Below are 72,089 nucleotides of genomic sequence, written 5' to 3'. Positions count from 1 at the left end.
ATGCCCATTAATAGATATCAATGTGAGTGAGTAGGGATTGCCATGCAACGGATGCACTAGAGCTATAAGTATATGAAAGCTCAACAAAATAAACTAAGTGGGTGTGCATCCAACTCACTTGCTCACGAAGACCTAGGGCATTTTGAGGAAGCCCATCATTGGAATATACAAGCCAAGTTCTATAATGAAAAATTCCCACTAGTATATGAAAGTGATATCATAGGAGACTCTCTATCATGAAGAACATGGTGCTACTTTGAAGCACAAGTGTGGTAAAAGGATAGTAACATTGTCCCTTCTCTCTTTTTCTCTCATTTTTTTATTTGGGCCTTTTCTCTTTTTTTATGGCCTCTTTTTTTTATTTTTCGTCCGGAGTCTCATTCCGACTTGTGGGGGAATCATAGTCTTCATCATCCTTTCCTCACTTGGGACAATGCTCTAAAAATGATGATCATCACACTTTTATTTACTTACAACTCAACAATTACAACTCAATACTTAGAAAAAAATATGACTCTATGTGAATGCCTCCGGCGGTGTACCGGGATATGCAATGAATCAAGAGTGACATGTATGAAAGAATTATGAACGGTGGCTTTGCCACAAATACGATGTCAACTACATGATCATGCGAAGCAATATGACAATGATGGAGCGTGTCATAGTAAATGGAACGGTGGTAAGTTGCATGGCAATATATCTCGGAATGGCTATGGAAATGCCATAATAGTAGGTATGGTGGCTGTTTTGAGGAAGGTATATGGTGGGTGTATGATACCGGCAAAAAGTGTGCGGTATTAGAGAGGCTAGCAATGGTGGAAGGAAGAGAGTGCGTATAATCCATGGACTCAACATTAGTCATAAAGAACTCATATACTTATTGCAAAAATCTACAAGTTATCAAAGCAAAGTATTACGCGCATGCTCCTAGGGGGATATACTGGTAGGAAAAGACCATCGCCCATCCCCGACCGCCACTCATAAGGAAGACAATCAATAAATAAATCATGCTCCGACTTCATCACATAATGGTTCACCATACGTGCATGCTACGGGAATCACAAACTTTAACACAAGTATTCCTCAAATCCACAACTACTCAACAAGCATGACTCTAATATCACCATCTTCATATCTCAAAACAATTATCAAGCATCAAACTTCTCATGGTATTCAACACACTCATAAGATAATTTTTACTAATCTTGGATGCCTATTACTTTAGGACTAATTTCTCAATTTAAGCAAATTACCATGCTGTTTTGTAGGACTCTCAAAATAATATAAGTGAAGCATGAGAGAACAATAGTTTCTATAAAACAAATCCACCACCGTGCTCTAAAAAATATAAGTGAAGCACTAGAGCAAAAACTATATAGCTCAAAAGATATAAGTGAAGCACATAGAGTATTCTAATAAATTCCGAATCATGTGTGTCTCTCTCAAAGGTGTGTACAGCAAGGATGATTGTGGTAAACTAAAAAGCAAAGACTCAAATCATACAAGACGCTCCAAGCAAAACACATATCATGTGGTGAATAAAAATATAGCTCCAAGTAAAGTTACCGATGGAAGTAGACGAAAGAGGGGATGCCTTCCGGGGCATCCCCAAGTTTTGGCTTTTTGGTGTCCTTATATTATCTTGGGGTGCCATGGGCATCCCCAAGCTTAGGCTCTTGCCACTCCTTGTTCCATAATCCATCAAATCTTTTACCCAAAACTTGAAAACTTCACAACACAAAACTTACCAGAAAATCTCGTGAGCTCCGTTAGCGAAAGAAAACAAAACACCACTTCAAGGTACTGTAATGAACTCATTATTTATTTATATGGGTGTTAAACCTACTGTATTCCAACTTCTATATGGTTTATAAACTATTTTATTAGCCATAGATTCGTCAAAATAAGCAAACAACACACGAAAAACAGAATCTGTCAAAAACAGAACAGTCTGTAGTAATCTGTAACTAACGCAAACTTCTGGAACTCCAAAAATTCTACAAAAATAGGAGGACCTAGATAATTTGTTTGTTGATCATCTGCAATTGGAATCAGTATTTTATCACGTTCTGGTGATTTTTAACAATTGTTTTCGTGAACAGAAAGTTTCTGGAATTTTGAGCAAGATCAAATAACTATCATCCAAGATGATCCTATAGGTTTAACTTGGCACAAACACTAATTAAAACATAAAAACAAATCTAACAAGAGGCTAGATCAAATATTTATTCCTAAACAGAAGCAAAAAGCAAAAAAAACTAAAATAAAATTGGGTTGCCTCCCAACAAGCGCTATCGTTTAACGCCCCTAGCTAGGCATAAAAGCAAGGATAGATCTAGGTATTGCCATCTTTGGTAGGCAATTCTTCAATGAGACACTTGCAACCTTTAGGAGTTCCTTTCTTTATATTAATTATCAAGCTTTTAGACATGAAATCAAAAAAATCATTTGTAGCAAATGGTTCCTTAATGATAGCAAAAAGATTGGGATGAACATTTATTGATTTGAGATCTATAGTTTCCTTACTAGAGGATTCACCCTTATTTTTAGGAACATACATAAGCTTGGCAATTTTGGTAGGAGGATTGTAAGTGTTCTTTACGGAAGAAAAGGCGGTCCCCAAGTTGGTAATGATACCTTCAAGTTTATCGATTCTAGTAGAATCTTGAACTATTCTTTCATTAACTATGGGTTCCTTCTCTTTAAATTTTTTCAAAGTGACTCCTACCTTAGATCCATATTGAGTAATTTGATTATGGATCTTTTTATCCAAATTCTCAATCAATTCCGTAGTGGCAACTTTATTTTCAATAATTTCAAGCCTTTGCATCACATGTTCCAAAGTTAACATAGTTCCATTAACCAAAAGAGGTGGTGAGCCAAAAAAATCTATCATAGCATTATAAGAATCAAAAGTATGGCTACCCAAGAAATTCCCTCCGGTAATGGTATCAAGAATATATCTATACCAAGGAGTGACGCCTACATAAAAATTGCGAAGAAGAATGGTAGTAGATTGCTTTCGGGCAGATCTATTTTGAGCATTGCAGATTCTATACCAGGCATCTTTTAGATTTTCTCCCTCCCTTTGTTTAAAATTAAGAACTTCATTCTCGGGAGATAAAGGAGTAGATAAAGGACTAGCCATAACGACGAAACAAGCAGAAAAGAGGCAAACGGAAAAGAGAGGGCGAATAAAACGGCAAGGGTGAAGTGGGGGAGAGGAAAACAAGAGGCAAATGGCAAATAATGTAATGCGAGGGATAAGAGTTTGTGATGGAAACTTGGTATGTCTTGACTTGACTTGACTTGGCGCGAATCTCCCCGGCAACGGCGCCAGAAATCCTTCTTGCTACCTCTTGAGCACTGCGTTGGTTTTCCCTGGAAGAGGAAAGGGTGATGCAGTAAAGTAGCGTAAGTATTTCCCTCGGTTTTTGAGAACCAAGGTATCAATCCAGTAGGAGATCACGCACGAGTCCCTCGCACCTACACAAACAAATAAGAACCTCGCAACCAACGCGATAAAGGGGTTGTCAATCCCTCAACGGTCACTTATGAGAGTGAGATCTGATAGATATGATAAGTAATATTTTGGTATTTTTATGATAAAGAGAAATAAAGATGCAAAGTAAAATAAAAGGCAAAAGAAATAACTAAGTGTTGGAAGATTAATATGATGGAAAATAGACCCGGGGGCCATAGGTTTCACTAGTGGCTTCTCTCAAGAGCATAAGTATTACGGTGGGTGAACAAATTACTGTCGAGCAATTGATAGAATTGAGCATAGTTATGAGAATATCTAGGTATGATCATGTATATAGGCATCACGTCCGTGACAAGTAGACCGACTCCTGCCTGCATCTACTACTATTACTCCACACATCGACCGCTATCCAGCATGCATCTAGAGTATTAAGTTCATAAGAACAGAGTAATGCTTTAAGTAAGATGACATGATGTAGAGGGATAAACTCATGCAAAGTGATACAAACCCCATCTTGTTATCCTCAATGGAAACAATACAATACGTGCCTTTCAGCCCCTGCTGTCACTGGGAAAGGACACCGCAAGATTGAACCCAAAGCTAAGCACTTCTCCCATTGCAAGAAAGATCAATCTAGTAGGCCAAACCAAACTAATAATTCGAAGAGACTTGCAAAGATAACCAGTCATACATGAAAGAATTCAGAGGAGATTCAAATATTGTTCATAGATAATCTTGATCATAAACCCACAATTCATCGGTCTCAACAGACACACCGCAAAAGAAGATTACATCGAATAGATCTCCACGAGAATCATGGAGAACTTTGTATTGAGATCCAAAGAGAGAGAAGAAGCCATCTAGCTAATAACTATGGACCCGAAGGTCTGAGGTAAACTACTCACACATCATCGGAGAGGCTATGGTGTTGATGTAGAAGCCCTCCGTGATCAATGCCCCCTCGGGCGGAGCGCCGGAAAAGGCCCCAAGATGGGATCTCACGGGTACAGAAGGTTGCGGCGGTGGAAATAGGTTTTTGGCTCCGTATCTGATAGTTTGGGGGTACGTAGGTATATATAGGAGGAAGAAGTACGTCGGTGGAGCAACGTGTGCCCCACGAGGGTGGAGGGCGCGCCCCCGTGCCTCGTGCTCTCCTGGTTGATTTCTTGACGTAGACTCCAAGTCCTCTGGATCACGTTTGTTCCGAAAATCATGTTCCCGAAGGTTTCATTCCGTTTGGACTCCGTTTGATATTCTTTTTCTGCGAAACACTCAAATAGGCAAAAAAACAACAATTTGGGCTGGGCCTCCGGTTAATAGGTTAGTCCCAAAAATAATATAAAAGTGTATAATAAAGCCCATTAAACATCCAAAACAGAATATAATATAGCATGGAACAATAAAAAATTATAGATACGTTGGAGACGTATCAAGCATCCCCAAGCTTAATTCCTGCTCGTCCTCGAGTAGGTAAATGATAAAAACAGAATTTTTGATGTGGAATGCTACTTAGCATAATTTTCAATGTAATTCTCTTAATTGTGCTATGAATATTCAGATCCGAAAGATTCAAGACAAAAGTTTAATATTGACATAAAAATAATAATACTTCAAGCATACTAACTAAGCAATTATGTCTTCTCAAAATAACATGGCCAAAGAAACTTATCCCTACAAAATCATATAGGCTGGCTATGCTCTATCTTCACCACACAAAGTATTTAAATCATGCACAACCCCGATGACAAGCCAAGCAATTGTTTCATACTTTTGGTGTTCTCAAACTTTTTCAATCTTCACGCAATACATGAGCGTGAGCCATGGACATAGCACTATATGTGGAATAGAATGGTGGTTGTGGAGAAGACAAAAAAGGAGAAGATAGTCTCACATCAACTAGGCGTATCAACGGGCTATGGAGATGCCCATTAATAGATATCAATGTGAGTGAGTAGGGATTGCCATGCAACGGATGCACTAGAGCTATAAGTATATGAAAGCTCAACAAAATAAACTAAGTGGGTGTGCATCCAACTCACTTGCTCACGAAGACCTAGGGCATTTTGAGGAAGCCCATCATTGGAATATACAAGCCAAGTTCTATAATGAAAAATTCCCACTAGTATATGAAAGTGATATCATAGGAGACTCTCTATCATGAAGAACATGGTGCTACTTTGAAGCACAAGTGTGGTAAAAGGATAGTAACATTGTCCCTTCTCTCTTTTTCTCTCATTTTTTTATTTGGGCCTTTTCTCTTTTTTTATGGCCTCTTTTTTTTATTTTTCGTCCGGAGTCTCATTCCGACTTGTGGGGGAATCATAGTCTTCATCATCCTTTCCTCACTTGGGACAATGCTCTAAAAATGATGATCATCACACTTTTATTTACTTACAACTCAACAATTACAACTCAATACTTAGAAAAAAATATGACTCTATGTGAATGCCTCCGGCGGTGTACCGGGATATGCAATGAATCAAGAGTGACATGTATGAAAGAATTATGAACGGTGGCTTTGCCACAAATACGATGTCAACTACATGATCATGCGAAGCAATATGACAATGATGGAGCGTGTCATAGTAAATGGAACGGTGGTAAGTTGCATGGCAATATATCTCGGAATGGCTATGGAAATGCCATAATAGTAGGTATGGTGGCTGTTTTGAGGAAGGTATATGGTGGGTGTATGATACCGGCAAAAAGTGTGCGGTATTAGAGAGGCTAGCAATGGTGGAAGGAAGAGAGTGCGTATAATCCATGGACTCAACATTAGTCATAAAGAACTCATATACTTATTGCAAAAATCTACAAGTTATCAAAGCAAAGTATTACGCGCATGCTCCTAGGGGGATAGACTGGTAGGAAAAGACCATCGCCCATCCCCGACCGCCACTCATAAGGAAGACAATCAATAAATAAATCATGCTCCGACTTCATCACATAATGGTTCACCATACGTGCATGCTACGGGAATCACAAACTTTAACACAAGTATTCCTCAAATCCACAACTACTCAACAAGCATGACTCTAATATCACCATCTTCATATCTCAAAACAATTATCAAGCATCAAACTTCTCATGGTATTCAACACACTCATAAGATAATTTTTACTAATCTTGGATGCCTATTACTTTAGGACTAATTTCTCAATTTAAGCAAATTACCATGCTGTTTTGTAGGACTCTCAAAATAATATAAGTGAAGCATGAGAGAACAATAGTTTCTATAAAACAAATCCACCACCGTGCTCTAAAAAATATAAGTGAAGCACTAGAGCAAAAACTATATAGCTCAAAAGATATAAGTGAAGCACATAGAGTATTCTAATAAATTCCGAATCATGTGTGTCTCTCTCAAAGGTGTGTACAGCAAGGATGATTGTGGTAAACTAAAAAGCAAAGACTCAAATCATACAAGACGCTCCAAGCAAAACACATATCATGTGGTGAATAAAAATATAGCTCCAAGTAAAGTTACCGATGGAAGTAGACGAAAGAGGGGATGCCTTCCGGGGCATCCCCAAGTTTTGGCTTTTTGGTGTCCTTATATTATCTTGGGGTGCCATGGGCATCCCCAAGCTTAGGCTCTTGCCACTCCTTGTTCCATAATCCATCAAATCTTTTACCCAAAACTTGAAAACTTCACAACACAAAACTTACCAGAAAATCTCGTGAGCTCCGTTAGCGAAAGAAAACAAAACACCACTTCAAGGTACTGTAATGAACTCATTATTTATTTATATGGGTGTTAAACCTACTGTATTCCAACTTCTATATGGTTTATAAACTATTTTATTAGCCATAGATTCGTCAAAATAAGCAAACAACACACGAAAAACAGAATCTGTCAAAAACAGAACAGTCTGTAGTAATCTGTAACTAACGCAAACTTCTGGAACTCCAAAAATTCTACAAAAATAGGAGGACCTAGATAATTTGTTTGTTGATCATCTGCAATTGGAATCAGTATTTTATCACGTTCTGGTGATTTTTAACAATTGTTTTCGTGAACAGAAAGTTTCTGGAATTTTGAGCAAGATCAAATAACTATCATCCAAGATGATCCTATAGGTTTAACTTGGCACAAACACTAATTAAAACATAAAAACAAATCTAACAAGAGGCTAGATCAAATATTTATTCCTAAACAGAAGCAAAAAGCAAAAAAAACTAAAATAAAATTGGGTTGCCTCCCAACAAGCGCTATCGTTTAACGCCCCTAGCTAGGCATAAAAGCAAGGATAGATCTAGGTATTGCCATCTTTGGTAGGCAATTCTTCAATGAGACACTTGCAACCTTTAGGAGTTCCTTTCTTTATATTAATTATCAAGCTTTTAGACATGAAATCAAAAAAATCATTTGTAGCAAATGGTTCCTTAATGATAGCAAAAAGATTGGGATGAACATTTATTGATTTGAGATCTGTAGTTTCCTTACTAGAGGATTCACCCTTATTTTTAGGAACATACATAAGCTTGGCAATTTTGGTAGGAGGATTGTAAGTGTTCTTTACGGAAGAAAAGGCGGTCCCCAAGTTGGTAATGATACCTTCAAGTTTATCGATTCTAGTAGAATCTTGAACTATTCTTTCATTAACTATGGGTTCCTTCTCTTTAAATTTTTTCAAAGTGACTCCTACCTTAGATCCATATTGAGTAATTTGATTATGGATCTTTTTATCCAAATTCTCAATCAATTCCGTAGTGGCAACTTTATTTTCAATAATTTCAAGCCTTTGCATCACATGTTCCAAAGTTAACATAGTTCCATTAACCAAAAGAGGTGGTGAGCCAAAAAAATCTATCATAGCATTATAAGAATCAAAAGTATGGCTACCCAAGAAATTCCCTCCGGTAATGGTATCAAGAATATATCTATACCAAGGAGTGACGCCTACATAAAAATTGCGAAGAAGAATGGTAGTAGATTGCTTTCGGGCAGATCTATTTTGAGCATTGCAGATTCTATACCAGGCATCTTTTAGATTTTCTCCCTCCCTTTGTTTAAAATTAAGAACTTCATTCTCGGGAGATAAAGGAGTAGATAAAGGACTAGCCATAACGACGAAACAAGCAGAAAAGAGGCAAACGGAAAAGAGAGGGCGAATAAAACGGCAAGGGTGAAGTGGGGGAGAGGAAAACAAGAGGCAAATGGCAAATAATGTAATGCGAGGGATAAGAGTTTGTGATGGAAACTTGGTATGTCTTGACTTGACTTGACTTGGCGCGAATCTCCCCGGCAACGGCGCCAGAAATCCTTCTTGCTACCTCTTGAGCACTGCGTTGGTTTTCCCTGGAAGAGGAAAGGGTGATGCAGTAAAGTAGCGTAAGTATTTCCCTCGGTTTTTGAGAACCAAGGTATCAATCCAGTAGGAGATCACGCACGAGTCCCTCGCACCTACACAAACAAATAAGAACCTCGCAACCAACGCGATAAAGGGGTTGTCAATCCCTCAACGGTCACTTATGAGAGTGAGATCTGATAGATATGATAAGTAATATTTTGGTATTTTTATGATAAAGAGAAATAAAGATGCAAAGTAAAATAAAAGGCAAAAGAAATAACTAAGTGTTGGAAGATTAATATGATGGAAAATAGACCCGGGGGCCATAGGTTTCACTAGTGGCTTCTCTCAAGAGCATAAGTATTACGGTGGGTGAACAAATTACTGTCGAGCAATTGATAGAATTGAGCATAGTTATGAGAATATCTAGGTATGATCATGTATATAGGCATCACGTCCGTGACAAGTAGACCGACTCCTGCCTGCATCTACTACTATTACTCCACACATCGACCGCTATCCAGCATGCATCTAGAGTATTAAGTTCATAAGAACAGAGTAATGCTTTAAGTAAGATGACATGATGTAGAGGGATAAACTCATGCAAAGTGATACAAACCCCATCTTGTTATCCTCAATGGAAACAATACAATACGTGCCTTTCAGCCCCTGCTGTCACTGGGAAAGGACACCGCAAGATTGAACCCAAAGCTAAGCACTTCTCCCATTGCAAGAAAGATCAATCTAGTAGGCCAAACCAAACTAATAATTCGAAGAGACTTGCAAAGATAACCAGTCATACATGAAAGAATTCAGAGGAGATTCAAATATTGTTCATAGATAATCTTGATCATAAACCCACAATTCATCGATCTCAACAGACACACCGCAAAAGAAGATTACACCGAATAGATCTCCACGAGAATCATGGAGAACTTTGTATTGAGATCCAAAGAGAGAGAAGAAGCCATCTAGCTAATAACTATGGACCCGAAGGTCTGAGGTAAACTACTCACACATCATCGGAGAGGCTATGGTGTTGATGTAGAAGCCCTCCGTGATCAATGCCCCCTCCGGCGGAGTGCCGGAAAAGGCCCCAAGATGGGATCTCACGGGTACAGAAGGTTGCGGCGGTGGAAATAGGTTTTTGGCTCCGTATCTGATAGTTTGGGGGTACGTAGGTATATATAGGAGGAAGAAGTACGTCGGTGGAGCAACATGGGCCCCACGAGGGTGGAGGGCGCACCCCCTTGCCTCGTGCTCTCCTGGTTGATTTCTTGACGTAGACTCCAACTCCTTTGGATCATGTTTGTTCTGAAAATCACGTTCCCGAAGGTTTCATTCCGTTTGGACTCCGTTTGATATTCTTTTTCTGCGAAACACTAAAATAGGCAAAAAAACAGCAATTTGGGCTGGGCCTCCGGTTAATAGGTTAGTCCCAAAAATAATATAGAAGTGAATAATAAAGCCCATTAAACATCCAAAACAGAATATAATATAGCATGGAACAATCAAAAATTATAGATACGTTGGAGACGTATCAGTCTGCCAGACGTTCATAACGTCCGGAGTTGCTCCTGCAGCGGGCCTTGCACCTAGCGGTGCTTCCAGGACGTAATTCTTCTGTGCAGCAATGAGGATAATCCTCAAGTTATGGACCTAGTCCGTGTAGTTTCTACCATCATCTTTCAACTTTGCTTTCTCTAGGAACGCATTAAAATTCAAGGGAATGGTAGCACGGGCCATTGATCTACAACAACATAGATATGCAAAAACTATCAGGACTAAGTTCATGATAAATTAAAGTTCAATTAATCATATTACTTAAGAACTCCCACTTAGATAGACATCCCTCTAGTCATCTAAATGATCACGTGATCCATATCAACTAAACCATGTCCGATCATCACGTGAGATGGAGTAGTTTTCAATGGTGAATATCTCTATGTTGATCATATCTACTATATGATTCACGTTCAACCTTTCGATCTCAATGTTCCAAGGCCATATCTGCATATGCTAAGCTCGTCAAGTTTAACCCGAGTATTCGGCACGTGCAAAATTGGCTTGCACCCGTTGTATGTGAACGTAGAGCTTATCACACCCGATCATCACGTGGTGTCTCGGCACGACAAACTGTAGCAACGGTGCATACTCAGGGAGAGCACTTATACCTTGAAATTTAGTGAGGGATCATCTTATAATGCTATCGCCATACTAAGCAAAATAAGATGCATAAAAGATAAACATCACATGCAATCAAAATATGTGACATGATATGTCCATCATCATCATCTTGTGCCTTTGATCTCCATCTCCAAAGCACCGTCATGATCTCCATCGTTACCGGCTTGACACCTTTATCTCCATCATAGCATCATTGTCGTCACGCCAACTATTGCTTCTACGACTATCGCTACCGCATAGTGATAAAGTAAAGCAATTACATGGCGATTGCATTTCATACAATAAAGCGACAACCATAAGGCTCCTGCCAGTTGCCGATAACTTCTACAAAACATGATCATCTCATACAATAAATTATATCACATCATGTCTTGACCATATCACATCACAACATGCCCTGCAAAAACAAGTTAGACGTCATCTACTTTGTTATTGCAAGTTTTACGTGGCTGCTACGGGCTTCTAGCAAGAACCGTTCCTACGCATCAAAACCACAACGATTTTTCATCAAGTGTGTTGTTTTAACCTTCAACAAGGACCGGCCGTAGTCAAATTCGATTCAACTAAAGTTGGAGAAACACACACCCGCCAGCCACCTGTGTGCAAAGCACGTCGGTAGAAGGTCTCATGAACGTGGTCATGTAATGTTGGTCTGGGCCGCTTCATCCAACAATACCGCCGAATGAAAATAACACGTTGGTGGTAAGCAGTATGACTATTATCGCCCACCACTCTTTGTGTTCTAATCGTGCATATCATCTACGCATAGACCTGGCTCTGATACCACTATTGGGGAACGTAGCATGCAATTTCAAAAAAATTCCTACGCTCACGCAAGATCTATCTAGGAGATGCATAGCAATGAGAGGGGGAGAGTGTATCCACGTACCCTCATAGACCGAAAGCGGAAGCGTTAGGTTAACGCGGTTGATGTAGTCGAACGTCTTCACGATCCAACCGATCTAGTACCGAACGTACGACACCTCCGAGTTCAGCACACGTTCAGCTCGATGACGTCCCTCGAACTCTTGATCCAGCAGAGGGTCGAGGAAGAGTTCCGACAGCACGACGGCGTCGTGACGGTGATGGTGATGTGATCTGTGCAGGGCTTCGCATAGGCACTACGACGCTATGACCGGAGGAGTAAACCGTGGAGGGGGGCACCGCACACGGCTAAGAGAACAACTGATATGCTATGGGGTGCCCCCTGCCCCGTATATAAAGGAGGGGAGGAGGAGGCGGCCGGCTAGGAGGGGCGCGCCATGGGGGGAGTCCTACTAGGACTCCACTCCTAGTAGGATTCGCCCCCCTCCCTTTTTCCTTTCTTACCGGAGGTGAAAAGGAAGGAGAGGGAGAGGGAGAGGGAAAGGGGGGCGCCGCCCCCTCCCCTAGTCCAATTCGGACTGCCATGGGGGGGCGCGGCCACCCCCTTGCGGCCCTCCTCTCTCTCCACTAAGGCCCATGTAGGCCCAATACTTCCCCGGGGGGTTCGGGTAACCCCTCGGTACTCCGGTAGAATACCCGAACCACTCGAAACCATTCTGATGTACGAATAGTACCTTCCAATATATGAATCTTTACCTCTCAACAATTTCGAGGCTCCTCGTCATGTCCGTGATCTCATCCGGGACTCCGAACAAACTTCGGTCACCCAAAACACATAACTCATAATACAAATCGTCATCGAACGTTAAGCGTGCGGACCCTACGGGTTCGAGAACTATGTAGACATGACCGAGACACATCTCCGGTCAATAACCAACAGTAGAACCTTGATGCCCGTATTGGTTCCTACATATTCTACGAAGATCTTTATCGGTCAAACCGCAATAACAACATACGTTATTCCCTTTGTCATCGGTATGTTACTTGCCCGAGATTCGATCGTCGGTATCATCATACCTAGTTCAATCTCATTACCAGCAAGTCTCTTTACTCATTCCGTAATGCATCATCCCGCAACTAACTCGTTAGTCACATTGCTTGCAAGGCTTATAGTGATGTGCATTACCGAGAGGGCCCAGAGATACCTCTCCTGTACTCGGAGTGACAAATCCTAATCTTGATCTATGCCAACCCAGCAAACACCTTCGGAGACACCTATAGAGCATCTTTATAATCACCCAGTTACGTTGTGACGTTTGATAGCACACAAGGTGTTCCTCCGGTATTCGGGAGTTGCATAATCTCATAGTCAGAGTAATATGTGTAAGTCATGAAGAAAGCAATAGCAATAAAACTTAACGATCATTATGCTAAGCTAACGGATGGGTCTTGTCCATCACATCATTCTCTAATGATGTGATCCCGTTCATCAGATGACAACACATGTCTATGGTCAGGAAACATAACCATCTTTGATCAACGAGCTAGTCAAGTAGAGGCATACTAGGGACACTCTATTTTGTCTATGATTCACACATGTGCTAAGTTTCTGGTTAATACAATTCTCGCACGAATAATAAACATTTATCATGATATAAGGAAATATAAATAACAACTTTATTATTGCCTCTAGGGCATATTTCCTTCAGGCTGAATCTAAAAGATTTCTAGAAGCAAAATTCAATCCGGCATAAATTTTTTGTATAATCATCCACAAATTCAAACCATGAGTAGGGCAATTTCGTATCATCAATTTCATCCTCTCCCAAGATTGTGCAACATGTTCATGATCAAGTTGCTTGAAATTCATAATATCGTTCCTAAGGGAGATGATCTTAGCGGGAGGAAAATACTTGGAAATAAAAGCATCTTTACACTTATTCCATGAATCAATACTATTTTTAGGCAAAGATCAAAACCAAGTTTTAGCACGATCTCGAAGCGAGAACGAAAATGGCTTCAATTTAACAATATCATTATCCACATCTTTTTTCTTTTGCATATCACACAAATCAACGAAATTATTAAGATGGGATGCGGCGTCTTCGTTGGGAAGGGAAATTGATCTTTCGTAACAAGATTCAGCAAAACGGTGTTGATTTCACAAGATTCTGCATTAGTAGCGGGAGCAATCGGAGTACTAATAAAATCATTATTATTGGTGTTGGAGAAGTCACACAATTTGGTATTATCTTGAGTCATCGTGACAAAGCAAGCAATCCAACACACGAGCACACAAAAAGCAAGCGAAGACGGCGAACGGAAGAGGGCGAAGAAAAGGCGAATCTTTTTCAAAATCATTTTAGAAGTGGGGGAGAGGAAAACGAGAGGTGAATGGAAAATAATGTAATGCGAGAGATGAGAGTTTATGATGGGTACTTGGTATGTCTTGACTTGGCATAGATCTCCCCGGCAACGGCGCCAGAAATTCTTCTTGCTACTTCTTGAGCTTGCGTTGGTTTTTCCCTTGAAGAGGAAAGGGTGAAGCAGCAAAGTGGACTAAGTATTTCCGTCAGTTTTGAGAACCGAGGTATCAATCCAGTAGGAGACAATGCACAATTCACTGAATACCTGCACAAACAAACACCAACTTGCACCCAACGCAATAAATAGGTTGTCAATCCCTTCACGGTTATTTGCAAAGTGAGATCTGATAGAGATGGATAAACGGTAAAGTAATATTTTTGGTATTTTTGGTTTATGGAACGGAAAGTAAAATATTGCATAGGAAGTAAATAGGACACTAAAATTGTAGATCGGAAACTTATATGATGGAAAGTAGACCCGGGGGCCATAGGTTTCACTAGAGGCTTCTCTCAAGATAGAAAATATTATGGTGGGTGAACAAATTACTGCCGAGCAATTGATAGAAAAGCGCAAAGTTATGATGATATCTAAGGCAATGATCATGAATATAGGCATCACGTTTGTGTCAAGTAGACCAACTCCTGCCTGCATCTACTACTATTACTCCACACATCGACTGACTCCTGCCTGCATCTAGAGTATTAAGTTCATAGAACAGAGTAACACATTAAGTAAGATGACATGATGTAGCGGGATAAACACAAGCAATATGATGAAAACCCCATCTTGTTATCCTCAATGGCAACAATGCAATACGTGTCGGTTCCCCTTCTGTCACTGGGATCAAGCACCACAATATTGAACCCAAAGCTAAGCACTTCTCCCATTGCAAGAAAAAACAATCTAGTTGGCCAAACCAAACCGATAGTTCGAAGAGACTTGCAAAGATATCAAATCATGCATATAAGAATTCAGAGGAGATTCAAATAATATTCATAGATAAACTAATCATAAATCCACAATTCATCGGATCTCGGCAAACACACCGCAAAAAGGTATTACATCGAATAGATCTCCAAGAACATCGAGGAGAACATGGTATTGAGAATCAAAGAGAGAGAAGAAGCCATCTAGCTACTAGCTATGGACCCGTAGGTCTGTGGTAAACTACTCACGCTTCATCGGAGAGGCAATGGTGTTGATGTAGAAGCCCCAAGTGATCGAATCCCCCTCCGGCAGGACGCCAGAAAAGGCCCCTAGATGGGATCTCACATGTACAGAAGGTTGCGGCGGTGGAAAAGTGTTTTCGTGGCTCTCCTGATTGGTTTTTGAATATTTGAGAATATATAGGCGGAAGAAATAGGTCGGTGGTCATGAGGGGCCCACAAGGGTAGGGGCGCGCCCTCCGTCCTTGTGGTCGCCTCGTGGCTTCCCTGACGTGTACTCCAAGTCCTCTGGATGTCTTCTGGTCCAAGAAAAATCATCGCGAAAGTTTCATTCCGTTTGGACTCCGTTTGATATTCCTTTCTGCGAAACTCCAAAACAAGGGCAAAACAGGAACTGGCACTAGGCTCTAGGTTAATAGGTTAGTCCCAAAAATAATATAAAATAACATAATAATGCATATAAAACATCCAAAACAGATAATATAATAGCATGGAACAATCAAAACTTATAGATACGTTGGAGACGTATCAAGCAGCCAATGATCAACGTTGGAGCGGGGTGGCTATTTATAGCCGCAACCTTCCTGTAGGAACGAAGTATGTCTATCAGAGGGGGGTGAATGGGAGATTTAATATTTCTTTCGGAAACTTCAAATCTCTCGGAACCCAGCAGCGGAATGAAGATAAACGTAGTATAGTGAGCGACCAAGAACTAACGAGTGAAAATTAAAGTATGCATCAAATGAAATCACATGGTCGAAACTTAACATACAACATATACCGAATGTAAACTGAGGACAGAGGTAACCAGTGATGCTCGATGGCGAGAGAGGATTTGGTAGATGATATGTCTCCAACGTATCTATAATTTTTGATTGTTCCATGCTGTTATATTATCATTCTTGGATGTTTTACAATCATTTTATATCATCTTTTGGTACTAACCCATTGACATAGTGTCAAGTGCCAGTTGTTTTTTTCTGCTTGTTTTTTACATCATGGGAAATCAATACCAAATGGAGTCCAAACGCAGCGAAACTTTTTTTGGATTTTTTTATGGACCAGAAGACACCCAATGGGCCAGAGAAGCACCTGGGGGTGCCCCGAGGGGGGCACAACCCACCAGGGTGCGCCTGGGCCCCCAGGCACGCCCAGGTGGGTTGTGCCCACCTCGGTGGCCTCCCGCACCGCCTCTTTGCTCTATAAATACCCCAATATTCCAAAAACCTAGGGGAGTCGACGAAAATCAATTCCAGCCGCCGCAAGTTGCAGAACCACCAGATCCAATCTAGACACTATCACGGAGGGGTTCATCATCCTCATTGGTGCCTCTCTGATGATGCGTGGGTAGTTCATTGTAGACCTATGGGTCCATAGTTAGTAGCCAGATGGCTTGCTCTCTCTCTCTCTCTTTTGATTCTCAATACAATGGTCTCTTGGAGATCTATTTGATGTAACTCTTTTTGCGGTGTGTTTGTTGGGATCCGATGAACTTTGAGTTTATGATCAGATCTATGTTTTTATCCATGAAAGTTATTTGAGTCTTCTTTGATCTCTTATATGCATGATTACTTATAGCCTCGTATTTCTTCTTCGAATCTTTGGTTTAGTTAGGCAACTAGATCGATTTTTCTTGCCATGGGAAGAGGTGCTTTGTGATAGGTTCAATCTTATGGTGCTTGATCCCAGTGACAGAAGGGGAACCGACACGTATGTATCGTTGCTATTAAGGATAACAAGATGGGGTCTATTTCTACATAAATAGATCTTGTCTACATCATGTCATCGTTCTTATTGCATTACTCCGTTTCTCCATGACCTTAATACACTAGATGCATGCTGGATAGCGGTCGATGTGTGGAGTAATAGTAGTAGATGCAGGCAGGAGTCGGTCTACTAATCTTGGACGTGATGCCTATGTAATGATCATTGCCTGGATATCGTCATGATTATTTGAAGTTCTATCAATTGCCCAACAGTAATTTGTTTACCCGTCGTATGCTATTTTTCTCGAGAGAAGCCACTAGTGAAATCTACGGCCCCCGGGTCTCTTCTTTATTATATTTGCCTTTGCGATCTATTTTTATTTGCTTTTATTTTCAGATCTATTAAACCAAAAATACAAAAATACCTTGCTGCAATTTTTATTTATCTCGCGTTCCCGCGAGATCTAATTATCCAATCCACTACAATTTTTTCCCGTCTACTTGCCAATTTCCGGTGCCGTTACCCGAAAGGGATTGACAACCCCTTTAATACATCGGGTTGCGAGTATTTTTTATTTGTGTGCATGTGTCGGGGAAAACGACACCTACGGGATCCCGAGGACCCCTACTACGGTTGGCGGGGGCGAAGAGCTGCGCAAAGAGCAGGTCTAACGATCAACGCGAGGGGATTGTTACCCAGGTTCGGCCGCAAATGATGCGCAAAACCCTAGTCCTGCTTGTTTGTGTTTATCTTGTGTTATTCGGTTCTTGGACTAGCTACTATGCGTGCCTAGTCCAAAAAGTCTGAATCCTTCCACGGTACGCCTCGGGCCTCCTTTTATATGTCGAAGGGGTCGCCACAGTGGCACACAGGAGGTGGAAAGTATCTACAGTGTACAAGTTTATCGCCTGACACCGTAGGACAAACGCATTTAATGCGTTGCCTACGTGCCCTCTTGCTTTATCGGGGACGGCAACAGAGCTTGTCCTGTTCGTCGCCGCCTCGCCTTGCTTCGACATGCGTCCAAGCTGACGAGGCATGCAGCGCCATGCTGGCTGGCTGGTCGCTGTGCTGGTGTGGTGACAGGGCCTTCACGAAGATCTGTATGCCACCATGCAGGTGCTTGACTAGTTGGCCTAGAAGCTGCATGCTGGCACGCATGCGCTTGCCTAGTTGGCGAGCTGGTTGCCGCATCGGAACGGCCGCGGGGCAGCAAAACTTTGGTAGGTGCGGGCCTAGCCGCGGCGCTGCAGATGCCCCCGGCAAGGGTCTTGCTTGAGCCTCGCGGCCGTCCCCGGCAAGGATCTTGGGTCTTCGTCATCTGGTTCTTATGTAGACTCGCAGGCCTTTGGTCTTCACAAAGATCTACGTGCCAGCACGCAGGCGCCCCTGAGTCTTGGTTTCGACGTTGTCGATGGTGTCAGAACTCTCAGGCTCAAGGGTGGCGGCCTTGCTGGTGTTGGGCAAGTCGCCCTGGCAAGGCTCTTGTCGGGCTATGTAGGCCGCCCCGGCAAGGGTGTTGCCGGGGGAAGTCCATCTTTCCCCTTTGCTCTTCATACCTCTGGCTTGGGTGCTGCTTTGGCAGTCTCATACCTTTCCTTCCTCTGCCCCACCAAGCATGGCCGCATGTGTGGCTACGACTGCCCGTGCACAAGTAAACGGGTACAGAAAGGCCCCTACTTTTGTACACCGACAGGAGCCCCCGGGCCTGGGCCACACATAAGCGCAAAGCGTTGTTGGGCCAGGCCCAGAACGGTGCGTGGGCACGCGTGGCAGAGTTTTAACAATGGTAATTTCTTCGCTAGTTGCGCTTCCCCACGATTCGCATTGAGTGCGTGACGTGGGAGTCGTGCGTGGAACGGTCGCAGCGCGCTTGCGTCACCTCGCGGTGAAAAGAAAAGAGGCGGCCCGCGTCTTCCCCATAAAAAGAGGAAGCCGCAGGCGCGCTGCTCATTTACCAAGTGGACTCGGGTCGTGGCCTTCATGGCGCCCGTGCCCCATGATCATGGAGTGGGATACGGTCGTCCCACTTGTCTTCTTAATTCTGGCTCGCCCGCCACGTATCCCCCATGCCTCAGGGAGGGTAGGTGGCGGATACGGAGGGCACGGGCCTTAACGCCGAGGCGGGAAGCCGGGCGTTGCTGATTGGAGCAGCGGGTCGGTCCTGATTCCCTGCGCCTCTGGTGGCCGGATTGGTCGAGTGGGGCGGCCGCCCTTAGGTTGGGGGCGAGCCCCGGCCCTGCCCCTCTATAAAAAGGGGAGAGGGACAACGTCCTTCCGCATTCATCTCCTTCCTACTTGGCCCCTTTCTTCCACTCGCCATGGTGAGAGGGCGCGCCGGCGCTCCAACGGTAGCCATGAGGGCTTCTGCTCGACAGCGTGTCCCCCTCCTCCGGAGCTCATGGCGGCGGAACCCGCTATGAGAGGAAGAGGGAGCGAGCGAGGCTGAGGCCGCCATGACGCTCGGGGGAGAGGAGGACGGGGCGGCACACCGGCCACGCTTCCGCCAGCGGCTCTCCCCCCAATGGAGGGCCATGTCGGAGACCAGCCCTGTGATGGCTCTTTGACTATAGCGCCAGAAAAGCTCCTGTCTGCTCGGACTACATCGGTATTTCCCCAAAGAGGAAGGGATGATGCAGCATAGCAACGGTAGGTATTTCCCTCAGTGAAGAAACCAAGGTTATCGAACTAGTAGGAGAACCAAGCAACACAACGTAAACAACACCTACACAAAAATGACAATACCTCGCAACCCGACGTGCTATAAGAGATCAAAGAAACTCAAATAACTTTCATGGATATAAAAAGATATGACTGATCATAAACTCAAAGTTCATCAGATCCCAACAAACACACCGCAAAAGAGTTACATCATATGGATCTCCAAGAGACCATTGTATTGAGAATTCAGCGAGAGAGAAAAAACCATCTAGCTACTAACTACGGACCCGAAGGTCTACAAAGAACTACTCACGCATCATCGGAGAGGCACCAATGGAGGTGGTGAACCCCATCCGAGATGGTGGCTAGATTGGATCTGGTGGTTCTGGACTCTGCGGCGGCTCGATGAATATTTCGTCGATGCTTCTAGGGTTCTGGGATTTTTTGGGGTATTTATAGAGCAAAGAGGCGGTCCGGGGGCACCCGAGGTGGGCACAACCCACCAGGGCGCGCCTGGGCCTTCTGGCGCGCCCTGGTGGGTTGTCCCCTCCTCGGGACCCCCCCCCAGTCTGGCCCATAAAAAATCATCATGAAGTTTTGTTGCATTTGGACTCCGTCTAATATTGATTTCCTGCGATGTAAAAAACATAGAAAAAACAGCAGCTGGCACTTGGCACTATGTCAATAGGTTTGTACCAAAAAATGATATAAAATGACTATAAAATGATTATAAAACATCCAAGATTGATAATAAAACAACATGGAACAATCAAAAATTATAGATACACTGGAGACGTATCAGCATCCCCAAGCTTAACTCCTACTCGTCCTCGAGTAGGTAAGTGATAAAAACAGAATTTTTGATGTGGAGTGATGTTCATCATGTCATATCATATTCTTTTCTTTATATCATGGACATTTGGACTTTTATGTGATTCAAAGCAATAGTCTAGCTTTGACATAATAATTTAGATACTCAAGCATATCAACAAGCAACCATGTCTTTCAAAATATCAATGCTAAAATAAGTTATCCCTAGCCCATCATGCTCAAGCATTTATCCATTCATGAAACACACTCGAATATTAGCTATACCAATACTTAAGCATGATCATATTGCCTCCTAGTTGGTGCTTTATATGAGAGAAGATGGAGACTCAAAATAAAAATAAAAATTGCATAAAGTAAAAGAAAGGTCCTTCGCAGAGGGAAGTAGGGATTTGTAGAGGTGCCAGAGCTCCAAGCAAAAAAATTAGAGATAAATACATTTTAGGAGGTGTATCCATCCCACCAACGAAAACGACTCAGAGTTCCGAACACTTTCCATGCTAGATATGCCATAGGCGGTTCCCAAACAGAAAATAAAGTTTATTCCTTTTTCCACCATTCTTTCACTTTCCATGGCTAACCGTATCCACGGGTGCCTTCCATACCAACACTTTCCAAGGAATTTATTATTTGACAACATAAAGTAAATTCATTTTTGCATTTCGGGACTGGGCATCTCTAACACCTTTGCCTTACTCTCGTGCAATGACAAGTCAATAAACACTCATCTTGAGAATAACACATCCAACATGGAAAATATTAGCCACCCGTTATTGTTCCGCGAGCGAAACAAACACACAGAAGGGAAGTTTATTTTGAAAATTAGAGATGGCACATGCAAATTTGCTTAGAACGGCAAAAGAATACCGCATATAGGTAGATATAGTGGACTCATGTGGCAAAACTGGTTTAATGGATTTTGGATGCACAAGTAGAGATCATACTTAGTGCAAAGTGAAGGCTAGCAAAAAGATTGATAAGCGACCAACCAAGAAACGAATAATCTCATAAGCAAGCATTAAGCATAATTAACACCGAATAATGCACCACAAGTAGGATATAATTTTCATTGCATGACTATTGACTTTCGTACTTGCATAGGGAATCACAAACCTTAACACCAATATTCTTACTAGAGCACAATTACTTATCAACATAACTCACATATCACATCATCATATCTCAAAACTATTACTAAGAATCAAGTTTATTTTGTCCAATGATCTTCATGACATTTTTTTCTTTATCCTTCTTGGATATCTATCACTTTGGGACTAATTTTCATGTGTTGCTTTTCATAAGCTCAAACAAATATAAGTGAAGATCTTGAGCACAACAAATTTTCTTTATCTCAAAATAATTTAAGTGAAGCAAGAGATAATTTCTTCAAAATTTTACTAACTCTCAAATAAATCTAAGTGAAGCAAGAGAGCATTTCTAACGAATCATGATATAATTTTGGCTCTCTCAAATAGGTGTGTCCAGCAAGGATTGATGACTTAAAATACAAAATAAAACAAGCAAAGACACATATCATACAAGACGCTCCAAGCAAAACACATATCATGTGACTAATAAAAATATAGTCTCGAGTAACATACCGATAGTTGTTGGAAGAAAACGGGGATGCGACTCGGGGGCATCCCCAAGCTTAGTTGGTTTCTCATTTTTGGATAATAGCTTGGGATGCCAGGGCATCCCCAAGCTTAGGCTCTTACATCCTTCCTTCATCCATCGTAAGATAACCCAAAACTTGAAAACTTCAATCACACAAAACTCAACAAAACCTTCATGAGATCCGTTAGTGTAAGAAAACTAAATCACTACTATAAGTGTTGTATCAAACCAATTTATATTTTGTTTTTGTATTATATCTAATGTATTACAACTTTTCTATGGCAAAAACTCATCAAAGAAAAACCATAGAGCCATCAAAATAAGCACACAACACAAAGAAAACAGAATCTGTCAAGACAGAACAGTCTGTAGCAATCTGACTTTTGCGAATACTTCTGGAACTCCAAAACTTCTACCAAATTAGGAAGATCAGGGCAATTTGTATATTAATATTCTGCAAAAAGAATCAGAGCAAAAGCTCTTTTCTATGATTTATGAAAATTATTTTCGTGAGCGCAAAGTTTCTGTCTTTTTCAGCAAGATCAAACAACTATCACCCAAGAAGATCCTAAAGGCTTTACTTGGCACAAACACTAATTAAAACACAAAAAACACAATCATACCAGTAGCATAATTGTGCTAACACACAAGAACAGAAAGAAAAAAGCAAAAATAAATTTTATTTATTGGGTTGCCTCCCAACAAGCGTTATAGTTTTACGCCCTTAGCTAAGCATAAAGCAAGGATCTAAGTTTTGTCATCTTTGTCCAACTCTTAAATCAAACACTTAGAATCCTTCAAAGATTTAGCATAAAGACTTTCAATAGCAATACTTCTAGGGGTAAATTTAAAGATTTCATTCTTGCAAAAAGGATCTCTTATCACTTCAACAAAATCAGGGTGGATACTAATCATCTTAAGATCTCCTTTATTGCTATCACTAGAAGTTGCACCCTTGTTCCTGGATCTCCTACTCTTTACGGGAGTTTCCTCAATAATTCTAGTGGTAGTAAAAGCCATGCTTAGATTACTAAAGATTTCTTCCAATTGATCGATCCGAGACGGACTTTCTTCTATTCTTTCATGGATTAAGGTACCCTTCTCTTTTAACAACTTAAAAATATCGCCTGCTTTTGACCCAAGAATAGTAGCAAAATTATGCATCTTTTTATGTATAATTTCCATATGATCTTCGGTGAGCATTTTCTTTTCAATAGCATCTAGTCTTTCCATAACATGCTCAAGAGTCAAAGTTGTTTCATTAACCATAAGAGGTGGTGAGCCCACTAAATTTCCCATAGCATTAAGGAGGGCTCATTAAGAAATGTCCACTGGTAATCGTATCAAGGATGAATCTATACCAAGTGGTGATGCCAACATAAAAACAACGCAGAAGCACAACGGTAGATTGCTTACGGATAGATCTATTATGAGCATTGCAAATTCTATACCAAGCATCTTTTAAATTTTCTCCTCCCCTTTGTTTAAAGTTGAGGACCTCGTCCTCAGGAGTGTAAGCAATAGAAGAAGAACTATCCATAATTGTAAACAAGAAGGCACGCAAAAACAGATCCGGCAAGAAAACGGCGAACGGAAAAAGAGAGGCGAATAAAACGGCAAATTTTTGTGAAGTGGGGGAGAGGAAAACGAGAGGCAAATGGCAAATAATGTAAATTGCTAGGAGATGAGATTTGTGATTAGGAACCTGGTTATGTTGAAGATCCTCCCAGGCAACAGCGCCAGAAATTCCTTTTGATGGCTCTTTGACTATAGCGCCAGAAAAGCTCCTGTCTGTTAGGACTACGTCGGTATTTCCCCAAAGAGGAAGGGATGATGCAGCACAGCGACGGTAGGTATTTCCCTCACTGAAGAAACCAAGGTTATCGAACCAGTAGGAGAACCAAGCAACACAACGTAAACATCACCTGCACACAAATAACAACACCTCACAACCCGACGTGTTAAAGGGGTAATCAATCCCTTTCGGGTAACAATGCCAGAAAATTGGTAGTAGATTGAAATAATAAATCACAAATAAATAAAGTGCAGCAAAGTATTTTTGTATTTTTGGTTTAATAGATCTGACTAAAAATGCAAAGGAAAAGTAGATCGCAAGCAAATATATGAGAAAGAAGATCCGAGGGCCGTAGGTTTCACTAGTGGCTTCTCTCGAGAAAGATAGCAAACGGTGGGTAAACAAATAACTGTTGAGCAATTGATAGAACCTCAAATAATTATGACGATATCCAGGAAATGATCATTACATAGGCATCACGTCCAAGATTAGTAGACCGACTCCTGCCTGCATCTACTACTATTACTCCACACATCGACCGCTATCCAGCATGCATCTAGTGTATTAAGTTCATGGAAAAACGGAGTAATGCAATAAGAACGATGACATGATGTAGACAAGATCCATTTATCTATTGCGGCAGATATAGATCCCATCTTTTTATCCTTAGTAGCAACGATACATACGTGTCGGTTCCCTTTCTGTCACTGGGATCAAGCACCGTAAGATCGAACCCACTACCGGGCACATCTTCCCATTGCAAGATAAATAGATCAAGTTGTCCAAACAAAACCCAAATATCGGAGAAGAAATACGAGGCTATAAGAGATCATGCATATAAGAGATCAAAGGAACTCAAATAACTTTCATGGATATAAAAAAAGATATGACTGATCATAAACTCAAAGTTCATCAGATCCCAACAAACACACCGCAAAAGAGTTACATATATGGATCTCCAAGAGACCATTGTATTGAGAATTCAGTGAGAGAGAGAAAGCCATCTAGCTACTAACTACAGACCCGAAGGTCTACAAAGAACTACTCATGCATCATCGGAGAGGCACCAATGGAGGTGGTGAACCCCATCCGAGCTGGTGGCTAGATTGGATCTGGTGGTTCTGGACTCTGCGGTGGTTGGATGAATATTTCGTCGATGCTTCTAGGGTTCTGGGATTTTGGGGGTATTTATAGAGCAAAGAGGCGGTCCGGGGGGCACCCAAGGTGGGCACAACCCACCAGGGCGCGCCTGGGCCTCCTGGCGCGCCCTGGTGGGTTGTCCCCTCCTCGGGACTCCCCCCAGGTGCAACCAAGGCCCAACATCTTCCATCTGGTCCATAAAAAATAATCGTGAAGTTTCGTTGCATTTGGACTCCGTCTGATATTGATTTCCTGCGATGTAAAAAACATGGAAAAAACAGCAACTGGCAGTTGGCACTATGTCAATAGGTTTAGTACCAAAAAATGATATAAAATGATTATAAAACATCCAAGATTGATAATAAAACAGCATGGAACAATAAAAAATTATAGATACGTTGGAGACGTATCACCCCGTGAGTTCTTCATCAGGCTGTACAAGCTAGTGTGCGGTCACCTCCGCCTCCCCACCCCATTTGCTCGAGTAATGGAGCTTCACCCACCACAGGCCTTGAGGCTGCATATGAGGGGCTACAGGAACGGCAGCATGCGGGTCGACGTCGACTTCCCCGCCCCTCACATCATGTACCTCCATCGTGGGTGGAAGACCTTTGCCCGTGCCCATAGCCTGTCGGAGGGGCACGTTCTCCAGTTCAAATTAATGGAGAATGGCCTGCTCTCCGTCAAGGTCTTCGGGCGCTCGGGAACCCGCTTAGGGTGCTGCGCGGAGAGCTCCATCGAGAACGAAACTTCCTCCTCGAGCGACAGTAACGAGGAGGACAGCAACAACGACGAGGACGGTAGCGGGTGGGAGGACGTCGATTACGACTCCGGCTGACCATCGGTGGCAGCACCATCATCTGCATCGCCCTCCTCCCTCGGCCACGCGCCTTGCCGAGGGCTATCCCCGCCATGCTCTCCATTGGCGCGTTCCCCATCGCCTCTTCTTTGCCTTCACCTGCCGCACCTGGGAGGAAAGGGGCAAGAACGGAGATCACGGGGCACTTATCTTTTTTTAGCTTGTAGGCACTTGCCAAATCTTAATTTCTAAATAATGTAATCTCGAGCCCATGCCTGAGTCCTGTAACATTCATATTTGTATCAGCATGTCAATGAAAAAGACCAGCCTTGCCGGGAACCCGTGCATGTACACGTCCATGCAGAGGAAAAATGCCTCTTTAATGCAAATAAACGAGTTCTCCCAGCAAGCTATCCTGTCGGTGCCCTTTGTGCCTGCCGGAGAATCACATCTGCCGGGTTACAGACAAAGGGTCCAGCTCCTCGCCAATCTCCTTTTAGTAAAGGCTACTGCGACCATTCTGACCGAAGCAGCGTTCAGGTCAGGGATGGGAGCACCTAAGTTTAAAAGAGAGTGGCGAGGTTTTCTAATGCACAAGTCACAGGTTACGGACAGGAATGGGCAAGAGGTGAACTTTATCTGTTTGGTTTGCCGGGGATCGCCGTGCCGGGCAGTCTTCCCAACTTCTTGCCGGAGCCGGGTCCTTGGCAGAATCGAGCGTCCTTGCCACGGCTGAAAAGAAGAGAGGACAGGAGCATGGAACCTTCGCGGTCCACTAACATTTGTTGGAATCAAAAAGCAGTACAATATCCTGGACAAGCGTGTATATACGTATGCGCATAAACATGGAAATCAACTGGAAACTGTACATACTAAAGGGTTTTTTTCTTGACTACGCATAGGGTCTGCACCTGGCTTTGTACATAGGGTTACATGCCTTGCCGGCAAGGCTAGTACAAAAAGGGGGTTGCCGGGGCTCCCGGCAACCGCGCCTTAGGGGTAAAACTTGCGAAGATGTTCGATATTCCAGGCATTGCTCACCGGAATGCCATCTTCAGTCTCCAGGCGGGCTGTGCCGGGCCTGGTGACTCGTATTACCCGATAAGGGCCTTCCCACTTTGGCGTCAACTTGTTTGAACACTTGGCGGATTGGATTCGCCAAAGAACAATGTTGCCTTCCTCAAGGCTTCGGGCATGAACCTTGCGGCTATGGTAGCAGCGCAAGGCTTGCTGGTAGCGAGCGGCTCGCACAGCAGCCTGAAGACGATCTTCCTCAAGGAGCGTCACGTCATCTTGGCGCAACTGCTCTTGCTCAAGCTCATCATAAGCGAGCACTCGAGGTGACCCGTATATGAGTTCCATGGGGAGAACTACTTCTGCCCCATATACCAAGGCAAAGGGTGTCTGGCCAGTGGCTCGATTTGGTGTCGTTCTGATCGACCAAAGAACCGTTGGCAACTCATCAATCCAGCGCCTTCCGCACTTGTGTAGCCTGTCAAAAGTTCTGGTCTTGGGGCCTCGTAACACTTCTGCATTCGCCCTCTCAGCCTGGCTGTTACTTCTGGGATGAGCAACAGAAGCAAAACAAACCTTGCCGCCGAGGTCTTGGATGTACTGCATGAAGGTGCGGCTTGTGAACTGCGTGCCGTTGTCGGTGATGACTCTATTTGGTACACCAAAACGGTAGACTAGTCCCTTGAAGAACTTGACGGCTGATTGTGCTGTCACCTTTCTCACTGGTTCCACTTCCGGCCACTTTGTGAACTTGTCGATCGCGACGTACAAGTACTCAAAGCCCTCGACAGCACGGGAAAAGGGGCCCAGTATATCGAGCCCCCAGACTAAAAAAGGCCAGGAAAGAGGGATTGTCTTAAGAGCTTGGGCTGGTTGATGAAGCTTCTTTGAATGGAACTGGCACGCTTCACACTTGGTTACTAGTGCAGTTGCATCCTGGAGAGCGGTGGACCAGAAGAAACCTTGCCGGAACGCTTTGCCGGCAAGGGCTCTTGACCCTATGTGGGAGCCACACATGCCTCCATGTATCTCTGCCAACAGCTCCAGTCTGTCCTCCTGAGGAATGCACTTCAATTTCACGTCATTCGGTCTCCTTCTATATAGGGCATCATCCACAAACTGGTACATGCTGGACCGACGGGCTACTTTCTCTGCCTCTTCCTGTTCCTCGGGGAGTTCCCCTGTTTGGAGGAAACGGACGGTGCGCTGCACCCATGCTGGAGCCTGGGGCTCGACGGCAAGGACTAAAGGCTCATCTTCGGCCGTAGGGGCAGCTACCTCTACGGTCAGGGCTTGGGGCCCTGCCGGAGATTGCTGCTCCCCGGCAAGCTTGGGGTACCCGGCAACTTCCTCGCTGGCCGCTCCTGGGAGCTCAGCGGGAAAGTACTTGTCGGGGCCTGCCTTCCTTCGCTTGTTTTGTCCCGCTGATGGCTCAATGGATGACTGGGTTAATTGAAGCACAAAGGTACCTGGTTCCACAGGCAACTTGAGGGCAGGCATTTCGACAAGTCGTCGGCGATGCTGTTCTCTGCTCGGGGAACATGCTCTGCTTGTAGACCGTCAAAATGCTCCTCCAACTTCCTTACTTCATCCACATAGGCCTCCATCAACGGGCTCTGGTAATCCTTGTTTAACTTGCTTGACGACAAGCTGCGAATCACCCCTGATGATGAGCTTCCTGATTCCGAGGTCTGCCGCGATCCTGAGACCAGCAAGCAATCCCTCGTACTCTGCAGTGTTGTTCGTTGATTTTTCCCGGGGAAAGTGCATCTGGACTACGTACTTGAGGCGCTCTCCGGTGGGTGAAACGAGTAGCACGCCAGCACCAGCACCTTGCAGTGAGAAAGCTCCATCAAAGTACATAATCCAATCACGGCTCGTCTCCTTGCCGGGAAGGGTGGTCTCTTGAATCTCTTCGTCGGACGTTGAGCTCCATTCTGCTATGAACTCTGCCAAGGCTCGGCTCTTGATTGTTGAAGTACTTTCAAACTTGAGGCCAAAACTTGATAGTTCCAACGCCCACTCCACAATCCTCCCAGTTGCATCCGGGTTGTGCAAGATTCGTTGCAAAGGGAGGCGGGTGACGATGGTGATCTCATGCACTCGGAAATAGTGACGCAGCTTTCTTGAGGCCATAAGGAGGCCGAAAAGTAGCTTCTGTATGCCAGAATATCTTGATCTAGCTCCCTGCAAGAGGGAACTGACAAAATAAACCGGGTGCTGCATCACCTTCTTCTTCTGTTCATTTTCGCCCACTTGTGCAGACTCTGTCTTGCCGGGACCGGGCTTTGTCAGGGGTTCCGCCTTGCCGACATCAGGCCCTGCCGGGGAGAGCTCCGGCCCATCATCCGACGGCTTCGCCGCTGCTGCTGCTTCTTCCTCAAATTCATTCTTTGCCACTAGCGCAGCACTGACCACTTGATTCGTTGCCGCTAGATATAGCAACAACGGCTCTTGCGGTTTAGGCGCGACTAGTATTGGCGTGGAGAAGAGGTACCTCTTCAAATCTTGCAGCACTGCCTCTGCCTCCGGAGGCCATTTTATTGGACTCGCCTTTTTCAAAACTTTGAAAAAGGGGAGGGCACGCTCAGCAGATTTGGAGATGAACCTACTTAGAGCAGCAACGCAGCCGGCGAGCCTACGGACGTCCTTGACTCGTCTTGGCACCTCAATCTGCTCAATCACTTTGATCTTGTCGGGATTTGCTTCGATCCCACGTTGAGACACAAAGAACCCAAGAAGTTTGCCGGATGGGACGCCGAACACGCACTTCTCTAGGTGGAGCTTGAGGTTGATCTTGCGGAGGTTTGCAGATGTTTCCTCCAGATCCTGCACGAGCGTGGCCTTGTCCTTGGTTTTGACCACTATATCATCCATATAAGCTTCCATATTTCTATGCAGCTGGGGCTCAAAACCAATTTGGACTGCTCGGGCAAATGTCAAACCAGCGCTTTTCAACCTGAAAGGCATCCGTACAAAACTGTACATACCACATGGGGTGATGAACGCAGTCTTTTCTTCGTCTTCCTTCATCATGAAGATCTGGTGGTATCCTTAGTAGGCGTCGAGGAACGACAGCAGGTCACACCCGGCAGTGGAGTCCACTATCTAGTCAATGCGTGGCAGAGGGAAAGGATCCTTTGGACAGGCTTTATTGATATCTGTATAGTCAATACACAGCCTCCATTTCCCATTTGCCTTATGCACTACCACTGGATTGGCCAACCACGTGGGGTGGAGCACTCCTCTGACCAAGCCTGCCCCCTCCAACTTCCTGATCTCCTCGATGATGAACTCTTGTCGCTCCAAAGCTTGCTTCCTGACCTTTTGCTTGATGGGCCGCGCATGGGGATAGACAGCAAGGTGGTGCTCAATCACCTCCCTGGGAACGCCGGGGATGTCGGATGCTTGCCATGCAAACACGTCGACATTCGCCCGCAGGAAGGCGATGAGCGCGCTTTCCTATTTGCTGTCAAGGGTGGAGCTTACGGTAAAAGCTCCACCCGTGCCATCCTCCCTGACGGGCACCTTCTTGGTTTCTGGTGGGGCCGCCTTGGACCTCTTGCTCCCGATGGTGGAGCTCTCTGGCACGTCCCCAACAGGAACGCGGCGCTCCGAAGAGGCGCGTTTGCCGGAGGGGGTGCATGAGTCCTTGCCAGGGTCAGAAGTCTTTCTGGAAGGGGCCTTCACACTTTTCTTCTCTCCCGGGGTCTTAGCGGTAGGAGCAAGTGCCTTGGCGGCAGCTGCTGCAACTGCCTCCCGGTAGAGTTGGTCGGCGCAGATGAGCGCGTCTTTCTTGTTAGAGGGGATGGTGATGATGCTCATTGGCCCAGGCATCTTCAACGTGTTGTAGGCGTAATGTGATGCCGCCATAAACTTGGCCAGCGCTGGGCAGCCGAGGATCCCATTATAGGGCAAAGGGATCTTGGCAACATCAAAAACAATCTTCTCCGTCCTATGGTTCAGCTCGCCCCCAAATGTAACGGGCAACGTGATCTTACCCTTCGACTGACTCCTCCCCGGGTTCACCCCTTGAAACGTGCCCGTCTCCTCGAGATCTCCATCGGGGATTTGCAGCCTCTTGATCACAGTAGGCGAGATCAAGTTTAGACCGGCCCCACCGTTGACTAGCACCTTCGTCACGTTGAGGTTGCGTATTGTTGGCTAAACCAACAACGGAAACACCCAACCGCCGTTGTGCGATCAGGGTGATCCTCGGTGTCAAAAATGATAGGCGTGCTGGACCACTTCAGTGGCCTCTGGGCGTCGAACGATGGCTCCGCCGCAGTGACTTCACGCGCCCACTGTTTTAGTTGGCGGTGACAGGTATGCAACAAGGCACCACCATCAATGCACATGGCCTCCGTAGCTTTCTGGAACTCGTGCTCGTTGGGCTCATCGTCCTCATCATGATCATCGTCTCCCTCTTTCTTGTCACGGCCCCGAGCGGGCCTCTCTGGTTCGTTATCTTTGCCGCGGCGACCTCCTCGGCCGCCACGCTTCTTGCCGGACACCTCAGCACCATCCTGGACCTTCTCCTTATCGCGCCTCTCATACTCAGCTTTTTGCTTCTCTGCAAGCAGCTCAACCTGCCGGCAATTCTTGACGTCATGGCCCTTGGTGCGATGGATCTTTCAGTACTGCTTGTTGGAGCCTTCTGGCTTGTCGGGAGCCGCCAAGGCCCGGCAGGCGGCGCACCCGGCAACTTCCTTACCGGGGTCGTCAGCCTTGGCCTTCTTGGCGGCGTCGGGGTCGCCGGATCCCTCGACGGCAAGCACGGTCTTGCCCTTACGCTTCCTATTGCAGCGTCGGCCCTTCTTTGCTGGGGCGACGGTGCCTTCGTCTGTGGAGTCGGTTTCCGCGCCGGCATCTTCGCCGGGGTACTTCCTCCCTTCTTCAGCTCGAGCACATCTATCGGCCAGAACATAAAGCTCGGCTGCATCCCTAACCTTGTTCATCGCCAGCTCCTCACGCATCTTGCGGTTGGGCACATTCTGATGGAATGCACTGATGACAGCGGCGGGATGAACATCTGGGATGTTGTACTGCACACGGATGAACCTTTGCATGTACTTGCCAGGGTTTCGCCGTCCTTCTGGGGGATGACATGCAAATCACTTGCCTGGCCAGGAGCTTGGTGGCCCCCGGTAAAGGCGCCAAGAAACTCGTGGCACGGATCCGACCAAGAAGAAATGGAATCCACTGGCAGATGCATCAACCATGACATGACGTTGGGCTTAAGTGCCAACGGGAAGTAGTTGGCAAGCACCTTGTCGTCGCGAGCCCCGGCGGCCTGCATCGCGGTAGTGTAGATGCTGAGGAACTCCGACGGGTGAGTCTTGCCGTTGTACTTTTCTCCGACCTCAGGCTTGAATGTGCAGTGGGTGGGCCACTGGAATTGCCGTAGGTCACGGGTAAAGGCTGGACAACCCACCTCGTAAGGTAAGTCACCGGAACCCCCCGGTGCTGGGCAGTCCATAGTGGGCCCCGCACGCCTATCTAACTGATAGCGCGCTTCCCGCCGCCGCTCGATAGTGGTCCGAGCCTTCCTGGGCTCGCTCCCGATGAACTTGACGTTGCTCGCAGTGGGCTCGCAGATCGGACGACGCTGTGGAAACGTTGTCACAGGCGTCGGCCCGACGAGCCGGCGGCTACTGTTGCTGGCATGGGGGAGGAGAGTGCACCATGGTCGCAGCAGCTCCGGTACTTCCACCACATGCGTGCGCCGGCTCGACAGAACACCGACACGAGGGTCCCGCTGGTCGCGGTTCATCTTTATCGGCGAAGCTGATGAGGCTCCGGATGGTGGCTCTCCACTCGTCGAGCTTCTCCGCGGCAGGAGAAAAGTCGAGGAGCAGTTGCACGCGTGCCAACGCTTCTGCTGGCATGGGTGGCGGCGAAAGCTGCATGGACCGTGACGCGCTCTGACTTCTAACCACGTTAGAAGGAGCTCTATCACAGTCTCGCAGTCGCGCGCCGTTTCCGCTAGCGTCTGGGCGCGTATGCTGGCCCGGTGCATCTCGAGAGTGACGCAAAGGGCTCTTCCCGCGGCGGCGCCCGGGGGCACCGACGTCGCGGCGTTGCTCGTCATGCGCGACCTGGGAAAACCGCGGCGCGGGCGCCGACTGGGGCATCCTGGAGGTTGCCGCGCCGCCCGTGGGCAGCACGGCCCCGCCCCTGGACCCAGCGGCATGCGACTCGTCGTCTTGGGCACGAACGATGCCGCTCGCCTGGCTCCGATAGCCAGGGTGTCGTGGAGGCTCGTGGGCCGCGCCTCCGCCACCATCCACGGCCGCCCCATCGCCCGCCCGCGCTGGTACGGGCGGTTCGACTCCAAACGAACCGATCGGTGGGATCCCCTTCTTCTTGGGAGCCATGGCGATGAAGAAGTCGATGCGCTAACTTCTAGACCAGATTTTCACAGCCTAGCCTGCCCCTACATGGCGCGCCAAAGATGTCGGGGAAAACGACACCTATGGGATCCCGAGGACCCCTACTACGGTTGGTGGGGGCGAAGAGCTGCGCAAAGAGCAGGTCTAGCGATCAACGCGAGGAGATTTTTACCCAGGTTCGTGCCGCAAATGATGCGTAAAACCCTAGTCCTGCTTGTTTGTGTTTATCTTGTGTTCTTCAGTTCTTGGACTAGCTACTATGCATGCCCAGTCCAAAAAGTCCGAATCCTTCCACAGTACGCCTCGGGCCTCCTTTTATATGTCAAAGGGGTCGCCACAATGGCACACAGGAGGTGGAAAGTATCTACAGTGTACAAGTTTATCGCCTAACACCGTAGTACAAACGCATTTAATGCGCTTCCTACATGCCCTCTTGCTTTATCGGGGACGGCAACAGAGCTCGTCCCGTCCGTCGCCGCCTCGCCTTGCTTCGACGCGCGTCCAAGCTGACGAGGCATGCAGTGCCATGCTGGCTGGCTGGTCGCTGTGCTGGTGCCGTGACAGGGCCTTCACGAAGATCTGTATGCCACCACGTAGGTGCTTGACTAGTTGGCCTAGAAGCTGCATGCTGCCACGCAGGCGCTTGCCTAGTTGGCGGGCTGGTTGCCGTGTCAGAACGGCCGCGGGGCAGCGAAACTTTGGTAGGTGCGGGCCCGGCCGCAGCCCCGCAGATGCCCCTGGCAAGGGTCTTGCCGGGGCCTCACGGCCGTCCCAGCAAGGATCTTGCCGGGGGTCTTTGTCTTATGGTTCTTATGTAGACTCGCAGGCCTTTGGTCTTCACAAAGATCTACATGCCACCACGGAGGCACCCCTGAGTCTTGGTTTCGATGTTGTCGATGGTGTCAGAACTCTTAGGCTCAAGGGTGGCGGCCTTGCTGGTGTTGGGCAAGTCGCCCTGGCAAGGCTCTTGCCGAGGCTATGTAAGCCGCCCCGGCAAGGGTGTTGCCGGGGGAAGTCCATCTTGCCCCTTTGCTCTTGATGCCTCTGGCTTGGGTGCTGCTTTAGCAGTCTCGTACCTTTCCTTCCTCTGCCCCACCAAGCATGGCCGCAGGTGTGGCTACGACTACCCGTGCACAAGTAAAGGGGTACAAAAAGGCCCCTACTTTTGTACACCGACAGCAAGTGTCGTTCACCTAGTGTTGCATGGTTCTCCTACTGGTTCGATAACCTTGGTCTCATCACTGAGGGAAATACCTACCATTGCTATACTGCATCATCCCTTCCTCTTTGGGGAAATACCGACGTAGTTCAAGCAGACATCAGTAGACCAGTTCGCCCTTCTGCAAAAGGACTACATCTGGTTGGAGGGGTTGTGATTGAATACACGAGATAAACTCACTTTGCCCTATTCTCCTTGACAAATGATTTGTCAATCAGTGCTGATCACTCGTGGTAGATGCTTGAGGTGATCTCTGGGCCTTTACAAGCTTCTTCTTCATGAACCACAATCACTCTTGGTCACTGAAGAACTTGACACCTAACCGTCTAGAGAGTTCGTAGCTCTCAAGAGTAATAGGCAGAGCATATTGGACTTAGATTTGAGTGATGCTAAACCACTATCTAATTTTTTGACTCTGGGTTTTTCTCTTGGTGGATTTTAAACTCAAATCACTCGGGAGAGAGGTGCTCACTTAATCTTCTCGAAATCTCATGGAGCAGCCCATGGTGCATGTTGGACTGGGTGGGCTATTTATAGTTGCGGTCTTCCCGATGGGAAAATGCCATTTTGGACATGACCACTCAGCCAATGTCCAACCGACGCATATCTAACGATCGAATTTTTTAGCACAATGACAACATTGCTTGCGGAGCAAGAAATGCTAACTCCTCGATCTGAATCAAATCACTCGCGGCGAAGAAGAACATCGTCTCTTGCTGACAAGTATTTATTCGGAACACAAAGAGATTTCTCTCATCTCACTTAGGATTCGGGTTTAGCATCAGAGAACCGTAAGCTTCAAACAATATACCCCTCTTAATAGTACGGTGGTCCTATGACTTAAGGAAGAGAAAAAAATAACTACGAAACAAATACTACATCTTCAATCTTCTCGGTTGTAGTCAATTTCGTCGGACCACACCGAACCAATTGCTTCACGTCAACACTTTTGAGGGATCACTTTCGACAGGCATAATCTTCGGTGATAATCTTCGATGCCACGTAGGAGATTATCTTAGGAGTTTGTACCAAACTCCTCATAAATTCAGGGACTTGTCACTCTGTGTGCACTAGCATACACATCAGTCCTACACTGTTTATGACAACAAACTCCAAAACATACGAAGATAAATTATTGCACCAACACTTCCCTGAAGGGAAATGACCATTTAGCACACGCGGTCCAGCCAATGGCCAAATGACACGTTTCCAACGGTCGGAATTTGAGCACAATGGTAACATTCCTTGTGGAGCAAGTAATGCTAACTCCTCGGTCCGAAGGATATCTCTTGCAGCTCAGAAGAACAACGTCTCTGGCTGGCAAGTAATCATTTGGTGCACAAAGAGATTTCTCCTAGTCTTTCATAGGTTTCGGCTAAGCATCACAGCGTACCTAAGCTTCAAGAACCTATACCCCTCTTATAGTACGGTGGTCCTGTGACTCAAATAAGAGAAAGAAGAACAATGAAACAAATGCTACGTCTTCGCTTCACCTTCAAAGTTCTCGACTGTAGTCATTCTTCTTCGGACACACCGAATGAAAATTGCTTTGCGTCAGCAATAATTTTGGGGGGTCTACTCCTTCACACAATCGTCTCGGTACCATCTCTTCTTGAAATGTATCTCTTCCTTCTCTACAATGCAGATGATCTTTGGTGAAGTTCTTTGAACTTCAAGATAGAACATAGCATTATTCTCGGTCTCCATGGACTATTTCTCTCTATGTGCACTAGCAAACAAATCAGTCCATGACTATTTCTGACAACAATCTCCAAAACATAAGGGCAAGACATTGCACCAACACATATCATGAAACATAAAATCCAGGACATCAACTTTCTTGTCTAACCAGAAGCCCAAAACAAACACATCAAGCATGGGACGAATCACCCACCTTATGATTGAGGGTGTACCTAAGGATGTGACGAAGAGTGTCAAAAGGGGGCAACACATGCTTGATGGAACCAGTGACAAAGGACTTCTCAAACTTGTAGGCAAATGCAATCTCATCCTTGCTCCTCCCTTTCTCTCTAACACGATCAAACTCCTCATTCTCTTCCACAAAGGAATGATATGGAATGATCTAAGAAACCTTAGCCATAGGTGCCTCGCACTCACTTGTCTCAGGCATCCAAACCAACGTCCTGGCAGAGTCCCTCCTGAAGTACGGAGTGGCATGGAACTGCATCACAAGATCCACATTGTATGTATGGTTGAAGAAACAAACGGAATAAGACCCAGCCTGCTAAGAGCATCATACACTCTGGGATAGATGTGTGCACTATCCCGAAAACTCTCCACGTAAACCGGCTTGTGCGAGGGCAAACTTCTTCCTTTCGACTAGCAACAACTTAGAGTAAACTCAGTGTTGCAGACTGTTCTTGAATCTTGGATCAACTCCTTGACCGGTGGCAGCAACATATAGATCCTCCTATCTGAAAGTCCAATACTCAGCCTTGCCCCACTCGGTGACTGGAAACTCCCTAATAACATTAGGACGAACTGGAATTGTCTCATCACTAGGACTCTCCTCGTCCACATCATCATCCTCATAGGCACCCTCTGGATCTTCATCTTGCTCATAGTGGGCATCCTCTTGTGAGTCGTACCCTTCTTCACTCAAAATGTCAGAATTTTCAATCATAGGCCTATTTGTAGCAGCATGACGAACACGACCACCTGCCTGAGGACTCTGGCAAAGACCCTCTGACGACGGATGATGAACAACTTTGAATTGATCATCACCAGCCTTAGACCTCTTGCGACGAGCATCCCCACATTTGTCAGTGGAGTCTGCAAGAGAAACAACATAGATAGAAATAAAAGGGCAAGTGCTCGAGTACATGGCCTGGAGTAGTCTGCTAAGCATAGGACAGAACCCCTCTGTACATACCCAGTGGGCACAAGGTCTTGGACACTATGTGCACGGTACAAGGCATGTGTGCATGAGGATCCCGTGGGCACGGTACAGAGACTGCGCACACTTGGTAACCTAACACAGATATCTTTCAGGATGTATTCAAGGGAGAGAGCATCGTGTGATTCATCAGAAGGGGTTCTATTCAATTCCATGCAGTTCTATCGAAGAAGCAAATTGATGAACCAAATCCTCGCACGAGCGTCTCATCCTTCAGATAATAATTTTTCTTTTAAAGAACCTTTTTCTACTGGGTTGGTACTTTAAAGGGTTGTCACAAATCTTTTGGACCAAAATTAATCCTTCGAATCTATAGTGCATTTTCTATGGTTTAAGATTTTGGGTCAAGGGGTTATGCATTGTTTAAATGAAGTAAATGATGGTAAATATTGAAAGGGTTGTCGTGGGCTATTATGGGCCAAATTATGTTCTTTAGGCAATTTTTATTTTTGGTGCATCTAATTTATTTGGGGTCAATGCTGTAGAAGGATGGTGATATCAATGAAGATGTGAGTCATCGAATCACAACTAGATGGATGAAGTGGCGCCAAACTTTTGGCGTTCTTTGTGACAAGAGAGTGACACAAAAGCTAAAAGGCTGGTTCTATAGGACGGCGATTCGACCCGCAATGCTGTATGGCATTGAGTGTTGACCGACTAAAAGATGACATGTTCAATGGTTGGATGTAGTGGGGATGCGCATGTTGAGTCGGGTAATAGTGCAAACTCATTCAAAATTTGGACGGTTAGATAGGATAACGAACTTTCCGATAGTGACTGGCAATCGAATGTACCCAGTTGTCTAGTAAACTTCTTAGAAATCAAAATACCCGGGGTATCGGATTCAAAATACTCAGAGGTACTGGCAACGAAGTAGCTCGTTTCTATGTGAAGGGAGTATATTTCTCGAAAGTATCGGGGAGATCAATCTCAGAAGTACTCAGAGGTACCAGAGGAAACGGAGATGCTCTTGGCAAGATAAAAGCTCAGTGGTACCGAAGGAAAAGCCTCGGCGGTTTCAAAAAAAAAACACTAAAAGAATAATATCCGCTCAATAGAAACACCCAATCTTTACAGGATCGGTAGTACCGGGTAGGTAATACTCTAGAGTACCAGGAAGCATGAAAACTTGAAGAATTGAGTGGAGGGAGTGAAAAATTGGAGATTTGATTGTGGTTTTGAGATAGAGTTCATCGCTATTTTGTATGTGCCCCACTTGATGGTACAGTTGTCCTTAAATTCAATATGTATCTTGGCTCCACCACAAACCTATAATTTACGAACTATTGGATTCGTCCAAAGAATAATTTGGAACAAATTAAGTAACAAATCATTGGTCCACTTAGTTACCTTGTCATCAATCACCAAAACCCAACGGGTCCTTAGATGCAATAGCATCTCAGACAAAGCGTCTCTTACAAGTCGTCACCCTAGACGAGCTGGATAAGGTATGGCACCAAATTTGCTATGGCTTTGCCCCTGAGTCGATGATCCTCCCAGAAGAGTGTGGTGTTTTCATCTCCCACCAACATCTTGGCAGAGGCGCTGAACACACTCCACTCATCCTAGAGTCACATGTCGAGCCCTCAGCCTGCATCCTCCAAAGCTAGATAATCCCGTGGCTAGTTGAGGTATTGGCAATGTCGATGATGCCTAGACTGTCGAGCCTTAGGGGATGGCACACATCTACCTTTCTTAAGAAGTTGCTCCCCACTATAAGGTATTCTCTTAACATGCAAATAGTCCAACTCAGCATGCCATGTCATCAGATATCAACCAATCACAAGTTCAAAACTACCCTGACCAGCGTCTCTCCCGGGCTGCTCTACCGATTCTTTTACCTTTTTTTTACCAGATTCTTTTACTTTTGTTTCAGCTAATAGTGCGATTTCTGTTCCTCTTCCTATTCTGTAACCGATGAGAGAATTAAGAGGAGAGAGGCATGGTCTTATCCTCCACTCCCCACCACCCCTCCCATATTGGCCATCCAAGTGTCACCGATGTCAATCTCCACAAGAGCAGCATGAGAGCAATAGCGCTGCGCTCCTAGGCGTGCGTTGACGCATCGCCCTCCGCCGGGGGATTGGATAATTTGCCCCACTTTACAAGGGGTTGGATGATTTGCCCTGTGATTGTCTCAATGACAGTGGCCCCGGGCCCCACCCGGTAGCCTCTCAGGGGGCAAATGATCAAATGGAGAAGTAAAGTGGGGCAAAAGATCCAATTTCTCCCCTCCGCCATATCCAGCCGCCAAACATCTTTCCATGGCAGCGGCGGCGAATATCAAGATCTTGACGTGGAGGCGACGTTGACCGGGTCTCCGGCAAATCGCCCCTTGCGCCTCCGGTCAGCGGCTCCGACGGCAAACGTCCACGGCCGTACACGGCGCGCGGCGCATGGCCTGGCTGCCCTCGGCCTTTCACTGCGTCAGACGTGGCGCATCCCGCGGCATGGCTGCCAATGGCAGCGGCGGCTCACGGCTCCGACGGCAAACGTCCACGGCCGTACACGGCGCGCGGCGCATGGCCTGGCTGCCCTCGGCCTTTCACTGCGTCAGACGTGGCACATCCCGCGGCATGGCTGCCAATGGCAGCGGCGGCTCACGGCTCCGGCGACGACACCTCCGCAACTCTCTCCTTTCTCTATCTCGAATCTGCGGATGGCTTCAACTCTTCGCTACCTAGACGGCCATGACTCCGCCTGACCTGGGTGACCTCCCCGATCGCTGGATTCGACGGCAAGGAGCTGGAATCACCCATGCCACCGTTGGATTCGACGACGATGAGGAACTGCGCTGACCGCAACCGAGCTCGGCTGAAAAGGTGAAAAAATTTCTGCTGTGTCATTGGAAGATTTGGTCCTTAGTTTGTCGGGTGTTGTAGAATCATGAGCATCTAGAATTTGAGAAGGTGAGAGATCCCGTAGTTTATTTTTCTGAAAACATTTTGTTAAAAATTTATGCCATGTGATTTTGGACACCGTCCCCATTGTTGCAGTATAATTAGAAACAAGCAACTAACTGTGCTTGCTTAATTATTGGTTCATCACGGTGATAACCTACACAACAGGTAATTCGATTAGCATGATTTTGATGTCTTATCCATTGATTGTTGTTTTAGAGGATGTTGACAGGAAAACAACAACGATGGTAAAATAATGTTTAGGATAACATAGCGGAAGGACCAAGAATCCAGTACAATACACAGGTAATGTCGTATACTTCTTACTGTTATGGCAAAACCACCAGGATTGATTAATTCATCTACACATCATGCCGTTATAGTTTTGTTCAGTATGATGTGCACGCTTACAGTTCAATAAACTTATTTACTTTCATGAAGGCATACAACGATTTTAACAAAGATTTTGATCAACAAGGATCATTGTAGTGCGTAGCCATTAATTTTTACTCCTGTTTTTATGGGATTATGCAGTGTTCACATATCACAGTGTATTCGTCTATAAATCGAGTCAGGACAGTTGGCATTCTACATTTCAATAGAATATTTCATATTTGTTTTTAGTTGTGTTTTTCTTCTTCTCATTAGGCGAAATTAATTAGCCTTTTTTGCAGTTTTTTTTTTGTAGAAATCCATCATGGGCGATTCATGGCACATATGAACATCCATGTACTTCAAAGATCAGCTTATCATGCATATCCTGAAGATGCATCTATATTCCCCTCCCAGTTTTCCACTGTAGATGGTTAAACATTGAAAAGTTAATATTGTGAGATAATAATTAAAGGATTCTCTGTCCATGAAATTCTAAGCCTGATTAATTAGCTCCGAGATAGGTATGCTATTCTAAACTTGGAATCCCTATTACTGGATTATTCCTGTTATGGAAATTAAACTATACACTTCTGTTAAGCAGGTTTCCTTTTCTCTTGCATTTCGTAAAATACTTCTTAATTTGACTTGATATATATGTTCCTTCAGGAGAGGGGAGGTTTTGATCTTATGTCTTGAGAATGTTAGCTGCACCTGCGCGGCCATAGAGTATTGTAACTCAGTTCAATGTCTTCTGACAATGATCCTTGCAAATTATTCGCAATCTACAGTGAAGATGGTAGGATTGAAAATGGGTGTCATTGATATACTAAGATGATATTGCTTTTACGCCGATGGTGTCTAAGTCACCACATGCAAAGATTTTAGGTAGTTGTGTGTTGAGTGTCACTGCGTTCTTCTACATTGTTACTTCATGTAGTAACCTGAAAGTGCACATAATTTATCGCTTCATGTTGTATTTGTTTTACAACTTGCATATTATGTTTGTCCGTCTCAAGTCATGTTTCCATGCTAATTCCACAAAAGAGTTGTACTTTCTCTTCTGGTACTCATGTTATCATTTTTTCGGCTTATTTGAGTCCAACAGAAACAAGCTGATTGCCAAGTTCGTTATCTATTAATATGTTGTACCATTGAGCCAAACCCAGATAGGCAATACATGATTTAGGGCCAAAATTGGGTAGGAAGAAACTCCTATTTGATCATTATAGACGCAAATATTATTCAGACTACATAAACAACTGAATTTGTTGATCATTCAGGAGCTATACTTTAGTTTTGAGTGCACAAGATAACAAACTACTCAACATTTTCAAAATGATCTCATTCAAATTTGATGGACTCTATAAAAAATATTAACTAAACATCCCGCAACAACGTGCAGGGTTTCATCTAGTTAACCTAGTTGACATGACACTAGTTGCCATGAACATGTGCCCTGCTAGCCGAGAGGAACCCACAAAGGATCTTATCCACTTGCTTCCGTACCCTCCAGTAAATACCGAGAACCAAGATTTTTTTTTTTAGGGGTTAAACCAAGCTTTACTACTCAAAAACCACATGTTGTGGAATACAAAAAGGACCATGGGGAACGCCAAGCCAAACTTGATCCGGACCGTTCTGACCAGGGTTAGCATGCGGCCTTGGATATCAAGAGGCCTTCCAAGTCGGGACCAATCGACAATCCGGTCAATCTCTACTCCTAATGGAGCAGTTGGTAGTCTCCGTTCCGGATTTATTTTCGTCCCATCATTTTCGTCCGGTTTTTTTTCGTCCTCACTCCCACCTCTGACTTATCCACCAGAAACCGAAAAACCCTCCTCCTGAGGCCCCAACCCGCACCCATCCACGTACCAAAAAATAGACCTACGAAGGTTAACCAACGAAAAAAGACCTACCAAGGTTAACCAGCGACAAAAAAACCTAAACCTATCGCCCGCTCCCTCGCGCCCCTGTTGCTCCCTCCCCGATCCCGATCTGGATCGAGGGGACGAGGAGCTCCTGCCTCCCCGACGGCCGGCCTCCTCCTCGCCCCGCCGCTGCGTCCGGCGCCGCCACGGCCTCTGGAGCCAGGGAAGCCATGGCCTGAGCTCGGCCTCGAGGTCCCCGTCGCCGTCTCCTGCAGCTTCTGCCCCGCCGCCGTCTCCTTCGCCCTCGCAGCCGCCGCCGATCCCCTCCCTCAAATGTCGCTGCTGCCCGTCGGCGCCGCCCCCGCCACCTCCCGTCGCGGGCAGGCGGGAGGAGCCCTGCCCGGCCTCCTCCTCCCCCTCACCTTCTCTCCCTCTCCGGCGGCAAGGGGAGGCAGCGCCCAGATCCGCAGCCGCACCGGCGGGCCGCCGTCCCTCGAGATCGTCCATGGAGGTCCGACCCGGCTACAGCCATGGACTGAGACGCCCGAATCCCTAGCTACCCGTGGAGGTCCGACGCCTCAACCTCCAAGGAAAGGACGGCGCCGGCTGCAGGCCATCTCCGGCGACCTCCGACCATGGTGCGCGCGCCTCCTTCCCTTGTCTTGTCGGTTTCTTCATGCCCCTCCTTGTGATTCCTTTCCTTTCCTTTCCTTTGTTTTCTGTGCAGGTTGCTCGGATCTGGACCAGCTGCTGCTCCTACTGCTTCAGGTGGACGAGGACGAGCCCTCCCTCATTGCTGCTGCGGCTGCCTACTCCCTCCTCCTACCCCCTGGCCTGGTGTGGTGAGCTCCACCCCCTTCCTTGCACATCTCATCTTTTGATTGCAAATGGTCTGGACACAACTTGGTGGTGTTTGCTAATGTGCACGTATCCATCCAGTTTGAACGTGTGTGCAATCAAATTGTTGTATATTGTGTTGTTTGATTCTTGCTTGCTTGCTTGAGCAGAGGAAAATCGTATATAGATAGACACAATCATTGTTCTTTATTTTTAACAGCCCAAAGTCATTCTTCTGCACCACAAAATTCTAATTGCTTGCTTGTATGGATTTCAAGTAATCTCTCTAGCATCCTTATTCTAACAAGTGGTTTGGTGCATGTTATTTATTAATGAACTTGATCAAAACTTCTTTATTTTAAGTACATTTGTACTTCCAGTTTATTCATCCAATTAGATTTGCAAACAACTTGCTTTTCTAGCATGGTCATCCCGGCTTCAGAAAGTACATCAACTTATGCAACATCTGTACCTACTACAGATCTTACGAGTATTGATCAGCTTTTCGAAACAGTATATCATTGTCAGAATCAATATTTAGCATGTGAAGTCATTTTTGTTCTTTGTTCTATAGAGCATAATCAATATTTTGTGTGTGCGCTAGAGTGGTGGAGTTAATGAGCCGGGATGAAGTTCGAGAAGTTGCATTACACCGTGTAAATATTAATGAGCTGTGGAAGACAAGTGCACCGGTAAGTGTTTGAAATTCTAAGTGTGTTGGTGGAGGTGGAAGGGGGGATTGTGAGTTGGATATGTCATTAACAGAGGTGGTGAACTTGGATTGGTCATGCAGATATAGTTGTTAGAGAAATAAGAAGATGATGTAGAGTGATTTATGGGTAAGTAATATAGCGAATAGATTTGCACGGGAAGTCAAGTATATGCCGAGACTCGAGCAGGTTCATTGTTATTGTTGTTCTTGCGTGTCAAAGCTTTTGGCTAGATCTGTAGGTATACATATGAGTCGATGCTTAATTTTTGTCACGTTTCTTACTTACCACTATTATTTCTAGCAGACCTAACCTGATATAGTAGTTAATTTTGGCACTAGACACAACAACTTTGACATTGATAATTTCCTCATATTTTTAGTAGGACAATAAACTTGTCTAGCATTTCATAGTTGCAGGCTCTGAAAACAAATGTATCTGCCCCCTAAATGATTAAACGTGTGGTTTCTGAATTATGCATGCTGACATGCATTGGTAATCATTATTCAACGGTATTCCTTTTCACTGAAATAAGAACCATGTAATGCTTATGATTTAATCTGGTTATCTAGACAACTAAATGGGTTAATGTTATGCTTAGTATCTTTTGGCAAATGTAATGCAGGGAAGTAAACCACTGTCTTTTGATAGGGATTTCTGGAGGTAACATGCCTCTGATTGTATGCACTGAACTTCAGATGGTGAACACGGCAGCAAATTCATTCTTCGAAGAAGTGAAGCGATGTAAAAAATGTGCATCGGCGGCCGCCGAGTGATCACCCGTCATTTTTCGTAGTCCTCTTAGTTATGTACTAGCACAGATGTTGCGTACGAAAGTAGGAGCAATCAAGTTGTTGTTTCTCTGACATGGAGGCAAGTTGGCCTTGTTGTGCTATGCTCATCTCAAATTTTATGCTACGTCTACTTATTTTAGCTAAACGTAGGTTTTGGCAGCAAGAAACACTTGCAAATGTATGTCTTCTTGATATAAGTATCTGTTCTAGAAGATAAATATAGATAGCCGTCACAATAACCGGGGATATAAATATTTGCACTAGAAGATAGATATTTATAGTGGTCACAATAACTGAATCTGTTGTGTATTACAATATTTTTATTCAGAAGAAGACATGATTATATGTTTTTATGTAGTTTTAGTATCTGAGTCGAACTTTCTTAATTTGTAAAAAGATAGTTGTAATTGATTGAAGAAGCGTGTTACCTGAGAACCGAGGATCTGAGATGTGTGGTAGCTGAGACATGAATTGTTCTCGGTTATTTTAGCACCATGAGTAGCATTTTTTTTCTTCAAAAAGCCCGTGGCAACGCACGGGCGTTCTACTAGTCCTCATAATAAGCGAAATCAAATAACAAAAGGCAGGAAAAACGCTAGCGCGGTTGGTTGCGCAGAATCTTCAGAAGCGAGGTCACGGGTTAGCACTTGTGGAGCAAACCCTCGCCTCGCCGTGCACCTTTCCTGGACGGCAGAAGTAGCCTTGCTCGGGCGCACAGTGCGAGTCGTCAGAGCAAACGCACAATCCTTCCACGCCGCAGCCCTCCTTGACGATGTTGGGGCTCCCATTGATGCCGAGCACCTGGTCACTCCACTCGCTGGAGAAGAGCCCGTCGGGGTCGTACCTGTCCTTCACCCTGAGGAATTCATCAGCTTTCGGGTACTTCGCGATGGCGCCGTCGAAGGCGAAGTTGCGGTTCTTCCCCCAGTGCGGGAGGCCGCCGTACTTGTGCAGCGCGATCTGCTCGATCTCGTCCACCACGTCGGCGTGCGCGCGCGGCATGCCGTCGGTGCGGCTCCGGTAGGAGACGATGTCGAAGTCGACGGAGTCCTCGGGCTTGCCCAGGTAAGCGGAGGACGCCTTGACGTAGCGGATGAGCACGCCGAACCTGGTGTCGATGCCGGCGCAGAACGTGTCCGGGCTGAGGTCCCGGAGCCGCTGCATCTCCGCCACGAACGCCGGCGCCTTGGAGAGCGCGATGCTGAAGTCGGTGTTCTGGGAGAAGGAGCCCCGGATGCGCGGGTCCCAGGGGCAGCTGGTGTTGAGGCCGTCCTCCGGGCTGTTGATGCACGTGCCGGACGCCTGGATGCGGTGCTGGTACCCCACCACCGGGTACCCGGTGAAGTTGAGGCCGTCGTTCTTGAAGCCGTAGGCCTGCCGCTCCAGCGAGTCCGCCTGCAGCCGCCCCGCCGCGCACAGGGCGGTGTCGTTGGTGCTGCCCTCCTGCAGCCGCTCCTCGGCGGCTCTGCCATTGATGAGCAGCCGCGTGGGAATGGAGCGGCCAAGGAGCGAGTCCCAGAGGCCGTCGCCCGGCGACGAGACGTCGACGCGGTCGTCCTCGCGGTAGAGGACCTTGCGCTGCTGCGGCAGCCACGCCATGTCGCCGAACTCGTGGAGGCGGCCCCAGACGGCCACCTGGTCCGCGAAGTCCGAGTCGTCGCGCGTCACGAACGTCACCGACCGCTTGAACAGCGGCTGCAGGGCCAGGGTGACCTGCGAGACGACGCCGAGAACCCCGAGGCTGACCTTCGCCGCGTCCAGGTCCGGGTGGTCGGCGCCGAGCTCCCTCACCACGGCGTACCCCTTGCTGGCCGGCGCCGGCGTCACGATCCTCAGCCCGACCACGTACTCGTGCACGGCGCTGCCCTTGCCCCACACCGAGCTCCCGTGCGCGCCCGTCGACAGCAGGCCCCCGATGGTCAGGCCGTACCAGTACGGCGAGTTCGGCAGCGACAGCCCCGCGGCGCCGGCCGCCTCGACCAGGTCACGGAGGACCATGCCACTCTCCACCGTCATGAGCCCCTTCTTCGCGTCGATGCGCACCGTCCGGTTGAGCCGCTCCGTGCTTATGATGGCGCCGTCGAGGCCGCCAGGGCACATCAGCTTGGGGATACTGTGCGAGTACCTGGTGGCCACCTTCATCTTGCGCTTCGCGGAGGCCGCGGCCGCCACGGCCCCGACGAGCTCCTGCTCGGTGCGCGGGTAGGTGACGCTGCGCGCGCGGCAGACGATGCGGTCCGGGAAGGAACCGACCGAGTTGGTGACCGTGCAGTTGGACGTGCCGTCCGTGCAGACCACCGGCTCCGGAGGAGGGCTGCCGCCGGCGAGGTGGAGCAGGATGGCTAGAAGGAGAAACGAGAGCATGCTTCCCATGGCTCTTCTTTGTCCTCGCGACATCGTGTATGATTCTTACCTACTACTGCTTTGCTTGTAGCCATTGGACAAGGCAGGGCCTTAAATAGGTTGAGCACCATGCTGTCACACACCCGTGCGATTTTGTGTGTTAAAAAATCCCTGCATAACATGAATTGGTCCTAGCTATTTTCATCATGCGTGAGCGAAAAACTGCCTAGTGTTAGTAGGTGGCAACTCCTAAAGTTGGCTATTTTCATCATGCTTGTAGCCATTGTAAGCAGATGGCAACTCTCTCTTTACCCGAACATGTTATTTTGCCGTGTCTTTTTGTAGTGCTACATGGCAACTGCCTAGTGTTAGTTTTCAAATCATGGCAACTGTTTAGACCAGACCATACATGGCAACAGCTGCAGTTGTCCAAAAATGGCATCTGGCACTTGACCTGAGATGACAATTGCAGTTGAGCAACCATGACAACTGTAGTTGTCAGACATGGCAACTATAGTTCAGCAACATGGCAACTGCAGTTAAACGAACATGGAAGAGGGTCCGGACCATGGCAACTGCGGGGACGTGTGGTGACTGTCACGCGGGGCGTGCGGGACCGTGAGGTAGGAGGCCGGACGTACGGGCGTGTGGGCGTTATCTATTTTGCCCATACGTAGGCGTGTGAGAGGGACCGCGAGGCAAAAGACCGAGCGTGTGGGCATTACTTGTTTTGCCCACACGTAGACGTGTGGACTGGTTCTCTTGATACCACATGAAACGTGTGGCCAGACCCCTTAACGCCCACACGTGTGGGCGTTATCAGGACCCTAGATCTATTACTACGGAGTATAAAAGTTCAGCGGGCGTACAAAGAAACCCTAACATAATAAGAAAAAATACACCACCCTGGATCATTGAACGGTCAGTACCGTTGCCAAAAACGAGTTGTTGACTCGCCTCATCGCCACTGTCATTCCGAAGCCAGACTGACCTTATCAATGACAGCCGAAATATATATGTGCACGTGGCCCTAAGGACCAGCGCCCTGGAGCCTCAGCTTTTTTCATTCAACCCTTGAATCAATCTGAAGTGATTGACTCCATATATCGCAATCGCCCATGTACCATGGGAAACCATAATCTCGCCACCCGAGGAGATAACCTAAATCTACGCTCGAGGTCGCGTGAATTTGAGGAGAATCAAAGCCTGAATGACCAGCTCAAAGATGAAGTGTCACCTTTGTAAGGACTAAAAATAAAATCTTAACCCAAACTACTAGCCGGAACTGAGGCGTCGGGATTCATCTTCCCACTACCGAGTGGCAAGCAGAAAGAAGGCGAATCCACATGTTGACCGGTGAAACTCAGAGGGGAGAAAACTTTGCCCTAGCCGCATACGCGTGAGCGAAAGGAAAATATATCATAGCATGTGGACATGCATAATTTAGGTAGCAAGGCATCAATGCCATCGGTGTTGCGTGCTCATGGGAGCAGTTCAAGCAAATTTAAGCTGGAGTATATTGTTTACACCTAATTATGAAATGATGCCACTATGGTAGGCAATTTGGCCTGAGTAACACCATTAATCCTGAGCGAAGAGCCGTTAAACCACAGCATATTAGTTAGGAAACACCGCATGTACATGTCACTTGTCTCAAGTCTGAACTTCCGTCTCGAGGATATTCCATTCCGTCGTTAAGGGGTCTTCAACAACTTCATCTGTCTCGGTGGTTGCAAGTCAACCCCTTCGATGTCAAAGCGGGCGAAAAAAGATAAGTCAACTTCGTGTTAGCGTCATTGTGCGGTCTTTTTAATCTGCGTCTATTCATAAGTTGTATGATAGAAATGTCTTCGAACCTCAACCCAATCATACTTCTTCCAAGGCGCACTCCATCCTCTTCCAAACTAAAAATTGCACTGCTAGCATCTTCTTTGTCCTCTCCGCCTCCTACCGACCAATTTTGATACACTATTGTTGCGGTTGTGTGATGGAGTTGTTTGTTAGTGACATGGGCATTTTGATCTGCAAAATGAGTACGCGTTATTGGAGATGCCCCAAAGCTGCGAGGGTTCAATTGCTTGACAGTGTGGATTTTTTTTTTACGCTAGTGTGAATGTTTTCTTTAAGAAGAAGTGTCTGCGGTTGACCGTTTCAAGCAAAAATAATGAGTTAGCCTAGTACAATCGATGGCTTGGGCACTAGGCGACACATCTTGAAAAAGATGCTCGCAGCTTCGGTTGAACTGTCGCCCTACGCGCCGCGCCGGCGGCCGGCCATGTTTGTTGTATGCAGGAACCAGGAAGGATGAAGGGCACACGCCAGTTGGGACTTGAGAGGCTCCTTTGATCCTTTCCGTCCGGCTATACATGCACCCTGCCAGTACGCTACCCAGCGGATTGATCACATATGCCATCAGGCTATACATGCATCCTGCCAGTACGCCACCCACAGGATAATCACATATGCCAACGCCGGTGATGTCGCGTTGAGGGAAAAAACATATCATTGTATTCGTCGTCAAATGAGGTTGTAAGCGTTTTTATATATAATAATGGGAGGTTAATAACTGTGAGACTCACCCAAACCGTCAATAAAGAGCCCCCCCCCACACCCCCCCCCCCCCCCCCCCCCCCCCCGCGCGCGCGCGCGCCTACCAGACCTCTTTGACACGCCAAAGCCCGGTCGGCGTTGGCAGTGGGGTGGTGGGGGTGTCCTTTCCTCTTCACGCGCTGGTGGGCGGCGCGGGCTGGCGTCACCGAGCGCAAACGCGATGCTTTGTGAGGTGCGACGGTTGTAGCGTTGACGTGGAGGGTTGCGACGAGGACGGTGGTGTGATCCAGGCGTGGCGAAGGTGGCTCGGGTCGAGATCTCCTGGATCTGGCGGCCTGGCCACGGCGAGCGGCGCGGGGTGGTTGCTGCATGGGACATGGGGCGGGTGGCGGTCTCTTGCTGCATGCAGCGCGGACCCCGCGATGCGGCACGGGCCCGGCTTGGTGGCGCTACTCGGGGTCTCTTGGGCGGCGATGCTACCAGTCTTGGTGGCAGTGCGGTCCGCCAGTGTGCGGAGTGCAGTGGGCATAGTGGACCTTGTAGGTGGTGGTGAACAGTGCCCCAACAACGTGCAGGGCTTGGGGCCGATCTAGTCGGCGTTCGCACACGCTTTCGGCGGCGCACTCCTCTCCCCTGATGGTCTATGATGGTGTCGGTCCGAGGCGGACTTCCCTCCAACCCTAATCGGGTCTATGCGGGCCGAGGCCATGTGGATTGCCACCTCCCATGTTCGGACAACCGCTCGCTTTGCCCACTGGGGCAGGATGGGTGGGTTGTCCTGATTTGCCCGTGCCTAGGGTCCAGGCATGGGCCTAGGGCTGACCAGGGGCAAGGGTGGGGAAGGAGTGACCTTCCCGCTTGTTCCTTCGGAGTGCAATGGTTGCAGGGTTCGATGGGTTGGATTTGGGGCCATGAATGTCGGGACGGCGGCCCCGGGTGGCAAGGGTGGGGAAGGAGTGACCTTCCCGCTTGTTCCTTCGGTGTGCAATGGTTGTAGGGTTCGATGGGTTGGATCCGGGGCCATGAATGTCGGGACGGCGGCCCCGGGTGAAAGTCCGCATGGTTAGCTCTCCGGCAGGCATCATGACGTTGGTGGTTGCTATGTGCCCTTGGTCATGTGGACAACAAGGGGTGTAGGCATGTAGAAACGGGTGAATCTTGCACGCTCTCCTTGCCCAAACTCGGATCTGGAGGTTTGTACTCATCAAAGATGTTCTTTGTGACTAGTGGCTGCCAATCGAAAGCACCACACTTTGCGTCGGCGCAAGCAGTGCCCAAGGGTGTCGCTCTCCTTTCAAGGATGTCGTTGTAGTTCTTCTCTATGTGCCATGTTCCAGGTGAAAATCCTTGTTCGTCTCGGACTGGACAGCGACGACGCTTAGCGTCGTCTTCCATCCTGAGAGCATTATCATGGAGCTTAGGTGTCATGGGCATGTCGTGGAACTTCGGCGTCTTCAGGCCTTCGAGGCTGCCATCCTTCGGCAGCGTACCGCCTTCGCCTTGCTTTCCGCCACTGTCATTTTTCTGGTTATCCCAATATTTGCTTTATAAGACGACTTCCTCACTGCCTTGCCTTGTATCATTCGGCCGTGCGCTTTGTGCTTTAGCAAGCGTCTGTTTGGAGTACATAACTTTATTGGCATACTACACATTTTTTGTTAGTCAAATTGAAGACCTAGAAATCCATGCCCGACTTACCAATCTTGCTGTAGCGAGTACCTAAAACCAAAGACACCAAGGCGCCAAGGAAATAGGTAACTGTTGGCTCCAGCTCATTCACGGGCAATCAGTATTATCATTTATTTACATGCTGCAAGACAACGCTGTGACTTGTGAATAATGCACAAAGAGAAGAAACGTTCAACCATGCACACGCTAAAGAATGAGAAAGGGGACAAACAAGTTCACAAACGGTTGCTATCGAAACATTGTAGTTGACGGAAACTAATCCTCACCGATAACACAAAGCATGCTGTACAAATCAAAGATTATACTATAATGTGAACTCGCTAAAATACTTACAATTACAATTGATACAACTACCTGATTTCGAAACATAATACAATTAATTTCACTAACCAGGTCCAAAATTGGGGAGCTGAATTATACAACGGGGACTAGGGGGGAATATAATATGTCATTGCTTTGTACTACCCTCTCTTCGCAACCTTTCGTCTTTCTTCGACAACCCGTTGATCTGCTGCTCAAGCTGTCATGCAGACAACATAATCAATGTCTCAGACCCATGATTTAAAATCGAAAACATAACTTACAAGAAGTAAAGATTCTCTTTGTTCAGATCATGCAAACCATTAAAACAAATGCAAAGCTCCAAATATGGTTGCTGACAATTTACCTGATTATTTCTCAGCTTCAATCTCTGCACTTCCTCAGCGAGTTCTGTGACACTGCAAATTTTCACAAATTCAGTAGTGTCCTTGAATACGGAGGACCACTCTGAGAACGGTAGTATACCTTCGCTGTAGTTGGACGACATACGACTCCAATCCCTTCTCTCTGGCAAGCGATCCAGATGACTGAACATATATAAGCACTTATTAAAACAATCACAAGAAAATATGCTTAACAGTAATTGACCTTTAAAGTTCACATGTCTTGAGGTCAAATGTGAAATAACATATGGAACACACTCCATCAGACACACCTGAGACAAACCAACTGTACTTGCATCGGAAACATCTGCCAGAAAACATTCCCCGCGTGAAACCAAATGAGATATCAGTATGCCAGTCAAATTATCAGATTGAAGTTTAATATAAACAATTCTCATGATACGTACCAGATGTTTCCTCAATTGAAGAAATCAATCTACTTAGCACTTCCTGTAAATTCAACAAATTGTAAAAATGCTAACATTTTTTTGTGTGTTTTGAAATAATAAATGCAATAAAATACCTTTTGCATAGAATTTTGCTGCATCAAGAATTGTAGTGTCGGAAGAATTGTGGATGAATTGGAAGCTGGCCGTGTTACGCCACTTGGTAAATTTGGCCTGCTGTTGCTGCTTGCTGATGAAGCTACCTAAGAGTAGGTAAGTAGAGTTAAAATTATTTGTGTCCAAATCAAAACCCGAAAAGGCAATATTAATAGGCACAGTTGCACAGAACAAACAACTGGGTGTATTTTCTGGAAATGTCAACCATAATATCCCCCTTGCAGCAACCCCTGCCTAGCAAACCTATTGGGTAGAGTGGGACCATGGTCGAACTATATTTGAAGGAACAATGATAATAACATGTGAGATATACATTGAATGCTCTGGGTTGCTTCAGAATTAATATTCTTCAGGATTCTAATTATGTGCAAAATGAAGCCAGCAAGTTTCATCCACAAAGGCATTGTGGTCGTCTGGAGGTATCAATCAACTGACCATACAAGTTGTTTTCCATGCAAAAGAACTTGAGGCTCCAGACTTGTCTACTAGTAGAGTTTTTTATTTTTCGAGAAAATGCAGAGACTTTGAGTTTCATTTCATTGAGAAGATGAGTTTTTTGGTTACAGCCTCCTAAGAGGCAAGAGCATAGAAAAAATGAACATCCCAGGTTGCTGGCAGTATCAGTCTACTAGTAGAGTCATAAACATTGTAAATCAATCACTTCAGCTCTTAGTAACATAATGGACTTGTGCATTTAAATAATGCTACCAAGTAAATTCTACCAAGACAATCCAGGGTTTCATTTTGACTCGTAACTAAGACAAATATCAAATACAATTAACTATTCACTATCCTAGTTCCCAGTAACCTCTACGCCAAACAACCCAGTACCTTTTGACCAGGATTATCTGATGTGACCTGAAATCGCCCCCTTCGCTGGACAACATTTCCTTCCGACGCCTCATCGGGTGCAACTGTTCAAACATGACATGTGAAATTAATTGCCCAAGTAATAAATAGAAGAGATGATTAGATGGTGACCTCAAATAATTTCAAAATTATTAAAATAACATGAAAATTTGGTTGCCAAATCATGCATACCGACTCCAATTTTACATGAATCTAATCACAAGAGATGTGCTGTAGAGCTCATGATCATCTTACTAGAGTACTAGAGAGAGGTAGATGTAGGGCTCATGATCATCTTACCAGACAGATGTGGGCGTATGTCCTTCATTTGACGGAAAAACAAAGGGCCACTTCGGTTTCTGCTGCTCGGATTTTTCTGATGAAAGTCATTCCTTCCATTTTACAAAATTTGAAGTGTTACCACAATGTAGAATAGCCACATGAGACAAAATACATGGAGAAGAGTAAAAAATGTGGGCCAGAAGCCCAGAATAGGAAGCTATAATACAATGAAAAGGTGTCAATATCACCACATTGTTGCCAAAAGTTGAAAACAAATCAGTACTTCTTTGTGCTCGTATCCATTTTCTAGATCGGCTACAACAACAAATGGAGAATGTTCTACCAAATGAGTCAGAATGTTTTATGTAACGAGTCCACGAAACCAAATATCAGAATATTTTATTTGTAAGATCAAAGGGAGGTCCAAACAATATTTCAAGCTAGGTTGACATACATACATAAATTTTGCAGACCCTATTTTCAAGTAAAATTTAAAAGGAGACTGCAAGTCTATGCCCCACATGGACTTGAAAGTTTGCCTCTCCCAAAAGAACAATGTCCTTACATTTCTTTTCTAGTATTTCAGTAACCAAATGGCCTTAAGTCTCTCACCAACAACCAAGGAAATGTTGATGTGAGCCAAGCCTAGTGAGGAATGCTAGAATAGTAGCAGCAGCGGAATTGCAATTCTTCAAGGGCTACTAAAGGAATCCACGGTAAAATTATTCCCATTATTCTGTATTTGAGATGAAGAAATTGTAGTCCAAGGAAAATGGTGTAGCTAGCATGCAGGAAGAGAAGAAAAAAAGGAAAAAACATTGTTTACCTTCGTGAATCACTACCAACATTCTTGTAAGGCGAAAGAACATGCTCGGGAATAAGAGAACCACTTGAGAACTTGGGATATACACTATTTCCCAAATTTGAGGGTACGGAGACACTTCTTTCCAGATTTTCACCATTACAGTTGTCACTTCTACTATGGTCCATTTCTGAGAACTGCTGCACAGGTGATATAGACTCCATGCTTGGTTGTACCCGCAAATTCGTAGCAGTAGGGTCCGGATCATCATCACCGCCGACATCAAAGCAAGACCTGTGTCACTAGTCAGTGAGAATCCTTCACAGTTGACTAGTTTTTAAGTGACAGCTCAAAAGATGCAAAACATTATCATCTGAATTACGCTTCAGAAGGATGGAGCGGTAGGATTAACTCATCTAACCATGTACACTAGCTTCAGGCCCTATAAGTGATTCATTTTTTTGTAGAACCATGAAGTCCATCATTACCAGATGTATTTCACGCGGTATAAGAGACTGCCAAATTGATTGCACAATACTGTTGGTAAACATAATTTAGTTGGAGGTTTCAGCTCTAGCCTACCCCAACTTGTTTGGGACTAAAGGCTTTGTTGTTGTTGTTGTTTAAAAGGAAGTAAATTCTGAGCTCTGGGATCACAAACATCACAGTTTGTCAAACAGATTATTGCAGATAAAACTATAGCATTGTTCATAACATCAAAAGATTGTTCAATTTGATGGATATATGTACTAGACTGATCAAACTCCAGAACTTACTTTAGTGCCTCAAGGGGACGGGTTGGAAAGGAAGAGGCAAGATCTCCATCCAAATCTTCTACTTCTTGTATCTCATGCTGTTAGTCGGAAGAATTAGGCAACGATATAATAGTTTTAGGCTACTTTACCAAGTCACAGCAATAATTATGACCATAGTACCTCATCATGCCTTGCAGAAGCACCATGGTTAACCCTTTCCTGATAAATATTTTCTGATTCATTATAAACGTCTTGTAGCCCATTCCTATCTTTGTTGTTGGCACCATCAAAATGGTATGTGCCATTTGAACTGTCTAACTGCCAATAAATAAATTTAAAGATTAGATAACACAGGTTTCTCACAAACATTTTGTTGTGTCTGTGTGACGGTTTGCGGTAGGAGGCTGATTATTGCTCAATCTGCATCAGCTAGTAGAAGGGGAAAATGAGCTCTTACAAGGGCAGCTGCGGTTTTCAAGTCCTCCAGATTAAAATTCCAGCCACTGATGCCCCTTATGTATTCTTTCTGAAAGGCAAATACTTGAGTTAGTAAGAACTGATAGAAAAAACTGTACTGATACTTCAAATCAAAATAAAGAAAGAACAAACAATTTGTGTACTCCAGCAGCCTAATATAGATAAATGAGAACTATAACCATGTACTTGCTACTATGACAGTTCCAAGTTCTAAACAACTGTAGTAAAATATTTCCATAGTAAGCCCACAGAAGGGGATTGCCTATCAGTTAACAGAACAAGAGCTTCCTTAAAAAGCCAAGTAATTTAATTCCAAGAATAATTAGATAAAAATAAAATAATGTAGGAGATCAGCAACGACTGCAAAAATAATTTCCTTTATTTGAAGGAGGCAAACCTAGAGTCAACTTCACATAACCCATTTAACAAATCTGAGAACCTGGTAAAAACACAAATCTAAGACATATCTGACAAAACAGTGGAAAAGATCAGCACTGATTTCCGTATTCGGAAGGCGCAAGATTACACATAACCAAAGAGCAAGCTCTAACCTGTGATAACTGCTCCTTGCTCTCTGGACCAAGCTTGTTATTGAGAAGTAAGTCAGCCTCTTTTGCCTACAGAAGAGTAAAATATAGTCAGGCTGGTTACGACGATGTCATGCCACCCCGTTAAACACTGTTCTGCACCTTCAACGCCCTAAAGCGGTCGCCCAGTGGAGTAAGTCCCTCAAGAATACTCTTTGCCAAAAAATCAGCTGATCGCGCTTGCTTAAAAAACGAATGTTTCAACAGCTTTTCTGAAGAGGGACGCTTCTGTGGATCCTTGACTAAACATACAGCAACCAAGTCCCTAAAAGACTGCAAATAACATGCACATAATAATCAATATAAATATCAATTATCTACAAAAGGAGCGCTGTAAATAGAAAAAAAGAACCTTCGAAAATCTTTTATCCCTCTCGTAGTCTAGACCTGGTGGTGCATTTTGCAACGTCATAAGCAACACCTGCAATGGAATAAGTGTAGCATGCAATGTTATCATTCTGTAACAGAGTAACTTGAAGTAGGTTAATTAACGGAAAACAGATATGCTTACGTACCTTCATTGGAGGGTACTTCGAAAATGGAGCGTGACCATGTGCTAGTTCTAATGCTGTTATCCCGAAGGACCAGATGTCAGCTCTGTTTGTAAATTGTGATTGGAAAAAAAGGAGAAACAGCTTAATCAGTTAGGATACTTAAATAGTCAGATTTAGAGTTACTAGACATGGACTTACTTGTAATCATAGCCATGCAGTTGTTGCATGACTTCAGGAGCCATCCTGCAAGATGCATGGGGTCATGTATGCTTTAACATAAATAACATAAGCAGAGAACAATGTGAACAATGGATATGAGCCACTAAACCTAAATGTTCGCAAGACATTACCAGCAAGGGGTCCCAACAAATGTATTTCTAGCTCGTTGTCTATTCCCAGTGTCAAACATGCAGGCAGATACTCCAAAGTCTCCTAGCTTAACAGCTCCATTTGTATCTATTAGGATATTTCCAGCCTGAAATGGATTAGTAATTTCGAACATAATTTAGAACATGCAAACAAAGAATGGTCTAAGTAAATATAGTAACTATACATCAATGTTATCATTCCTATTTGCTAGCTGTTATTTAGAACATGCACAACGTTGATTGCCCTAACGATATACTCACATGGAGAGAGAAAGGGATAAGAGAATCAACAAATGTCACATGGCAGCCAATAACGTGAAAACAGGGGTGTGCAAAACCAGTGCCAAAAACCCGTCTTGTTAGGGCCCTAACCATGGCAAGTGGCAACACGGTTGTCGGTTGGATGCACATTTGTGCCTAGCCAATAGGTGCCAGACCAACAAACTTTATTTTGGATCAGCCCCAACATTTATAGCAAGCCCATATTCCGCACAGCCAATAATTGGTAATTGGTAAAGCAAATAAATGCCAGTACAAAATATTGGCTATCTGCATGCTTTTCCTTATTTGACCAATGTTACCTTGCCAACTACTGACTAGGCACAACAAGGATTTACGCATCCAACCATGCAATCACTTGTCACCCTGGGCAATGCTTGGGAATCCCAGCCAGGTGACAAATCATCACTTGGTTAGGTGAGAACATGGTAAGAGACTAGTCGTTCTCTAGACAAACATCTTAATGACACTAGTTAGCAATCTCCTCTGCCCTTAATAGCATTAAAACTGTAGTGCCCTAATCATTCTTCTGATTCCTCTCATCATACTGTTCTACCAGCAATACATGATAAAGATGCATTTGTCTCCCTCTTGGAACAAAAATCTTATGTTGCAAGCCACAGAGAAGCAGCCGTAACCATCGACGCACCACCCTTTGAGGGGCTGACATGCGGTCTGACCCAGCCCTCAAAGACAGGGTGCATAGCACAAGGCTAAGGCAACAACTGAAAGTTCAACATTTAATACAAGGCTACAAGAAATTCAACTAATAAGGTCGTCTGCAAGGGGAACAGTTCTGGATGATGAATGAAATATCTAAAATGGTATGTCTCTAAAGAAACATGTGGACTGTAATTAGTTTCTTAATAAACCAGATAAAGACAAATCAACTTTCTGTTATGCTAGATGCTTCAGAAGATAATTATGGATTCAAAGAACTCTGAAGTGTATACCTTTACATCTCTGTGAATATGCCCTTGAGAGTGTAGGTAGACGAGAGCTTTGAGAACTTCCCACAAAAGTGTGGCAATGACTGCTTCCTCAAACCCATCTGGAAAATTAGTTTTTATAATGTGCAGGGCAGATCCAGCAGCCATGAAAGGCATGACAACCCAAAGTTGATGGTCATTTGCAAATGAACAACATGCGCGAAGAAGATTAGGATGGTCAATCAAGCTCATGGTTTGTACTTCCCGCCTTATTCCATCCTGAAGAATGATAGTTCCAAAAGGTGAGGAAGACACGCAAACAAAAAACTAACGAAATACATATAAGTAGGTTGAAATTAGCATGTTCATATTGAAGATAAGCAGTAAGCCCGTATAACTGTCTGAAAGAAGAGAACTTATGCATATGTCACTTATCAAACATAAGAAGTTACCAATTCACAACAAAAAAGTGCAACCAAAGCATTACTGGAAACATCCATACAAGGCTACAAACAGGATTGTATTTACATCAAAAATTGGAATGATGGATTTTTTTTCTTTAACTAAACATAGAAAATTTCCACCGCCAAGAATGTAATCCACATTTCTACAGTAGACAGTTCAATGAAAGAAAAATCGAATTGTTGTTTGAAAGGTAACATTTGCTGAAAGAATAGCATAGCTGGCAACCAGACGAGGAAGGTAACAGATGGCCCATTGATAGTCTCATGTATGCATTATTCTGTGCTCAAACTGATTAGACGGAAGTGGATTCATAGCTTGTTCAAAACATTCTAAAGAAAATATTGAAGCATCGTAATAGTCTACATTGAAGTAAGCTGATATGCATTTTTGGTAAATTGTAACATACATACGCTACACTCACATTTGGATTCCAGTATCTCAATCAAAAACCTAATACACAACAGAATAAGGTCTATACACATGACCAAACCATATCGTTGCTCAACAATACACAAGAGCCTTATAACACTTCAATATTTATTTTTCTAGGCCTTTGGAGTATGGATTGTATCACATGCTCGACGTAAAGTAGTTGTTATCATAACAATAATCAATTTATCACAAAAAAAGGATCGGCAGACAAGGCAATGTCATGAAATATATTTGATCTTTTTTTTGTGGACCACAATAAATTGCAAGCTACTCACCAGGTCACTACTGCACTTCTCAAGGTCAAGAACTTTGATGGCAACAAAAGTATTGAGCGGGACACAAAGAGCCCTGTAAACTGTGGCACTAACTCCTTCTCCAACTTCCTCATATAACTTGTATTCCTTGGGATCAGTTGGAAATCCCCTCTTACGTGGTGCACGCTCCATGGTCCAAACTTATAGAACGTCACAAGTTTGCATAGAACTGGAGCACGGAAGGCAGTGTCAAGAACACCATATAGGTGTGCCCAAGAAGAACCATCAGCATGGTTACGTCTGCAGATGAATGCATGGACGTTGTATGATTCTTTGTTTCATATTATCAATCTCAAACGGCCTTTGGTCCAAGGGCAAATATAGGCTAAGACGATAATGAAGCAGGTACCACAACGCCACCCAAGCTGGCTCACACCAAGTGCACCGTTATAAGCTGCAAAACAAAGAATAGGAAGTCTTCAACATTGTGAACACACGAATGGAGGATATAGGCTAACTGCAGAGTATAGATCAACATAGCACAAACATAAAATGACCATTTTAGGAGATGCCCAAACCCAACAAATGTGACCAACAAGCAGCACGAGAAAGCATACTGAAACCTGGAAAGCAAAGTCCACAGCTCCATATCCATAGAGTAAGCTCTAGTAGACACACAGGAGTCATGAGTTATGTCATCCCTAGTGAAACGGGAAGTTCGTTCAGTCCAGCATTGGCAACCTGGACTAAGCATGAAAAAATATACCCTAGCATCCAGAGTCTAACTCGGGACAGGTGCACAAAGCTCAAGCGAAGCTTATCAAGCTCAGGTCCCTCAAATCGAACCAAAATCGCTAGCGCGCGCTTAGTTCATCATGGTAGCGTAGCGACACTGATTAGCTGGGCCGCAAGGGCAACAGGCTTCAATCCGGCGAACCACTTGTCCGCTAGCAGCAACCGAATCACCACGCCATAAGCTACGATGACCAATCGACCGGTTTGGAGTAGCTAGTAGTAGCTACCAACCCTAAAGATCGAGCTGCCGGGAAGCTTCGCCGCGACGGTACGAGGCCGAACAGAGGGTAACCCGGGCAGCAGCGTTACCTGGACGGCGCGACGGCGGTGGTTCGAGGGGCGGATCGCCTCCGGAAGAAGGGGCTGCGGCGCCGAGACGGCGGTGGCGGATCTCGCGGGGGAGGAGCTCTCGCGAATCTAGGAGCCTTGCAAGTGGCCGGCCGCGCAGCAGGACGGATCTGGACGGCGGAGGAGGAGACGACTGCGGCGGAGGAGGAGGGCGGCGGCGACTGGGAGGAGCGGGCAGGGAGCGTAACGGGCCGGGGGAAGACGAAGGGAAGGAGGAGGAGAAGGTGGAGCAGTGGTCTTGCTGGAGATTTTCTGTGGCTGCTGCGTATTTTTGGCTGGGGTTTCCGGTGGAATAAAAACTGATTAATGGGCAGATGGATTTGGTTTGTTTTCGATGTGCATGTGGCATGTGGTCGGTAGCCAAAGATCCTGATTCCCTGTTTCTCGTGGTCGACGGCGCACGGCGGGTGCCTGTGCCGGAGGCGCAAAAGGGATACGGTTCCAAAAGGTTCTTTCTTTTCTTCCCTTTTCGAGGATCAAAGAGTTTTTTTTTTACATGGGATCAAAGAGTTCTTCTCCAAACGAACTAAGATCTCTTTTTCTACCCACAATCTTTTGGTTAATCTAACTAATCCGTAAAATGCGCAAAACTAGATTCTTATTAAAAAACTGAAATTATCCGTTTGTAGAAAAAAACGACTATTAGTTGTTTTTTCTAGAAACGTGATTCTTATATCTCCTTCCTCTCTCTTGTGTTGGTCCTTGTGGGCATATTTATCGGTGTAAAAAAAGAACCTGCAGACGTCCGCGACGTGATGGCAACCACGACGGGCTCACTGGTGTGCCACACATCGAGGTTGCCCTTCTCTAGATGTTGTGCCACGACTGCCGCTGCCTTCGCGTCGTCCACCCAGTTCGTTACACCTGCCGAGGTCAGCTCCTTGGCTTCTATAGGTGTGTTCAAGTTTTTGCCCTCGGTGGCTATCTACATGAGTGTATACTCCGCCATCATTTTGTGAGTTCGAGAGCCGGCGAATCAGCTCTCGTGTATTTGGATACCGCGACAAAATGTCATGGTAGGATAAAAAAAAGTCTGCACAGGAACTAGACAAACACACTTTTCAACCCAAACGCAATCTTCTATAAACTGATTATTAACAACAAAAAGATAATATAACTAGTTTTAATAAAAATCAAGTAAAACCTCATTGTCTATAAATCAAGCACTAATGTTTGCGATCAAACAACTGCTAAGAGAGTAAGAGTGATTATTATAGGTACTTTGTCGACATATTTCTGATCTGTGGAAAGCTCTTTGGTTTATATCAATTCAAAACTTACTTTGGGACGCCTTTCTTCGTTTTCCCTACATCGTATGCAGCATTCTCGTCCAATGGGATTTTTACTTATTTATGCTCTTCTCTCTTGTATTAGGATCACCAAGTGTAGCATCAAATCATTATCATTTGACGATTATTGACTAGGACACAATGTGCCACACCCCTTGGTGCACAGGGTCGGGTAAAACACAATGGTGAGCAACTCTCTGGCCCTGAAGCTTAGTGGTGTTATAGCCACAAATTCCAACCAAATGTGGGGTTGAATTTAGTGCGAGCTATGAGTTCATTGAGTTGCTCTAATTGGAGATGACAATTATAATGTGAACCATTTGCTTTACTCTTTACTCATCTCCCACTCATGCTTAAATCTTTGCGGAGTTGCATTAATTGTGTACTAAAAATTAAACCGACAAGCTACGATGCATTCACATTGGACAACTAGCATGGTGTCCATGTGTTACCTTTAGGGATAACGAGAATGATGTGAATGTCCATGAAACAAAACTTAATGTGAGCGAAGGTCCTCTTCTACCCCCGAGCTCATTTGAGATCGGGGTGAAAAGTAAAATGCGAAGAAAATGAAAAAAAATCTAAACAAATGTGCAAGCTTTGACAAATGTTTTGAGTGCTTAGAAATACTCATCATGAAATGACATTCGTGGAAGACATAACAAGAAAAAACAAAATCAGGAATCCAAACTGCTTTCATAAATAACATTTTAAAGCATCGATTTTTTTTGCCTCGTCTTCCAAGAATGTTATTTCATGATGAACTTTTGTATGTTGATACATCTCCGACGTATCTATAATTTTTTATTGTTTCATGCTATTATATTATCAATCTTAAATACTTTATATGTAATTTTATATCATTTTGGGGGACTAACCTATTAACTCAGTACCTAGTGCCAGTTGTTTTCTGCTTGTTTTTGGTTTTACAGCAAAATTGTACCAAACAGAGTCCAGACACGATGAAACTTTTTGATGATCTTTTTGGACATAAGAGACCATAGAAGCTTCGGTGATGGACCAGAAGACCTACGAGGAGACGGCAAGGCGATAGGGTGCGCCCTAGGGGGTAGGCGTGCCCTGATGCCTTGTCGGCCCCTCGTGGCTCCGTCTGACCTAATTCCAACTCTATAATTTCTCAAATATTGTGAAACCCCAAAAAAGCCACCGAAGTTCACACCCTTGCAGATGCTAATCTCCATTTGGAGTGGTGTGGAGGCATAATGCTTCCTAAAATGCCACTAGGCCCACCGTAATCTCCTCACGTCATCGCATAATGCGAGATGTCGTGATTCCACTAAGGGACCCTTGAGGCGGTCACCAAACCCGTACAAATGGCAACCCTTGGGGGCAGTCACCGAACATGTACAATTCGCAACCCTTGGGGGCGGTCACCGGAACCCGTACAAATTACTCAAGGCAATCTCCACAACTTAATTGGAGACCCCGGCGCTTGTCCTGGAGCTTTCCACCACAATGATTGAGCTCCGTGACACCACCAATCGTCTAGGGCGCCCAAGCACCCAAGAGGAACAACCTCTATGGGACGAAGCACCCAAGAGTAATAAGCTACTCAACTTTCACTTCCACGTATCACCATGGAGAACTCAAAACTGATGCACCAAATGCAATCGCAACGGCACACGGAGTGCCGAAGTCCTTCTCTCCCAAGTCGCACCACAACAATTAATGCTATGGAGGAATATGAGAGGAATAACACAAGAAGAGAACATGAAGAATAATGCTATGGAGGAGTATGCGAGGAATAACACAAGAAGAGAACATGAAGAACTCCAAGATATAGATCCAAAGGGTTACCCTCACTTAGGTGAGAGAAAAATTGGTGGAAGAATAGATTTAGATCTCCTCACACTATCGCTTGGGGAGCAGTACTACCGCTTAAAGAGGTACTACCGCTCGGGAGTAGTACTGCTGCTTAGAGCAGTACTATCGCTCTATTACCACTTAATGAGGTACTACCGCTCGGGAGGTGTACTACCGCTTAGAGCGGTACTATCGCTCTCTACTACCGTGAAATTCGTGACGAGTTCTAGAAGCATTTTCCCAAGCGGAAGTAGTTGCGGTAGGCCACAATGGAAGTACCGCATGAAGCGGTACTACCGTGGTACCAAGTAGTACTACCGCTTGGGTGCTGCAAAATAGCCCAAGCAAAACATAAGAACCAGGTAAGGTTGAAACTGTCATAACTTTTGCAAACGCGCTCCAAAATTAGCAAACTCAGGCTTGTTGGATAGAAGACGGCAATATATAGCAATGGAGAATAAATTTTAATAGGATGAGGAAGAGTACCTTCCCTAAATATGAACCGACAAAATCTCCAACACCAAAACGCAAAGATGATGCATACGAACTCCATTTTCGATGAACTTGAGTTTGTCATGAAGATGACCACAAGCTCAAAAACTCACAAAGAGAAAATCCAAACAAGAACCAAGAAAGATAATGCCAAGGATGCAATGGTTTGATCTCTCTATGAATGATACAATCAAGCTACTCACTCGAGAGCCCCCCTTGATAGCACGGCTATCGATCCTATAACCTAGTCTCCCAACTAACACGATGAGACCGGTAAAATAGAAAATCTGTCAAGGACAAACCTTTGCCTTGCACATAATTCACTTGAGCTATATGATGACGATCTTGACCTCATCAAGTTGGACCACCTTTCTTAATTGCGCTAGCTCGATGAAGACTAGTAGATTGCTCCCTATACTCCACTATGGGTGAGCCAATCCTCAGCACATCTTAAGTCCATTGTCACCACAATGGACGACAAGCTTCAAGCATGATCTCTTTGTGATGCTCCACTTGAACTTGGCACACCACGACCTTGATGACGATCACCACTTGCTGCCATCCTCCATGGGTTAATGATATCTTCCTTTTGATGCGCACCCATGGAAACGTACCTAACCCCATAAGGAAAACTCACATGGATCATTGGTTAGTAAACAAAGCGTAATAGACAATGTTTATCATACCTTGGGATCACTTGATCCCACTCGGTACATCTTCAACGCTTTGTGTGTTATCTTCTCTCTTCATAAAGATGATGTCTTGAAGGTAAACATGATGTTCACACAGTCTTCTTCTTCAAGACATGCTTGCAATAAGCTCAACACTCACATGATCAATCTTTGGATAAATCCTTGAATACCAACTTGGTCAACACATAGTCTTCTAGTTATAGCCTTGAAACCAACAAATGATCTTCAAGCAAAGCATGTGGACAAACCCTTCAAATGTAACTCAAGGCAACCATTAGTCCATATAGGGATTTTCATCAATTACCAAAACCAAACATGGGGGCACCATGCTCTTTCAATCTCCCCCATTTTGGTAATTGATGAAAATCACTTTCAAGAGAGCTTATATAAGGAACAAGCACAACCATGCATAACAACAACCAATAAAGCATGCACATGAGATCCAAATGCTTAAGAACGAAACCAAAGCATGAAACCAAAACTCTAAACTCTCTAAACTTCTCCCCCATTAGCATCGATTGTCAAAATGGGCGAAAAACTTAGAAGGATCCAAAGATTGCAAAAGAATGATATGGCAAGGCATATAAAAAAGTGAAGCAGGCAATCAAAAGATCCGACGAGCCAAATGGATAAAAGAAATTATGATTTGGGCAAAGGAGTGTTATAAGGAAACTACAGAAGCTCCCCATGATATGTGCACTATTTAGAATTTCTGTATATGGATACAAAGTGCACAAAATAGGATCATCACTAACCCAAAATCAATAGAAACACAAAACAATTGAAAGCAACCATAGATACGAAAATAAGCCTAGCACTTGCAAAAAACATATGGTTGAGAAACATGTAAAAGACATAACTTAAGAAAAGGCTCAACCAAAATGATGTGTGTGAGTCATGGCAAAGCACTTGAGAAGACTAGTATAAGGATGAGCATTAAGCATCAACATAGTCTTGAATAGATGAGATACAAGGTGCAAGGATGCCCTTCCCACACACACAAAGTTGAGAAGGTCACACACACACCAAGCAAATGGGTTCACAAGCTCACTAATATGCAAATTTAAAAACAAAGCTTGTGACAACCCATGGTGAAGATAGGAAATAGTAGGCTTGTCAAGACAAGCATGAGGACAACAATCTTCACCAGAAATGAGTGCATCAAGATGCAAGGATATAAGACCCCGCACTCAAGACAAATCCTTGAAGGAAATATACCCTAGAGGCAATAATAAAGTTGTTATTTTATATTTCCTTAATCATGATAAAGGTTTATTATTCATGTTGGAATTGTATTGATCGGAAACTTAAATACATGTGTGAATACATAAACAAATATCGTGTCCCTAGTAAGCCTCTACTAGACTAGCTCGTTGATCAAAGATGGTTAAGGTTTCCTAACCATGGACATGAGTTGTCATTTTATAACGGGATCACATCATTAGGAGAATAATGTGATGGACAAGACCCATCCGTTAGCTTAGCATATTGATCGTTCAGTTTATTGCTATTGCTTTCTTAATGTCAAATACATATTCCTTTGACTATGAGATTATGCAACTCCCGGATACCGGAGGAATACCTTGTGTGCTATCAAACGTCACAACGTAACTGGGTGATCATAAAGATGCTATATAGGTAGCTCCGAAGGTGTTTGTTGAGTTGGCATATCACTACAAAAAAATACACTTCCGTGATGATACGTGTTTGTCACAGTAGGTCACGTTTTCTGTCATGCATGTACATCCATGACGATTTTATGACAGAATCAAGATAGTCATACATGTGCTGTCATAGAAGTGTTCCATGACATTACCAGAATTATCATCACGGAAGTGTCCAATTCCATGACGATAAATCGCGCATCATAGAAGTGCTTTCATCAAGGGTGACCGACACGTGGCATCCACCGTAACAGGTCGCCGTTAAGCTATCGGGTCCGGTTTTGGATCCGATAACCCGTTAACAGCCCGGACCAATGGGTATTTTCCACGTGTAAAATTCTCATTGGCTAGAGGAAACACGTGTTGGCTCACCGATGGGACAGATGTCATCCACTCATTGGACAGGAGGCGCCTATGATACGTCGACACGTGGCATGGCCCAACAGAGGCCCATTCCGGTGAAAAGGCCGGCCCGTTTGACTTGGTCAGAAGGTAACAGGCCGGCCCACGGAAAGCCTGTTAACGGCCTGTTCATATATAGCCTATTTACGGCCCACTAACTACCGGCCTGTTACGGCCTATCGGAATTAAGCCCAGTAGCTTCATCTGGGCCGTCCAATATGATTCCAGCCCGTTGTAACTTCCGGCCCATGTATGGCCCATGATGTCTTTCGGCCCATATGAGGCCCTTTGTAACTCTCGGCCCATTAAAGGCCCAAGATGAAACTGGCCCATAATGAACAGTGTATCGCTTTATACCCATTAACGGCCCATTATTTCGTTGGCCGTTTCCAGGCCGTGTTAACTTTCGGCCTTCTAAGGGCCCATTTATTCTAGGGCTCATTTCTAGAATTCGGTTAGATACGGTCCGTTACTGGCCTGTTCCGTTTGTGGGCCAAATACACCCCGTGGTTACATTCGACCCGTTTTGGCCCGTTAACCCGTTGGGCTGTTTTCATAGCGTTATCAAATATGGCTTATTAACGACTCGTTATGGTCCACAAATAGTACGACCCATGTTTGGCGAAATGATTATACGCCCCGTAGAAGGCCCATGGATCCTACGGCCCGTAGAAGACCAATGGATCATACGGCCCGTAGATGGCCATGGATCATACGGCCCGTAGAAAAGTCCATGGATCCTATGGCCCGTAGAAGGCCCATGGATCCTACGGCCCGTAGAAGGCCCACGGATCCTACGGCCCGCAGGAGGCCCATGGTTACAACAGTCCGTGTGTTGCCCTGATTATTGTGGCCTAGTTACCAAAAATAGGTTATTGTGGCCACTAGAAAAACGCGGAAAAAGAACTGCAGTGACTACAAGAAAACAACTAAACAAGACAATAAGGAAATAAATAAGCAAGCAACTAACGCTAGCCTATTACACATATTACATCCACTGGGCATCAAAGTTCGCCACCAGTGCAAATATAGGGAACAAAGCAGCATATTACATACACTGGCTGTCAAAATTGACCATCAGTGCAAATAAACGCGGCAGCAAAACAAGTCCATAACTGAAACAACTTCAGAAGAGCTCAAGAAACATTATCCCGGGTATCCACCATGTTGGCAATAAGCTTAGCAAGCTTATTAGCTTTGTCCTGTTTGGCGCTAAAATCCTCCAACGCTTCCTGTTGCACCAGAAAGTATGCATCTGAATGCTCCAGGGACTTCCGTAGTCCTTTCGCTCGCACCACAGCTGATCGATGTCTTTCAGCTTGTAGTTGAGACTCAAGAAACCAAACTGATTCAGACAGTGAGTTTGAATAGCTTGTGCAAGCGGTAGTGGCCAGTAACTCGAACAGTAAACCAAGACAGGACTTTGGGGTTGCCTCACTGTCTTCAACATAGTTGTCCTTAGCTGTTTTATCAGCTTTGTTGGAGACCAACAAGGATGTCTCACGATCCTGAACCTTATCAGCATTACTTCCTTTACCATTGCTTAATAAGGCACTCTTCCCCAATATTCTGTCAGCATTCTAAAATAAGAAACAAGCAGACACATAACAGGTTTAGCATGTACTAGTATATGAAACTCATTTCGGTGAACCAGTTCATGAGTAAGGTGGACAAGATTAAACTACCAAGTCTTCTATTGCCAAGTAGTACATTATAAAAGCATCAAACAAACATATATCCATGTCCTATGGTCACTGCATTGTCTTGCCAAATCAAAATAGAGACACGGTTCAAATCATATCAGTTCAAGAGAAAGCAGCACTGAAAGAATACAAAGCGTGGAAAACTAAATGGCACAACAAGATTTCAGATGGGTACCGCAGGTCTACATGTACAACAACACTATTGGCCCTGTTATGATGCTAGTAATGTGCATGATATGAGAAGTCAACTATATACACAATTGAAATTGAAATCAATAGAGCTATTTATAAGAGCAAACCTGTTAAAGAAACATGCGTAAACATTTCTGTTGTGCCATTGGATCGTTCAATTTAAAAATAAGTTTGTATGAGTAAATACATTGATACAAGAGCAAAGCAGTATGCACGATAGCAATGGAATCTTAAATGAGAATAGTTGTTCTTTAGTTTTAAGCACTTGTTCTACATGAACGGAGTATAGTAAGACGCAAGCATATAGTACTTAAAATAAAATGAGCTCATAGACCTTACCACATTCTTGTTCGGGACCAGTAAAGAACAAGGCGTTCCCAGTCATCGTCCAGTAAATGTGTTGTAGCAATCCGACCTCAGACGGTCAAATCTCTGTGCATAAGTGTCATCCCTGGATCGGTAATGCTGACACACACACAGTACTTGAAGGATTTATAACAGAGTTTCAATCACACACTTATTACATCGAAAGTCTCAAAAGAGAACTACTACAATAATATGGCTGAAGGCCATCTAAATAAGATAACTGCGGAAGCATCGAAGGTAAATAAGTCCATCAACTCCAACGGCATAGCTGATTGCACGGCAACGACCTAGCGCACCTTACTCTTTGTCTGAAAAGTCTGCAACATAATACGTTGCAGCCCGAAACGGGTCAGCACATGGAATATGCTAGCAAAATAATACTATAGAGCAATGAACAAGATAACAGCTATCACTACATGCATATATGGCCGGTGGAGGCTCTATGGTTATCATTTGCCTAAAGCTGATTTTTCCCTACAACAAAGGAATATATTTTATTTAACTACCAAGTTGGTTGATAAACATTGAGAAGGTTCCTCCAACTCAATCCCAATTAATAATATTAACAACCCAACAAATTTAATTAAAGAGTGATGAGATCAAATCAATAATTCAAGTACTAGATACTCAAAATGTCCATAACCGGGGACACGGCTAACCATGATTAGTTTGTACACTCTGCAGAGGTTTGCGCACTTTTCCCCACAAGACTCGATCTCCTCCGTTGTATTTCTCGCACTGCATGATGTTTGAGAAACGGCTGACCAAGACACAGTCTTTCCGAAGAGGTCCCCTTAACCAATAGATAGGCCGGTACACCTACAATCCCCTACATCTGCTAGCCCATCATGGAAAGGATTCCCACAACTTACCCAACTGTGCCAGAGCCCATAATGGCCTGTGGCTGCACACGGAAGTTTCTAGCTTGAACAGTCTTATGATCCCTTTGAGCCTGGGTGGCGAACCATAGGATGATTACTCGGGTACTCCGGTATATCCTAGGACATCGCTGGATTGCTCCAGGTGCCCAGACAGCCACTGGGTGCTCCAGGGTGCCTCAACCAATCCACCCAGATGTGTATTAAAGTAGCCACCTTAAGTTAACCATTAATGATAACTCTCACATCTGTCATGGATCACACAAACCAAACCACGTCTACGAGCATAGCATAGCAGTATAAGCATAATGTAGAAGTAACTCCCAAGGTTTGAAATAAAGGACGATAGGTTCTACCTCATCATCTACTTCCCAATACCCACATGTTAACAAAACCTAACCATGCAATGTTTGAGGATTGAAACTAATGCATAAAAACTGGGTAATAAAGGGGTATGATCAAAGTGTTACTTGCCTTGCTGACGATCTGAAAACCCTAGTGACTCGTAGTAGCACGCTTCGCACTCCGGAAACTCTATCGCAAACAAACAATAGCATACATAAGCACTCAAGCATAATATGCAATGGTAAAACTCAAGAGAAAAGATCTAAATTGAGAATTCAACAGAAGAGCTTCGATATGCAAAAAGAATCAATCGAATCGGAGCGACGAAACTCAAACTGCAGTCAAAAGAAGTTCAAATTCAAATATGCTTGCAACCAAAATTTTAAATTGTCAAAATCATGTTCAAGTTGATTATCTGAAAAGAGGGGTCCGAGACGAAGATTTTGGCGTTGGTTTCACTGGATTTGGATAAACGAGCAAAAAGTTGCGAGGGTTTGAAAATCAGGGGCTAATCTGCGATAAAAATAATCGTGGATAGGTCCCTGGCCGAAAATAAAATAAAAGAAAAACCCTAACGAACGAACGTTCGCTATCACGGACAAACGAATGAACATGTTCGCTAACAGAGACGTTCGAACGAACGCTCGCTAATTAGCGAACTCGAAAAAAAACCAATCTAACCAAAAAACCAAAAAAATCAGGCTACGGTTTGGCGGTTTTTTTACCGGTTCTTAAAAAACCGGCAGGTCGGCGGCGGCGGGATCCGGCAAGTCCGGCGAGGCGGCGTGCGGCGATGGCGGCGCACGCGGGCAGCGGGGCTGCGGTGGGGCGAGGCTGCGGTGGGGCGAGGTGGCGTCGGGGTGGGTGACTTTTAAAGGGGCCAGGGGGCGAGGCTTGCGGGAGGGGGCACAGCGGCGCGTGTCCGACCGGGACATGGCGGCGGCGGCGAGGCTCGGGACTCTGTCCCGAGTCGGAGGAGGAGGCGGCGGTGGCTGGTGGGCCGGCCTATTCGACTGGGCTTCGGCCCAGTCGGGCGGGAAAAAGTTTTTTATTAATAAAATTCTGCCCGAAGAAAAATCCTATTAAAATCTAAAATAAAATTCTAAAAATGCCGAAAACAATTTTCACCGTCTAAACCTAATATTTAGAACAAAGTGAACATTTTTTGGCCTAAAAATGCAATTTTTGAAAATGCATATTTTTCTAATTCAAATAAAATAGCAAATAAAATTTAAATTTGATTTAAAAATTCTCCTCCAATATTCCTCTCTTTTGAAGAAGTCATATTATCTTCTCTCTTTTATTTTTAATATTGGTACTAATTGGAGAGAAAAATATTAAAACCAAATTGATCCTCTTTTTCAATTTGAGAAAAAATCAA

The 72,089-nt window shown here is 45.0% G+C and overlaps 2 protein-coding genes and 1 long non-coding RNA gene across 4 annotated transcripts; 1 reads left to right on the top strand and 2 right to left on the bottom strand.

The window, feature by feature from the left end:
- The first annotated feature begins 41,281 nt into the window (after nucleotides 1–41,281).
- On the top strand, nucleotides 41,282–45,253 carry LOC141028063 (uncharacterized). Its single transcript, XR_012190281.1, has 4 exons — nucleotides 41,282–43,193; nucleotides 43,283–43,397; nucleotides 43,997–44,084; nucleotides 44,728–45,253. It is a non-coding gene; the product is annotated as an uncharacterized lncRNA (long non-coding RNA).
- A 74-nt stretch (nucleotides 45,254–45,327) lies between these two features.
- LOC109765633 (L-gulonolactone oxidase 2) lies at nucleotides 45,328–47,374 on the bottom strand. Its single transcript, XM_020324418.4, has one exon. The coding sequence runs from the start codon at nucleotides 47,291–47,293 to the stop codon at nucleotides 45,530–45,532; it is 1,764 nt and encodes a 587-aa protein (XP_020180007.1). The 5' UTR covers nucleotides 47,294–47,374; the 3' UTR covers nucleotides 45,328–45,529.
- A 4,318-nt stretch (nucleotides 47,375–51,692) lies between these two features.
- On the bottom strand, nucleotides 51,693–61,259 carry LOC109765628 (uncharacterized). 2 transcript variants are annotated; one of them, XM_020324413.4, is made up of 21 exons: nucleotides 60,823–61,259; nucleotides 59,740–60,172; nucleotides 58,592–58,846; nucleotides 57,342–57,466; nucleotides 57,190–57,234; nucleotides 57,013–57,094; nucleotides 56,850–56,918; nucleotides 56,600–56,770; nucleotides 56,462–56,527; nucleotides 55,891–55,959; nucleotides 55,614–55,751; nucleotides 55,455–55,531; nucleotides 54,703–54,972; nucleotides 53,895–53,986; nucleotides 53,577–53,659; nucleotides 52,706–52,831; nucleotides 52,590–52,632; nucleotides 52,455–52,489; nucleotides 52,265–52,326; nucleotides 52,146–52,197; nucleotides 51,693–51,998 (listed from the first exon to the last, which is right to left on the bottom strand). In XM_020324413.4, exons 2-21 carry the CDS (start codon nucleotides 59,908–59,910, stop codon nucleotides 51,927–51,929), a joined length of 2,103 nt encoding a protein of 700 aa, XP_020180002.1. In that variant the 5' UTR covers nucleotides 59,911–60,172; nucleotides 60,823–61,259; the 3' UTR covers nucleotides 51,693–51,926. The 2 variants fall into 2 exon arrangements, with proteins under 2 accessions (XP_020180002.1, XP_020180001.1); XM_020324412.4 differs by having other exon boundaries at nucleotides 52,265–52,489; nucleotides 60,823–61,173.
- Nucleotides 61,260–72,089: the final 10,830 nt, after the last annotated feature.

The sequence above is a fragment of the Aegilops tauschii genome, chromosome 7, assembly GCF_002575655.3.
Source record: "Aegilops tauschii subsp. strangulata cultivar AL8/78 chromosome 7, Aet v6.0, whole genome shotgun sequence".
Lineage (NCBI taxonomy): Eukaryota > Viridiplantae > Streptophyta > Magnoliopsida > Poales > Poaceae > Aegilops > Aegilops tauschii.
This window is presented reverse-complemented; position numbering and strand designations above follow the sequence as displayed.

Excerpts from the sequence above, each read along its gene's own strand:
- LOC109765633 (XM_020324418.4), bottom strand. The coding sequence starts at position 47,293 with ATGTCGCGAGGACAAAGAAGAGCCATGGGAAGCATGCTCTCGTTTCTC.
- LOC109765628 (XM_020324412.4), bottom strand. The coding sequence starts at position 59,910 with ATGGAGCGTGCACCACGTAAGAGGGGATTTCCAACTGATCCCAAGGAA. Across the intron at positions 53,987-54,702 it reads GTTGGTAGTGATTCACGAAG|GAATGACTTTCATCAGAAAA; the intron begins GTAAACAATGTT and ends GTAAAATGGAAG. Across the intron at positions 52,832-53,576 it reads CAGATAATCCTGGTCAAAAG|GTAGCTTCATCAGCAAGCAG; the intron begins GTACTGGGTTGT and ends ACCTACTCTTAG.